This window comes from Homo sapiens, chromosome 4 (assembly GCF_000001405.40).
Source record: "Homo sapiens chromosome 4, GRCh38.p14 Primary Assembly".
Taxonomy (NCBI): Eukaryota; Metazoa; Chordata; class Mammalia; order Primates; family Hominidae; genus Homo; species Homo sapiens.
Window position 1 is genome coordinate 116,272,816 of NC_000004.12, and position 72,089 is coordinate 116,344,904.

Here is a 72,089-nt window from a genome sequence, read left to right on the forward strand (position 1 = left end):
ACCTGGGCAACACGACAAAACCCCATCTCTACAAAAATACAAAAAAAAATTAGCCAGGTGTGATAGTGTGTACCTGTAGTTTAAACTCCTTGGGAGACTGAGGTCCAAGCTACTGGGAGGTCAAGCTTGCAGTGAGCTGAGATTGCACAACTGAACTCCAGCCTGGGTGACAGAGGAAGACCCTGTCTCATAAAATAGTTTAATATTCCTTTTAATAACTCATTTAATCGTTTTATTTGCTATTTTATAGCATTTTGTAGCTAGGTTTGGGAGGTAAGGTCTTAGGAATGCAATCAAGAGATTTGTATGTAGAGTTAACTCTAGTTAAACATTATGTATGTCACTACCTGAAAACTTTAATAGCAACTAAATTTGTGGCCTCCGGCTATATTTATTGCTATTAATATTTTGTTTAGTGTGTGCAGTTTAAAACCATATGTTTTATTATAGCAAGGGTAATATGCCAACTAGTCCCATTGTTTGAAATTGAGAATAACATTGTTTTATTGATATGAATTATTCTTTTCAGTTTTTTAAATGTATAAAAGTTGGATATTTAAAGTATTATAGAAAGATTACCTCTAAGAAACAAAAAATGTTAAACAGAAGCAGCAGTTGTGTACATGACTGTGTATAATGCATATTAATGGGACCTTCTAAGCAAGAGCCCTGAGTAACTTCACTGGTCTAGCACAAAAAAAAAAAAAAAAAAAAAAAAAAAAAAAAAAAAAAAAAAGCCCTATTCTCAGGTAATACTTTTTTAAAGTGTTTTATAGACTTCAATAAAATTGGTTCTTATTATATGTAATTTAAGTATAAATTTTCATATCTCTCCTTTTACATTGTGAAAAATGTATACGAGTAGAGTATATAAATTTTTGCTTTAACTCTCACTTGCAATTTTATGTCTTACAGTTTTATAGAAAATTGTATATCGCATCATGATATTCAAGAATCAAATATTTGGTATCATACCTCACCCCAGTCTGCTCATATTCATTTATAACTTACTTTCAAAATAGCAGACTGTGAAAAATCCACTGGTTTGCAACCCTCCATATTATCCATGCATCATTTATGTAAAAGCTTTACTAATTCTAGTTTTTAGTCCTAGTTATTGTATTTGCAGACTGTTAAAATAGCACTGAGATTTTAGGAGTAATACAATTGGATCCAGAGACAAACATAACAAAAAATTTATTATTTGTTACTTTAAACTTTTTCAGTTTTCTGAAGTTATTCATTCTTAAGTAACTGACGTAAAAATACTTTGTATTAGTCTTAAATTTTACATTTGAAATGACAGTCTTGAAAATATAAATAAATGCCAACTTTTATGACTAAATATTTTATTTTCTATACATCTTTCTAATGGCAAAACTAAATTTAAAAAACAAAACTCCTTCTTCTCCAAGATTGCTGACTAGCCACAGCCAAGTGGCACATCTCACACTGAGGGACAGAGACATTGTGCAGACTGGTGCAATTCTAGCAGATCTTCAGAGGCAAGGCACTGAGAGCACACAGAGGAAAGACACAGAGGCTTGGCTGAAGAGGGAGAAAGTTGGGAACCTGACATGGGGCTACCATACACTGGAATTTGTTCCTAGCACCCAATTACTGCTGCGGAGGTGGTGAATCGAACAGGCAAGGAGCAACCTGTTGTCATCATAGGCCTTTGGATTCCTAGCAGGAAGAGACCCCTCGACTACCACAGATACTTGAGTTGGTAAGGAAAGCTGCTTAGAGAAGAGGTAGAGGCAGAATTCCAGCCTGGGCACAACCCAGAAGGTTTGGTACAGGAGTGTCTGTAGTGAAGCATAGCCAGGGATGTCCATCCCCTAGGCTCAACTTGCTCCCAGAAAAGACTTTAGTCCTAGGGAACTGTTGGACCTGAACTTTGCATGGCAGTCTTGCCCATGACATGGGGCCAGTCCAACCTGAGCACTTCTTGGTCTGCTGGCCCCTCCTGAGTCCCAGCCTGGTTGTGCCTGTCAGCAGTGCAGCTCTCAGGTCCTCCTGGGAGTCTGCACCATAGCTCCTGCACTGCTGGACCATGTCTGACCAGCAGAGTGCTCCAACAGAGCACCACAAAGACATGCACCAGCTTCTTCATGCCCTCCCCTTACCCAGAGTCTCACCCATGCCACTTTGTCTGCAGGCATTCACCTACAGCCACCCCCCATACTGCTCTGCCAGTGCATTTGCATGGGCAGACCATCCTTCCCTTCCCAGCCACTGCTGCCAGCAGGAGTGCACTCTACCCTCAGCACCACACCACTGTTTCCCTCTGAATATTAGGAGGCACAAAGTCCACCAGCCCCACTGGCCACAGTGCCCCATTCCCACCAGTGCCCCACCCTCAAGCTAACACCACCTTGGGTATGAACCCATGCACAGCTGTCGGCATGGGCCCCCTCCCTCGAGCCATACTGCCACCACCACTGCTCTGAATGCATGCCTACAGGCTAGCACCCCACCACAGCTAACAAATGTGAAGCCTGCCACACTGCTGCTACTTCTGCTGCTGCTGGCACATGCAAACCAAGATGGATCCCTTTGCCACTGCCCCAGGAAGTGCTTTGGCTGGCAACACTCATTGGAATGTTGTGATCAGCAGCCCAGGAGAAACTTGACCTCTCCAGCATAGCAGGTTCCTAATCTGTAGGAGCCAGAGATCAAAGCCAAGGCCTGATACCACTCCGCCAGAATTAGACCACACAGTACAGGAGTCCTAAGCTGAATGCTGCCCCCCTAAAATCATCCAGTAATGAAGTCAGTTGCATGAACCCACCTTATACCTCAATCAAACCCCCAAGATAATCAAATAGGATAAAAAAAATCCAAAGGACAGAAAGTTCAAAGATTGAAGGAATAACAGCACACAAAGACAAAAAAAGGACAAGCACAAGAACTATGACAACTCAAAAAGCCAAAGTGTTTTCTTTCCCCCAAATTACTGTGCTACTTATCCAGCAAGGAGAGATGAGATGAACTGGACTGAGATGGCTGTGATGACAGAAATATAATTCAGAATATGGATAGGAAACATCATTATGATTCAAGAGATTGTTGAAACCCAATCCAAAGAAAGCTAAGAATAACAATAAAATGACACAGAAGCTGGCAGACAATATACGCAATATAGAAAAGAATGTAACTGACCTGATAGAACTGAAAAACACTCTACAAGAATTTCATAATGCAATCACAAGTATTAACAGCAGAATAGAACAAGTTGAGGAAATAATCTCAGAGCCTGAAGACTGGCTTTCTGAAATAAGACAGTCAAATAAAAAAAATAAAAAGGGCAAATGAAGCCTCCAAGAAATACAGGATTATATAAAAATACCAAATCTATGACTCATTGGTGTCCCTAAAAGAGATGGAGAAAATGGAAGCAAGTTGCAAAATGTATTTCAATACATTTAGAGAAGAGAAATTTCCATGAGAAATTTCCCAACCTAGCTAGAGAGGCCAACGTTCAAATTCAGGGAATGTTGAGAACCCCCACAAAATACTCCACAAGATCATACCCAAGACACAAAATCATCAGATTCTCCAAGGGCAAAATGAAAGAAAAATGTTAAAGCAACTAGAGAAAGGACCGGTCATCTACAAAGGGAAGTCCATTAGACTAACAGTGGACTTCTCAGCAGAAACCATACAAACCAGAAGAAATAAACATTCAACATTCTTAAAAAAAGCAATTCCACCTAAAAATTCTCCATCTGGCCAAAGCAAGCTTCATAAGCAAAGGAGAAATAAAATTATTTTCAGTCAAGCAAATGCTGATGGAGTCTGTTACCACCAGACCTACCTAACAAGAACTCCTGAAAGAAGCACTAAAAATGGAAAGAAAGACTATTATCAGCCACTACAAAAACATAATTAAATACTCAGACCAGTGAGACTATAAAGCAACCACATAAATATGTCATTATAATAAACAGCTAACAACATAATGACAGGATAAAATTCACACATATCAACACTAAACTTGAATGTAAATAGGCTAAATGCTCCCAATTAAAAGGCACAGAGTGACAAGCTGGATAAAGAAGCAAGGCCCAATGGTATGCTGTCTTCAAGAGACCCATCTCCCATGCAATGATACCCATAGGCTCAAAACAAAGGGATGATGAAAACACTACCAAGCAAATGGAAAACTGAAAAAAAGCACAGGTTGCAATCCTAATTTCATACAAAAGAGACATTAAACCAAAAAAGATCAAAAAAGACAGAGAAGGGCATTGCATACTGGTAAAGGGTTCAATTCAGCAAGAAAACCTAAATATCCTAAATATATATGCACCCAACACAGGAGCACTCAGATTTATGAAGCAGGTTCCTAGAGACCTGAAAGAGACTTAGACTCCCACACAATAATAGTGGGAAACTTTAACATCCCATTAACATTACTAGCCAGATCATCAAGGAAGAAAATTAACAAAGATATTCAGGACCTGAATTCAACACTAGACCAAATGAATCTGACAGACATCTACAGAACTGTTCACCCAAAACAGCAGCATATACATCCTTCTCATCTGCATATAGCACACATTCTAAAACTGACCACACAGTGGGACATGAGACAATCCTCAGCAAATGCAAAAGAACCAAAATCATACCAACCACTCTCTCAGACCACAGCACAATAAAAATAGAATTCAAGACTAAGAATATCACTCAAAACCATGCAATTACATAGAAATTAAACAACCTGCTTCTGAATGACTTTTGGATAAATAATGAAATTAAGGCATAAATCAAGAGGACTGAAACTACTGAAAACAAAGATAAAACCTGCCAGAATCTTTGGGTCATAGCTAAGGCAGTATTAACAGGGAAATTTTTAGCACTACACACCCACATCAGAAAGTTAAAAAGATCTGTTTAACAACCTAACATCACAACTAAAAGAACTAAGGAAGCAAAATCAAACCAATCCCAGAGCTAGCAGAAAGTAAGAAATAACCAAAATCACAACTGAACTGAAGGAGATACATAAAAATCCATTCAAAAGATCAACAAATCCAGGAGCTGGTTTTTTTGAAAAAAAATTACAGGATAGATAGACTGCTAGCTAGACTAATACAGAAGAAAAAAAGACCCAAATAAACACAATCAGTAACAACAAAGAAGACACTACCGCTGACCCCACAGAAACACCAATAATGATCAGAGACACTTATGAACACCTCTATGCACACAAACTAGAAAATCTACAAAAGATGAATAAATTCCTGGATACATACACCTTCCCAAGATGGAACCAGGAAGAAATGTGAATCCCCAAACAGACCAATAATGAACTCCAAAACTGAATCAGTAATAAACAGCCCACCAACCAAAAAAGCCCTGGAGCAGATGGAATCACAGCCAAATTCTACCATATATATAAAGATGAGCTGGTAACATTCCTACTGAAACTACTCTAAAAAAATTGAGGAGGAAGAAATCCTTGCCATCGCATTCTATGAGCCCAGCATCATCCTGATACCAAAACCTGGTAGAGACACAACAACAACAGAAACTTTAGGCCAATATCCTTGATGAACATTGATACAAAAATCCTTAACAAAATAGTAGCAAATGAAATCCAGCAGCACATCAAAAAGCTAATCCCCACAATCAGGTAGGCTTTATTTCTGGGATGCAAGGTTAGTTTAACATAGGCAAATCAATAAATGTGACTCAACATGTAAACAGAAGAAAAGACAAAAACCACATGATCATCGCAATAGATACAGAAAAGGCCTTTGATAAAATTCAACATCCCTTCATGTTGAAAACTCTTAACAAGCTAGGTAGTGAAGAAATATACCTCAAAGTAACAAGAGCCATCTATGAGAAACTCCCTGCCAACATCATATGGAATGGATCAAAGCATTCCCCTTGAAAATTTATACAAGACAAGAATGCCTTTTATCATCACTTTTATTCAACATAGTATTGGAAGTCCTGGCCAGAGCAGTCAGGCAAAAGGAAAAAGTGAAGGGCATCCAAATAGGAAGAGAGGAAGTCAAACTATCCCTGTTTCCAGATAGCATGATTCTATATCTAGAAAGCCCCAGAGTCTTGGCCTTAAAACTCCTTAAGCTGATAGACAACTTCAGCAAATTTAGGATACAAAATCAACGTACAGAAATCACCAGCATTCTTATACATCAACAACAGCCAAGCCAAGAGCCAAATTAGCAATGCAATCTTATTCACAACTGCCACAAAAAGAATAAAATACCTAGGAATATAGCTAACAATGGAGGTGAAAGATCTCTACAAAGAGAATTATGAAACACTACTGAGAGAAATCAGAGATGACACAAACAATTGGAAAAAACATTCCATGCTCATTGATCAGAGGAATCAATATCATTAAAATAGCCATACTGCACATAGCAATTTACAGATTCAATGCTATCCCTACAAAACTACCAACAACATTCTTCACAGAACTAGAAAAAACTATTTATATGGAACCAAAAAGCAGCCCAAATAGCCAAAGCAATTCTAAGCAAAAACAACAAAGCTGGAGGCATCATGCTTCCCAACTTCAAACTATATTACAGGGCTACAGTAAACAAAATAGCATGCTACTGGTACAAAAACAGACACATAGACCAATAGAACAGAATGGAGAGTCCAGAAATAAAGGTTCATGCCTGCAACCATCTTATTTTTAATAAAGTTGACAAAAACAAGCAACTGGGAAATACTCTCTATTCAATAAATGATGCTGGGATGACTGGCTAGCCCTATGCGGAAGATTGAAACTGGACCCCTTCCTTACACCATATGCTAAAATCAACTCAAGACGGAGACTGAAATGTAAAATCCACAACTATAAAAACCCTGGAAGACAACCTAGGTAATAGCATTCTTGACATAGACATGGGCAAAGATGTCATGATGAATACACCAAAATCAACTGCAACAAAAGCAAAGTAGACAAATGGGATCTAATTAACCTAAAGAACTTCTGCAAAGAAAAGGAAACTATCAACAAAGTAAACAGACAACCTACCTAATGGGAGAAAAGTTTTGCAAATTTTGCATCTGACAAAGGTCTAATATCCAGCAACTACAAGGAACTTAAGCAAATGTACAAGAAATACTGAAGAACTTCATTAAAAAGTGGGCAAAAGATATGAACACTTTCAGAAGACATACATGTGGCCAAAAAGCAAATGAAAAAAGCTCAATATCCCTGATCATTAGAGAAATGCAAATCAAAACCACAATGAAATATCACCTCACACCAGTCAGAATGGTTAGTATTAAAAAGTCAGAAAAATAACAGATGCTGTCAAGGTGGCAGAGAAAAAGGACACTTACACACTGTTGGTGGGAGTGTAAATTAATTCAATGATTGTGGAAAGCAGTTTGACAATTCCTCAAATAGTTTAAAACATAACAACCATTCAACACAACAATCCCCTTATTGGGCATATGACCAAAGGATTATAAACCATTGTGTCAGAAAGACACATGCATGTGCATGTTCATTGTAGCATTATTCACAACAGAAAAGTTATGGAATCAACCTAAATGCCCATCAATGATAGACTGGATAAAGAAAATATGGTACATATACATCATGGAATGCAATGCAGCCATAAAAAAGAATGAGATCATGTCCTTTGTAGGAACATGAGTGCAGCTGGAGGCCATTATCTTTAGCAAACTAATGCAGGAAAAGAAAACCAAATACCAAATATTCTCACATGTAAGTGGGAGATAAATGATGTATGGACACAGAGAGGGGAACGACAAACAGTGGGGCCTATCAGAGGATGAAATTAGGGAAAGGCTTAGAAAACATTACTATTGGATACTAAGCTTAGTACCTGGGTGACAAAATAATCTGTACATCAAACTCCTGTGACACAAGTTTACCTATGTAAACAAAGACACATGTACCTCTGAATCTAAAGCAACAAACAAATGAAACAAAGGGCTTGGTGCTTACTCAAAATTTCTGCTATGAATACTGTAACTGTGAAATAGCTTATTATATTAACTGCCTTTAATGTCCATAAAATGATAACTTATGAAAGATAAGTCTTAGTCTCTTTGTAATAATTTTTAGTGTGGGAATGTAGTAAAGTAGGAGAATTTTGCTCATATTGATATTTATCCTATGTGACGATGAAGCTACATTTTTTGAAGATTCATTTAAGCAAAAATGTAATTGCAGTAGGATGTTTAGCTCCTTTTAGTGTCCCTTTTTACGCTGGGGTCAGAAAACAAAACAAAAAAAATGGAGTTTCCGATATTTAATCCTTTATTACACCATATGTGGTACTGGGAAATAGTATACTTGGCATCACTCACTGAAGTTTGTTATAGAAGATTACTAAAATAGACAGTACATCTATTATTTTCTGAAGTAATGAACTACATTTATTTTATTTTATTTCTGAGACGGAGTCTCGTTCTGTTGCCCAGGCTGGAGTGCAGTGGCGTGATCTCAGCTCACTGCAAGCTCCACCTCGTAGGTTCACATCATTCCTGTCTCAGCCTCCCGAGTTGCTGGGACTACAGGCTCCTGCCACCACGCCCGGCTAATTTTTTTGTATTGTTAGTAGAGACGGGGTTTCACCGTGTTAGCCAGGATGGTCTTGATCCCCTGACCTTGTGATCCGCCCGCCTCGGCCTCCCAAAATGCTGGGATTACAAGCGTGAGCCACTGTGCCCGGCCTGAACTACATATTTATAAGAACTGCAGTAATGATGCTGTCTTTATTGAAATTGGTTGATTCTCTATTTCAACAGTTATTTTTTTCAGCAAAGGGATGAATGTCCAGTCATTTTCTGAAAGGTGAGAAATTTGAGAAGCAACTAACAAAATATAATGTGTGGATAGATATAGATGAAATAGGAAACTTTTGACATGGCACAAAGCATAATTTCATTTTTCTGCATGTATGTATTACTCTTGAACATTTAGAAAATTAGGCTTAGGAATTCAAATTACTTAAAACAACTCATCAGCTTCTCATACAGTTGCAAAATTATTTTACTTTTGAATTTTTTAAAATAATGAAATGGAGCTTTTGTGGAAATTCAAGAAAGTTCAGAATACCAGAAGCCCAATATATGTGTATTATCATATATGTATGTTCTTCATCTGCTTCTGTATGTGATCTAGGAGAAACCAAACATATTGCTTTTTTATGACTTTAGCAATGTTCACAACATAATTAATTCTACTTATCATAGTAAAAGGATGGACACAAGCATATATAAATGTGTATTTCAATTAAAGTGTATTCTCTGCCATGTGGCTTCAGGAGGGTATATAATGAACAAAATGGGAATAGGAGAAATAAAACATAACATATTAACTATATGAGTTCTAAGTGTATTTAGGGATTGTGTGGTTAGCTTTGGGTCCTGTTTCTTCTTCAAGTATCAGCAAAGTAGATCATAATCAAAATAAAGCACTAATTCAGTTCTGGATAAAGATGTTCACACATATATCCAGAATGCCTGCAGATCAAGAATCCAGGCATAGCTACTGAGTCTTCTGTTACAGATCTCACAAAGCTACAGTTAAGGTGTCAGCCATACTGCCTCCTCTTCCAAAGGATTACCTATGGAATTACCTGCTTCCAAGCTCATTCAGGTTGTGGATCTAATTCATTTCCTGTGGTTGTAAGAACAAGGTCCCCAGTTATTTGCTGACTGTAAGCTGGAAGCTGCCTTCAACTCCTAGAGGCAACTGGCCTCCAGATCCTTCTGTGAAATTCTTCAATGTGGTTCCCTAATGCATTGAACCTGCAAGAAAACTCTAGCTCTAATCTGCTGGAATCTTTTTTAACTTAGCACACTACAGGCATAACATCTCATTACCTTTGCTATATAGCATGATATAATAAAAACTCATCAGGACAGTATCATTTTATCACCTTTTCCATATTCTACTGGTGAGAGCAAACCACAGATCCTGTCCAGACATAAGGAGACAGTAATACTCAGCAGCGTGAACATCAGGAGGCCAGAAATTATTGAGGGGTAACCTTAGTGTCTGTCTGCCACACACTCCATAGACAAACTGCTAGAAAGTAAAGATAAGGAGAAAATCTTTGCAAAACTTTGCAAGCTGATCGATTGTTGAAGATGTTGAAGATGGCCATTATTGAAAATTAAATTATAAAAATTACAATTAAGCAATTTACATTAAAATAAAATTAATAAATACTTTAAAAGAATCACCTTACAATTACTCTACTATACTGTACTATTTTCTATGTTCTTGAGGATATTTACATTTTTTTTTTTTGTGGAACTACTCTATAATGGTGTGCTACTTCACCTTTCCTCCTAATTCTGCATTCAATGACTTTATGTTATTATACTGAAATCAACCATAGTAAAAATGTTTACACTCCAGAAATGAGCAAATGTTACAACTGAGAATCAGAGCTATTTTTGTTGTTGTTGTTGAAAAACAATTGGTATGCATTTACCAGCATAACCCTAATTACAGGTAGAGTAAATTTAAGAGTTGTGAGATTATGCTTACATAGCATCTTTGCATTTTAAAATTAAATTTATAAACACACACATAATTGGAAGTAGAATTGTCTGCATTGTACTTTTTGATAAAGTTTTTTTTTTGTTTGTTTGTTTTGACAAAGTCTCGCTCTGTTGCCCAGGCTGGAGTGCAGTGGCGTGACCTCAGCTCACTGCAACCTCCGCCTCCTGGGTTCAAGCGATTTTCCTGCCCCAGTCTCCTGAGTAGCTGGGATTACAGGCAGACGCCACCATGCCCGACTAATTTTTGTATTTTTAGTAGAAATGGGGTTTCACCATGTTGGTCAGGCTGGTCTTGAACTCCTGACCTCGTGATCCGCCTGCCTCAGCCTCCTATAGTGCTGGCTGGGATTACAGGCAAAGTTGTTCTTTCAGAAGAGAAGATTTTCCCACACTTTCTTTTCAGCCAAACTTACTGTCTAATCAGATTGTTGCCTCATGTCTCCTAGATCTTCTTATCTTTTCTTCTCGCAATGTTGTGAAGTCACAGGAAAAGTACGTTAATGAATGCCTATTGCATTCATTAAAATATGTTCACTTTTTTGAGTTGTGGCAACAAATATATTTGAGATCTCTCAGAAAATGCAAAAACAGAATTACAAATATGTCTCCTTTTAGATACATACTCATCTTTATGTAAAAAATAAGTAAAGCAAATCACTTGAATTTAAAAGTATTTCATTTATTTGGATCTCAGGTGAAATACATTGGTCTTTATTAACGGTAAGAGGGATTGACAACCTGGTTAACTGAGGTCTGGTCAGCTTACCAATGAGTTTTGAATCATAGGTATCATTTAATATTTAGTGTGATTTTATTCTGTACTGTGTCAATAGCAGCACATCGTGGTTATGTCTTTTATATTAAATATAGATATAGTCTCTTCTTGTCATCTTTAAATCTTCCTAACATTATCAAAAGTATGTTTCTCAGAGCTATAATTTTAGGAACAATTTATTGATAATCAAGAAACATTAAAAACAAATATATGTAGGGTACGGAGATTCAAATTATACTTATTTTTGTTAGTCACTACAAAAAGAATGGGATTTAAGATAAACATATTGCTTGATTTATTAGTGTTATGCTTTTTTATTTGAAGCCAAATGTTTGTGTTCCACAATATTAACAAAAATATCTCTGTGTAGCTTCTTATTTTTAAAAACCCTCTGTAGTATTTCAGAATTAAAAGCTAAAATGCATTTCTGGAAAGGGAATTAGGAATGTCTTGTTTTAGCCAATTTATTTGGTTCTATCCAATGAAAAGTTGGCATATAATACGTTATAAAATGTATAAAACTTCTAGGCTCTTAATCATTCATTCTATCTCATAAATCCCATTTGCCAGCTTGGTTTCAGTACTCTGAGTTACTTTGGAAGCCACATACTGAAGAGGTCAAATCTTCCATCACCCTCAGTTGCTGAATGGCTTTACAAAACAACATACCTCTGTGGTGCTGGTTCGATTTATTTGAAAAATAAATGTTTACTATGTTAAGTGTAGCTGCAAAAAAAGATTATAGAGTAAATTTCACAGAGGACTTCTTTGTTTTATTTGGAAATTTTCATCCTGAAGAATGAAGTCCCTTTCTCATCAAGAACGGCCACCTTAAAATCAATTTCCCACAGAACCAGTAGTTTATCTTTATCTCAAAGGTAAGGTATACTCAATCTCGGCTCATATTTAATGTCTTAAATTCAGAATACATTGTAATTCCATGAGAAGAGGGCATAGAACCTCTTCATTGGGAATTCTCCCAGACCATGCCTCATGTGTCTCTTCATTTCATATGTCTCCTAATTTGTATTCTTTATAATAAAACTGTAATCATAAGTATAGCAGATTCCTGATTTGTGTGTCTTTCTAGAAACTATCAAGCTTCAGGGGGTCATGAGAACTCCTTGGATGCGTGACCAGTTGATTAGAAGTTCAGGTGGCCTGGGGACCCCAAATTTGTGGCTGTCATCTGAAGTGTGGCTTTAACTTATGGATTTGTTAAATCCATCTAAAACTTGTGGATTTTAACTTATGGCAGTCTTTAACTTATGGATTTGCAACTAACTCCAGGTGGCTGGTGTAAGAATTATTTTCAGTATTGCAGCTATATGAGGAAGCCTAAGCCTAGAATATTGAAATGTAAAAATAAAAATTGGAAATATAAAATAAGTTCTATGTAGATAAATTTTCAGGAAAAAATGAATTTCTTACAAAATAACAAGAAGGCAAAAAAAAAGATTCATTTTAAGATTCATTTGGGAAATCTTGTGTTAAAAAAAATGAAAACATTTTTCCTTCTTTCTCAATATCCTGAGATTTTTTTTTTGAAGAATTTAGGTGCATCAAGTCTTCATACCATTATGAAAAAAAAAAATGTGAGCCATCTGAAGCTTCAGTTAACAGGTTAACTCGGGTAGGAAATGCCAGACAGTTTTTCTCCCTTTTCAAATCAGTTTGATCCTTTCTCAAACTGAGAACTTAACTTATTTGTTAAAAATTTCAGACTGTTTCCATATTGCCTCAAGGACCAAAGGCAAAGGAGCATTCAGTGAAGACTAAAATTTACCTAGGCCATACCCCTGTTCTCTTCTCAGGGATTGAGTATAGATTCCCAGTTACTCCCTAATAAAATTTTACATGTTCATTGTTATCCTTTTTGTTTTATATAATTCAGGAAATGATGCTTTTGCTATTTTAAAATAGAATGACTCAGGGATGTTTTACTAATTATTTCCTTGTGTAATATATATTAGTTCACGAAATATCTCATTTTAATCTTTTTCTATAATTGCAAGTATTTTAAAGAAAGCAATCATTGCATATTTAATAGAACACAATGCAAAAAAAGGATAAAAGTTGACCAAGTGAAGAAAGAATGAGACAGTTATATATTTACAAATTTATCATTATTCCAAAGAGCATGGTATACATGTTAAATGTCAAACAAAAAATGTTTAAAACACAGGCTACAAGCATTTTTCATTCTTGCCCTTTTATCTTTTACCACCTCAAAATTTATGACAGAATAAAATAAACATAAGCTCCCTTATATATTTTTTCCAAATGATTCTTTTTTCTTTCTTTTTTTTTGCTTGTCCAGCATTAAAGAATGTTTGTATAATCCAATGTAAAGGAAATCAATACTTCCAGATTGCTCTTTAAGTAGAATAAGTTTTACAAACTAATCAAGGGAGTAAATCATCAAAGAATAAATATTAAATAACTGTTCATCAAACTACAAATTTAAAGTTCAAAGTATTAGCCTTACAATTTCCAAATCAACATATTGATTCCTTAAATGCAATATCTAGCTCGCTTTAAGGGTACTACAAGTAAAGTACTGAAAAAGTCTTACAATATCAACATCCATTTTTTATTGGCTAGTTATCGCTATTTAATTCTGTAACCAAATTAGCATGTTTGAGACAATATATTAAATTCAAAAATTTAAAACTCTTTTGTAACATATGAATTGTTTTCATTGCCTAGGGGAATAAGTTCTTGTGTTTTTTTTGTAATCACAATTATTAATATAGTATATTTCTAATATCCCAATGAAGATTTAAAATATTATATGTACTAGATTGATTCTATTTCAATTTATTCTATTCAATTTTAATCCACTCATTATTCCATGAAAAATATTTGATGGCTCACATGATCTGTTTTTATAACACACTAATAATTCACCACCCTCAGTATGAAAAACATCATCTAAACAACACAGTTTATGATCACTATTGGCTGTGTTGCTCTCTATTGGCAAGATAATTTTCTTTATGTATACTATGTAGATTCAGAACCTGCCTCCCAAAAATGGTTTTCTCTACTCCTCTCTGGCTCTGATAGTAAGAAGGATAATTGTTCACCATGTGATTAAAGAGCTTCTTTTGCTAATGCTATTTTTCTTTTCCAATGAGGCTACTTAACACTTGTACTTGACTCTCATTTTGCTTTGCAAAAAATACCACAATGTTTTAAATCTCCTCTGTTATTCTATCACTAGACCACAAAATAAGGCAGAAACACATTTTAGACACTTCAATCTTGACAGCATTCTGACACTCCTATAAAGTTTATAGGTGGTGCTTTCCCTATCCTAGGTTAAACTTGGATTAGATAGCCCAGGAGAATGAGGGAGGAACTCTGAAACTAACTTTATCATAGCAGTCTGTGTTTGGGGGAATAATTTCTCCTAGATGAGTGTCCAAACTGTGAACTCTTTATTCATATAAATCTGGGATGTAGGAAAAAATTTTTAAAAATATACTGGTGATGTTATTGTAAGATACAATTTCAAGTATATTGAACATTTACTTATTTCGGTGGATCCTGAGTATGTGAACTGACTTAATTCTGAAAACTGTGTAAGAAACCATGACTTCAATATCTAATTCCAGGTCAGACTTCTGTTAACATGACTGAAATAGTTATAGTCATACCAATTAGTAGAATACCACATTAGTATCCATTTATTTTGGTCCAGGAATGCTGTGCACATTTGAGCAAAATTAAAGATTCCTTCTGATGTAAATTCTTGTTATTAACTGGCTTTACCTCTTTTTGGATCCACTACTTCGGCACTGTAATACAAATATGCAGTCTCTGGTGCCCCAGATGATCTCTTTCTACTAAAAACCTAGAAGCAAATTTTAATAACACCATCTCCCAACAGGATCACAACCCACTGAAAATAATCAATACAATGATATACACGGAAACTAGTGTCCCCCTTGGTTAAATGTTTCTCAAGATGATTATCTCTGGGCTCTCTCCTCAAATATAGTTTGGGCAAGAGTGGATATATCCAAAATCTCTTGCTGCTTTCTCTAATAATTTTTCTCTAATTTGTCACCTTAATCTTCTTTTTTTTTTGACTAATATAAATGATTTAAAAGTATAAAAAGACAAGTCACAGGCTAATATAAATGGCCAGCAAATCACATATTTGAAAAATAATTTGAGTTCAGGATATACAAATAAATCTGAAAGGTCAATAAGAAATCAAAGAAACTAAAAAACAAATGGACAAATGTCTAAATAGACATTTTTCCAAATAATATACACATACAGAAAATAGGCACATAAACAGATACCTAATATAATTAGTTATTAAGGAAACCCAAATTAAACCCACAATATAATTGTTTATATATATATATATATATATATATATATGCCTAAAATTAAAAAAAATCCAACCATACCAAATAATTTTGGTGAACATGTGATTCAAATGAAATGCTCATGAAATTGCTGGTAGGAATATAAAGTGGCACAACTACCTTTGTAAACAGTCACCATTTAACTAAAATCTAAAAATACACCTGCCATAGGACACAGATATTGCATTCCTAGGTATTTCAAAACTGAAAGTGTTTTTTTCAAACAAAGCCTTCTGCATAAATACTTGTAGTGGCTTTATTTTTATTTTCGATAGTCAAAAACTGGAAGCAATGCAGTCTACCAACATGTAAGTGAGTAAACAAATTGCATTTCCATATAATGGAATACTATTCTTCAATAAAAAGAATAAATTATTGATATATATAATTATAGTTTGGATCTCTCAAAATAATTATATTAAGTATGTCGACTGAAGAATCACAAGGTTAAAAAATTTGCAAAGGAGAACTTTGTTTCTTCTAAAGGGTTGTATCCTGCAAAGTGGCAATTCGGACAGGCTAGGAAGCACAGTCTCTGACAGAATCTGGAAACCAGCACTTCGAGTGAGAGAAGAATAAGACCGGAATTTATTGTGAATAGGGTGACTTTTCATTTTTAAAATTGGGATTTGTAAAGGAAGTTTTAAATTTTGCTGAAGACTATATATTTTTTGTTGTTTTTACATTTATAATGTCTTTATTGAAATAAAATTGTCATAAAATAAAGTAAAAATATGTAAACAATTTGATAAGTTTTGGTACATGTATACACCTATAAAACCACTATTACATGTAGATAATGGACAAGTCCATCACAGCCAAAAGTTTTCTTCTGCATATTGTCAGATCTCTGCACATCCCCTTCCCCAATGCTAATCCTCTTCCCCAGGCAATGAGTAACCTGCTTCTGTCAGTTTAGATTAGTTTGCATTTTATGGAATTTTACATAAACAAAATCCCAAAATATCTACTCTTTTGGTGTGGCTTTTTTCAGTTGAGACATAAAAATAAAATCTTAAACCTCCCAATCAACTGAATGAATCCTAATCTCCATCTTGGCCAAGGGGAACCCAGAGAAACTTTAAAAACTGAGTTCCTGGCCATGACAGAATGGGAGGTTGGATACACCTCAGTATGATTCCTCTTTATTAATCTTTAACCAGAGTGCTTTCCTAAGGAGTAAACAGAAACCAGCTCTGAAAAACAAAAAATATAAAGCACATTCCTTTGTCTCCTTATGCCAGTCATCTGAAGCCAACAGCAGATGTGACAGCTCACCAGATTTACAGTGCATCTCTTCCTAAAAAGTGACCATGATCACCAGACTAGTTTGGAGAGGATGCACAGAGACGGTTTTTGCGTCCTTGGCTTCACCTTTTGATGTCAGTGTGTTGAAAACTCCACTCTTAGATCATGCTCACGCTGCCATTTTTAAATCATTCGACTCATGAAGAGGCACAAAGCTCAATTGCACATGTGCACATTTCTCCTTTTATAATTATGACTCCACTTATGGATTATTAAATATGTATATTCAGCCACCCTATTCACCTCAATCTTCTTTGAGGCCATGTTCCTGTTAATGAAGCAAGTAAAGATTGGGATAATTGGAACCACACACTGATGTCCCAGTTGGTCCACTGAATCCAGATTGTGGAGGAAAGTACTCATTTTTTTAAAACTGACTGTAGCGTAAAATTGTAATATTCTCTCTTTTTTGTTTTCATTATCCTCAGAGTTTATTTATACATTTAGCAATTTCCTGAGGTTTGTGTTTTTAATCCTGTGTTTATACATCTCACAGAGACAGGCTAATATTTAATTCTACTGATAGTCTTAGGGGAAATGGGGTTTGGGGCATGGGGAGCATCAGCTCCCCACTGTAGGGAACTTACCTTAGGCAAGAGAATTGTTATTAAAGCAAGATATGAGTTTCATCATTCAAGGGAAGCACTACTGCTTCTTCTGGCAAAGCGAGCTTGATGGCACGGAGGTTCAGGGAGCACTTAGTTACCCAGATCCTCCCACATAATATATTCTTGGAGCCACACTCTTCCAATCATTGAACCAATTTCACTTATGCAATCTGGTGGGACCATCATCTCACCCACTATTTCAAATCAGATACCAGAAGGATCATGAGAATGAATATTTTTACTCAGCTAGAAAAGATCTCTGGTGCTCATAAAATTCCGTATTCTCTACTTTGTAAATTGAACTAATAATTTAATGATCTGTGCTTGTGATTGAACCATTAGTATTATTAGAGGAAATTATGCTAATCTTAGTTATTGAACTTATCATGGTATTTATATTGTTCTAAGGCAATAAACACTCAATTCAGTAAAATATTTATTTTAAATAATTCTTCATTCTAGTCAACTAAAGATTAACTGAAGATTTTTTTTACTTTTATTTATTTATGTATTCATTTATTTATTTGCTTCTCCTCATCACCTTATTTCCCCAGCCCCTCCAATAGTTTTGAGAGATATCTTGAGTGGTTTCTGCTTTCCTAATCAGACACTATTGATCCAGTCTACCCCTGTAAACATGGAGGATTTGCCTGGTTTCTCTTTTTGATGAGTCTTTCTTCCTAAACATCAGTGAATAATTTACTTCTGAGATGCCTTAAAAAACAACAATCTGACATGCTATTCCAAGTAAGAAACCAGTGGTTGTAAAATCATGTGTACATAATTTTGCCTAGGAGATTAGAATTATGTAGAAATATGTACCCCATCAGGATCTAACCTTATTTGGCTCAAAAGAAATGTATGCCATAGGGCTTAATTATATATATATTTTTATTTTCAGTTAATTTTTTCCATGTGTTTAAAGTGGAACATGTGCATGAGCAATAAATCTGAACTTAGGTTTTTTAATGATTAAGGTAAAATAGTCCATCCTTGGGAAAAAAATGAATTTATTGTAGAAATACCATGATTTTATCACCTTATTTAGAAATACATTTAACATATAGTTTTGAAAATAACAGTAATGGGTAAATTTTAAAAGTGAACACAATATAGAATATTTTATGCTTATATATTTTGAATAGAATTGCTTATTATCTAGAGGTTTTGTCTTAAGCAGTAGTATAGGCAAGAAATCAAATATTAATGAAATATCAGAAAAAAACAAAATTCCTTCTAAAATAGATATATATCTATTACTCAGTTTTACGACACACTGATCAATATTTTTACTCCTCAAAGGCTTAACATGGTTTATTTAAATTTTGACAGATTAGTTTTATATTATATAAAAGAATTTCATTATCTTATCCATCAGTGGGCACTCTCAACTTTAACCTAAACACTGGATTGTATTTTGGGTAGAATACCATATATTTATTTATAATTTATAGTTGAGTCCTTGTCTATTCACCATCATTACAGTAAAATTTTCTAGTTGACTGCCATTAAATAGGCAAAATAAAACACCTTGGATTTTGAATCTTACTTGTAATTCCATCAAGCATTCTTAATATGAAACCACATTGTTAGCAATTTAAAATCAATGTGCAATAATTTCCAAGAAAACCTATTGTGTTTGGAGAATTTATGTTATAAAATGAGATTCAGTTAACATTTTGTGAAAAATTTGTAAATGTCAGTGCTTACAAATGATTTGAAGAAGTATAATTTTCTTACTTCAAATTATTTTTTGTTGTTAAAATCTACAGGAGGTAAGTAAAGTACCAGTGAGATTGACGTAAAATTTAGATAAGCCAACCGATCTGTAAACCAAAATTACAATATCTCAATTGAAATAGACCCGAATTTTGAATCAGTATACTACATAACTTGTTAAAACAAAAAGTAATCACACAGCAAATAAAATGCAAATAGACTTTTATATCATTCTGGTACAACATTCAAAGAATAGACTTGGACCATTTACTTTCTTTTCTCTTTGATATAGTTTGATTTTGAAGACGCAGTATAATAATCACTTAAGAGTGTCATTATTATTATCAAAGACATAAAATGCAGAAGGAACTCCAAATAGTCAATAAATTCATTTTTTCCCAAGGATGGACTATTTTACCTTAATCATTAAAAAACATAAGTTCAGATTTATTGCTCATGCACATGTTCCACTTTAAACACATGGAAAAATATAGTACTAATATTTAATAAGAATTTCTAGACATTCCTGGGGTGTATGATTTAGAATACATTTACAAGCTGAGTAAACACTGTTTGTCATCCATTGACTCAGCGAAGTCTCACCAGTGCCATTTCCAGAGCCTAATTGCTATTAAAAAGATGATACTAGGTCATCAAATCATTTCCAGACAGTATCTCTATCCACTCATTCATATCTGTAATTTTAAGGCATAGTACGATGGTCATGTAGAAAAGCAAAAATGTTGTCATCGACTATAAAGGTGGTGGTACCATTGAGGTACTTCTGCACAATTGAATGAATCTTCTTTTTTTCCTGTTTCTATTATGTTAGCATGATGGAAAACCATCACTCTGTACTCACCATAACTGAATGAAATTATATCTTACAAGATATTTGTTTTAAATCAATGTGTAAATATAACAGACAAAATATAAATTATCATTAAAAGAAATATGGGAGGTTTCATGTAGACAGTAATTATTACATTATTTTAAATAAAATTTCATACTCCTGGATGTCCTAAAGTCATTGTAGAAAGTCTCTCACTTATGACGTGTCAGTTAAAATTCAACAGTAATTCATAGTAATGATTTTAAATTTAAAATTGCATTTACCCACAGAAACTAGGTTGAAAATTTTGAGAAGATGCTAGGACATTTCAAAACACATTATTTTTTGAGCTTTTAATGAACATGACACATTATACTCTTAAGATCATTTAGCTATAAATTTTCATAATTTAACAATAAAGCTTATTATTTATCATATCAATTTTTAATGAATGCAGATGAAAGTCAAATACACTTTGAGTGAAATCTTAGAATGGCACAGTACATTGTATAACCTTGGTAGATTCTCGACTAGGGACTTCATAAGCTTATTATGTGAGTGACAAGATGGATCTATATCTACCCAATGGCACTGTTGGGTGCTTATTTGTAAATATCTAGAGCATTGTTCGATGATGCACATATAAAAGACCTCAAAATTGTTTGAAGAGATAAAATAATTAAATAAAATGATTCAGTATTTAACAAATTTTTTATCAGATTTATGTTAGGTGGTTTACCCCCAAATTTATACAGTTGGCTTCAAAATACATCCTTTAATTTTTATGTAGTGTTTTCATGTGTCCTTATTAAGTCTAATAAGAGACTTAATTCACATGACATTTCCTACAAAATTATTCTCTCCTCTTATTTTTATACTAAAATAATATTTTATACTTTTATACTTATATTTAACATTTGTACTTATTTTTATACTATACCATTGTTTGATTAGGTACTATATCTTCCTGGCTAGGAGCCTTATTTTTAAATGACTCCTCTTTTCTATAATCTCCACATAAAAGTAATTACCAAATCCAGCTTGAATGATATCTGCAACATGTTCCTTGTATTTTCTATCAATTTCTATCCTGGCTTAATTATTATCCACTGGAAAATTTAAATCATCTACCCACCTGTGACCCATACCACAAAATGCATTTTCTCAAAGTTCTGATCACTTTCTGGCTTTAAACATTTTTTCACTCTCCTCTGTAACCTTGTTCCATTTTGTGCGGGGAAAGACTGCACCAAGTTTATACTGTAACTTTGTGTGAAGAAAGAGGAAGAGGAGGAGGAAGAGCAGGAGGAGGAACAGGAGCAGGAGAAAACATTATTTTTTAGGTGGATTGATGATGAAATAATAATAATAAAAAAAAAGCTCCTCTTTGGGGAGGACTAATTAGAAAATGAAGCCCCTTCCTCAGGACTGATGTAGCCTCATGCCATGGCTCATTGCTTGACATGGCACACCAACAAGGTGACCCTGTGAAGACTACAGCCTACAGCCTACTTAACTACACACAGTTGCACTAGTTAACATGGCCCCTTTCTATCTCCAGTAACATTCCTGAAGTTTAGTTCTTTTGTTGAGAACATTGTAATAACTACCTCTCCAATTTCCTGCGCTATCATTTTATTACACAGATTTTCTCTCTTCCTTCCTTGGAAATTTCTGATAGTTTGATTATCATCACATGAAACTTCTCATTCAATATTTCTCTTGTCTATTTTCATTTTCTTATCTCTTACTGTATTTTTCTTCCCTTATTCTGTTATCAATTTTAGTATATCTTCTACTTTCAATTTTTTTGTTTGTTTGTTTTCAAACACATGCATGTCAAGTATTATGTAACGAAGTCCATTGATTACTTTTCCAACTTGCTATTATCAATTCTGAGGCAGTCCTGGTGCCTCTAGCTTGGTTGTGCAGCTTTCAAATTCTATTCAGTAGGAGCTTACAGGGATGTGATGGGCAGCATGTAATGTTTCTTAAGCTTGAAATTACTGGTTTTACATTCCCTGAGTTAAGTTTCTAGAGCATACCTCACAAAGCCCATACCTGTTTTTTAACTACATTGTGTAATAATTTTATAAAAAATGGTTTAATGCTATCATTTTTACTGCTTTTATTATGATGCTTTATAATTTATCGGCTGTGTGAATAAGTAGCCTTTAAACGATGATTTGTTGTTTTCCATAGAAGTGAGCTTATTATTGATTCATGACTTTCCATGAGAAAGATGAAAATTGATCTGATCTGATTATAACATAACTTGCAAAATCACCAAATAATCTCTTTACATATTAGCGCTTTATAAAATCAAATACTTCATTTATGCTTGGGGAGAAGTGGAGGAAGTCCACAGAATTGGTATAGATGACTTTTAAAAGTTCTGATTGAGTCTGGTCAATACAAATCATACTTTTTTTTCCTTTAAGTGTGCTATATTATCTCAAATCATAATAGCATGCATTAGTACAGTAGTTTCTGGCAACTTACATTGATTATATTTGTATTATAGAAACTTTACTACTAATAATAAACATCTTTATAGCTCTTAACATTTTTTGGAGGAGTTTACTGTAATACATATTGTTTTATTATCACATAACATAATCTATAGGTGCTATCATTAATATTACAGAGATATGGAGACTCAAGTTTATACTGTTTAAGCACATAATTGTACAGTACATATCCTATTAGCAGAAGATCCACAAATGAAACATGAAATGTTTTGCTGAAAGTTTATTGTGCTTTCTACTAGAGCAGAAGGCCTTAGATTATTTGTCTTGTCTGAAACCATTTATAAACTATCATGCTAGTCATAATAACAGGAAATTCATATTCCTTGGCAATTTTGAAAGAGAGAATGATAACTTCAGATTTGAGACAGTACATATTAAGCAGTCTAATATTTTATAAGTATATATAAAATGGAAATGAAGCTCTAGAAATGATTGGACCTAATGATACACCTTTTAGGTGATGCTGTAATTAATGGATTATTTCACTCTCAAGAGTATCAAAGGCATAGGGAGATGAAAAATAAAGGTTTAGGAATAGGAACACTTATATGAAACAAAATCAGGAAAGAATTTTGGAAAATAGTCATTAGAGTATAAACACAGTCCAGTCTTGGAGGTTTCTTTTTAATGAATTTGGACAACTTGAAAAAACATACACTTGGTAATGTACTAGCGTCTATTTTTAATAGTTAACTGGAAAAGTTTAATGAGAATTCAGATATACTGTATTTTACTATGCGAACTAAACTAAGTAAAATCATAAAATATATAAACCTATCTTTTCCTATTATGTATACTGATGTTTAAAATGCTAATTAGTATTCTTCTACAGTGAGAAGACAATTTCATTGCACATCATGTTACGTTTATTCCTGTGTATGTTGTTTCCTCTATCTACTGATATTTACAGAATTCTTAGGTTTTTTTTTAATATTAACACCTCCTAAATTATGATCTTCCACAAGCATAGTCCACATGCATAGAAGCACATATTAATAACTTCTTAATCAACTATCACACATCTACTATTGACTGTACAATAAAATCTAACCCACGTGGATATTGACCCATACTGTAAATCACAGTGCATACATTCGTTCATCGGACATAGCACATTTCAGTCAAGAAATCCCTCGTCAACATGTATATCCCCTATCAAATTTTGCTCTCTTAATCTACCAACCACTGAGAAATCATCATCCCTCTCAGGAGTGGCACCCTCCTGGTTCCAGGCCCATGACACTTGGGGGTGACTATACTGAAACCATACCTGGCATCTGGTTCTTACTTCAGGGCCATAGAATTAAGATCGCCCACACGTTCCCCTTAAATAAGACATTTCCATGGACTAATGACTACCACCCTATTAACCAGTCACAGGAGCACTGTCATGTCATGCATTTGGTACTTTTAACTTTGGGGGATGCTATCACTCACCTGGTCCCTGCCGAATCCGCAGTAGAGGAACTCGGATTTGATTCCTGCCAAATCAATTGTAGAAGCTAACCTTATATTCATATTCCAGGCTGGCATTATAACCAGAAGGTGTTACTTAATTCATGCTTGAAGGACATAACAATTAATAGACACGCAAGCCTGTACCGACGCTCACGCCCGTACCGACGCTCACGCCCGTACCGACGCTCACGCCCGTACCGACGCTCACGCCCGTACCGACGCTCACGCCCGTACCGACGCTCACGCCCGTACCGACGCTCACGCCCGTCGCATGCACTCTGAATTTCAAGAACTATTTCCGATTAAATCTGCAATACCCCCTCCCCGCATCTCTGACTTTACTATCAACCTAGCTAAATGTATCCTTGCCAAACCCCAAAAACAAAAGACTAAAATGCAGCCCAGTCAGAGCCCAGAAATCATATTTTAACCATGAACGCCTCAACAGCTACCCCTCGATTGATGTAATTTTTCTAAAAAATCTTAACACCCTCCTACTAAATTAATCCTCCACTTTGTATAATAAATATAATAACTAAATTTCTGCCCTAATACTAATATAATACCTTGAGCATATCCCCCGAAAGCATTGCCCCATATATCATCTCCTAAATCAATCATACTCTTGATTATGAGTGATCTTCTTAGCCAAACCTCTGCCAATTCAACTTTAAAGACCCTGAATTTCCAGAACTGTAAACGACTATTTTTATTTATTTATTTATTTCTCATATTTTAATATTTACACTTAAGAATTTATGCAGTTAATGTAGCTTAATTATTCAAAGCAAGACACTGAAAATGTCTAGATGGATCCGCACAACCCTATAAACAGAGAGGTTTGGTCCTGGCCTTTTTACTAGCTCTTAGTAAGATTACACATGTAAGCATCCCTGCCCCAGTGAAAATGCCCTCTAGGTCACCCGGATCAAAAGGAGCAGGTATCAAGCAAGCATGAATACAGCTCAAAACAACTTTGCTCAACCACACCCCCATGGGAAACGGCAGTGATAAATCTTTAGTAATAAACGAAAGTTTAACTAAGCTATACTAATATTTAGGATAGGTCAATTTCGTGCCAGTCACCGCGACCATATGATTAACCCGAGCTGACAGAACTCAGCGTAAAGAGTGTTTAATTAAGGTCTACCCTCAATAAAGCTAAACTCCAATTGAGTTGTAAAAAACTACAGCTGAAATAAAATATACTACGAAAGTGGCTTTAATACCCTGAAGACACAATAGCTAAAACCCAAACTGGGATTAGATACCCCACTATGCTTAGCCCTAAACTCTAATAGTTACATTGAGAAAACCATTCGCCAGAGTACTACAAGCAACAGCTTAAAACTCAAAGGACTTGGCGGTGCTTTATATCCCTCTAGAGGAGCCTGTTCTATAATTGATAAACCCCGATACAACCGCCTTGCCACCTCTTGCCCGCAGCCTATATACTGCCATCTTCAGCAAACCCTAAAAAAGTTACAGAGTAAGCACAAGTACACATATAAAAACATTAGGTCAAGGTACAGCCTATGAGGTGGCAAGAAATGGGCTACATTTTCTATATCCGGCAAATCTCACAACAACCTTTATGAAATCTAAGGGCTCAAGGAGGATTTAGTAGTAAACCAAGCGCAGAGTGCTTGGTTGAATAAGGCCATGAAGCATGCACACACCGCTCATCACCCTCCTCAAATATTACTCTAGAAATCACTATTACTAAAAACTTTCTATGCACATACAGAGGAGATAAGTTGTAACATGGTAAGCGTACTGGAAAGGGCGCTTGGACAAACCAAAGTGTAGCTTAACCCAAAGCATCCGGCTTACACCTGGAAGATTTCATCATGATCTGTTCACTTTGAGCCAACGCTAGCCCCAAACCTCGCTAAAAATATTATCAAACTATCTTAATCAAACCATTTACATTAAACGAAAGTATAGGTGATAGAAATTTTTACCCTGGTGTAGTAGACATAGTACCGTAAAAGAAAGGTGAAAGAACTATATAAAGCACTAAAAAGCAAAGACAAGCTCTTATACCTTCCGCATAATGTATTAACTAGAAGTAACTTTACACAGAGGATTATAGCCAAGTCCCCCAAAACCAGATGAGCTACCCAAGAACAACTGAAGAGTACACCCATCTATGTGGCAAAATAGTTGGGAGATTCATGACTAGCGGTGACAAGCCTACCAAGCCTGGTGATAGTTGGTTGTCCAACGTGGAATCTTAGTTCAACTTTAAACTTACCCACAGAATTATTTACTCTCCCTGTAAATTTAGCTGTTAGTCTAAGAGGGACAGCTCTGTAGACCCTAGGAAACGACGTTCCTACAGAGAGTAAAAAATACTACCACCATAGTTGGCCCAAACGCAGCCACCAATTAAGAAAGCATTTAAAGCTCAACATCTAACTATCTTCAATTCTAATCACTCTACTGAACTCCTAACATCATACTGGACTAATCAATTACTTAATAGAACCAATAATGTTAATATAAACATTCTCCATTGCATACGTTTACATCAGACTGGAATAACCCACTGACAGTTAACAACCTAATATTAATAAATGATATAATAAGCACCCTATTATTTACACTGTTAACCCAACTAAGGTATGCTCTAAGGAAAGATTGCAAAAAGTAAGAGGAACATGACAAATCTTACCCCACCTGTTTACCAAAAACATCACCTCTAGCATTACCAGTTTTAGAGTCACTGCCTGCCCGGTGACATATGTTCAACGGCCATGGTATCCTGACCGTGCAAAGGTAGCATAATCGCTTGTTCCCTAAATAGGGACTTGTATGAATGGACACACAAGGGTTCAGCTGTCTCTTACTTTTAATCAGTGAAATTGACCTATCTGTGAAGAGGCGGATATAAACAAATGAGACTAGAAAACCCTATGGAGCTTTAATTCATTAATGCAAATAAAAACCCAAACAAGTCTAGAGGCCCTGGCCTACTATCCCTGCATTAAAAATTTTGGTTGGGGTGAGCTCGGAGCATAGTTCAACCTCCGAACAACCTAAACTAAGACTGCAGTAGTCTAAGCGAGTTAGTACACATTGACCAAATAATTCAATCAACGGAATAAATTACCCTACGGATAAAAGTATTGACAATAGGGTTTACAACCTCGATGTTGGATGAGGACATCCTAATGGTGTAGCCGCTATTAAGGGTTCGTTTGTTTAACGGTTAAAGTTCTATGTGATCTGAGTTCAGACCTGAGTAATCCAGGTCAGTTTCTATCTATATAACATTTATCTTAGTATGAAAGGACAAGAGAAATAGGGCCCACTTCATAAAGTGCCCTCACTCCATATAGTCTTCCATGCAAAGAAAAATTCATATATTGTCAAAACCACTAAGATTACTAAAAAGTATTTTTCTCAATGTAGACATATGTATCAGAAAAACAGAAAAATGTTTACAGATAACATATAAGCAACAAAAATCTAGAAAACTAATCTTATTTATCATATATATATTTCTATATATACATGTAAGGTAGTTTACATCATGTAAATTACCCTTATTTCAAATTTACATGTACCATGTACATGTACAATACCCTGAAAGAGACTGTCATTAATGCTGGTCATGCCACAGCTGTATCATTTCAATGACCAGAAGCTTGCCTGGTCATCATGGAAGTAGTACACTTTTCATGACTTTATGTTATTTCAACTGTTGTTTTATCTCTATGTTTCTGTATGACATGTCTAGAATGGTACATATGCTCCTAGGGTATGATGTATTTTAAATCAAAACATTTATATAAAATCAATTTTAATTTAGATTTGAATAGTTTTCTGTTATCTATGACTTGTAGTTATACATGATTTTTTTCTCCCACATTACCCTTGCTATTGAGACTCTCATATTCGATCAATTGTATCAGCACCATTTAGTCCTTCCCCACTCTGGAGGTGCAGATTTTAAATATATGCTCAATTATTACATAACTAATAAAATTCATGGTATCATGTGTACCAATTTTTGCAAAAAGACATTTTGAAAGTAAGTCTATCATTCAAAAGTCATTGAAAACACATTTTAATGTCTAATTATGATAAAAAAATTCACACTTGCATTTGTTTTGAGAAATGAATCTGTTATTGTCAGCAATTTAATATGGCATACTGCAAGAAAGTTACTGCTTTCTGACAACATAAAAATTCATAGCTCTCATAAAGAAATGAGTCTGAAACATGGGAAATTTCCCATGCTAAGCATTTAACTTACAACATAGTCATAAAATTAATAATTATATTCCAATGAAGACAATGGCAAGCTTTTTAAGCTTGAATGTTGTTAAAAAGGACTATATTGGACAAATTACCATATAAACACTAGAGAATTCTAATATAGACCTGACAAAAATGGACCTTTATTATAATATAGACTATAATTTATTACCTAATATTTTTAAGGCAAATTGCTTTTGAAGTTTCCCAGTTCAGAACATTCACATGATTCACTAGAAATGCTTAAGTACATACAGAACTTGCCTTTATCCTTAAACTGGGCCAATAATTTCCTCATCATCAAGTGTGTTTGCTTGTGGAACAATGAATGTTACAGGGAGTCCAGTTGATAACACCTGCCCATTCAAGTCTTTGCTTATGAAAGAACAGGCATTTTCTTCACTCTTCCTAGTCTCTTTACCTTTACACTCATCATACAAGTCAGTTTAGTATACTCGTTGATTTTCTTTTCATTTTTTTTCTATTCTTATTCTATTATCTGGATTCCAACAGAGAAGGTCCTGAAAAATATATATTTTTTTATTTTATTACACCAATTTATCTGGTTTTGAAGCACAAATATGTATTAACAACAAACTTAGTGAAGAAGGCTTGGAGCTCTTACACACGAACACATACTTTTGATATATTTTAGTTCTGTTAAAAATGTACATAGCACCTCTCCCACCCCCACACACTGCTTATAAGTATAGTAGAGAAAATGCAGTATTTCCTCAGAAGACGATGGAGAATTTTCCAGCCTCATTCCCTTTTAGGATACTTACAGTCTGAAAAAGGCATTTCATCCCATCTTGAGCCATTGAGGACAGGTAAAAGTTGGTGTCCAACATTAGACTAAGTTTCTTTGGTAATGTAAGAACTACGACAAGTCCTTCCTTCTCAATATTTTAGTTTTTGCTTTATTTTTGGTGCTATGCTAATTGGCTACAAGATATTTCTCACTATCTTAACTTTAAAAAGTGTGAGATTCTTTTTAATTTCCTAGGATATGTAGCCAAAATATTGCAGATAATATTTGGATAATATTGGTAATCAATTTTAACACACTTGAAATTAAGGAATAATTACAACTACCAAACTGAAAAAGAGCATTGGTTTTAGAAATATTTGTCAAGAAATGAAGAAGCTGGTTATTACTATGCAACAACTGAATTTCTTATTTTTAGCATATGAACATGATTAGTCTTTCAGATCTGGCATTTCATTAATTGATCTGATTTTTAGTGAACTGCCATAGTAGTCTAATATGGTTTGGCTGTTTCCCCACCTAAATCTCATATTGAATTCCCATGTGTTGTGGGAGGGACCTGGTGGGAGGTAATTGAATCATGGGGACAGGTCTTTCCCATGCTGTTCTCATAATAGCAAATAAGTCTCATAAGATCTGATGGTTTTTAAAAGGGGAGTTTCCCAGCACAAGCTCTCTTCTGTTGTCTGCCTCCATGTAAGATGTGCCTTTTACCTTCTGCCATGATTTTGAGGCCTTCCCAGCCATATGGAACTGTAAGTATAATAAACCTCTTCTTTTGTAAATTGCCCAGTCTCAGGTATGTCTTTTTCAGCAGTGTGCAAACATACTAATACAGTAAATTGGCACCAGAAGTAGTGCTTTGCTGAAAAGATATGTGAAAAATTGGAAGTGACTTTGGAACTGGGTAACAGGAAGAGGTTTTGGAGGGCTCAGAAGACAACAGGAAAATGTGGGAAAGTTTGGAACTTCCTAGAGACTTATGGAATGGCTTTGACAAAAATGCTGACAGTGATGTGAACAATAAGGTCTGGGCAGAGGTGGTCTCAGATGGAGATGAAGAACTTCTTGGGAACTGGGGCAAAGGTGACATTTGTTATGTTTTAGCAAAGAGACTGGTGGCATTTTGCCCCTGCCATAGAGATTTGCAAACTTTGAACTTTACAGAGATGATTTAGAGTATCTGGCGGAAAACATTTCTAAACAGCAAAGCATTCAACAGGTGACTTAGGTGCCATAAAGGTATTCAGTTATAAAAGGGAAACAGAGCATAAAAGTTTGGAAAATTTGCAGCCTGACAATGCAATAGAAAAGAAAATTCCATTTTCTGATAAGAAATTCAAGTCAGCTGCAGACATTTGCGTGAATAATGAGGAGCCAAATGTTAATCCCCAAGACATTGGGGAAAATGTCTCCAGGGCATGTCAGAGGTCTTCATAGTAGCCCTGCCCATCACACGCCCAGAAGCTTAGAAGGAAAAGATGGTTTCATGAGCTGGGCACAGGGCCTGCCTGCTCTGTGCTGCCTAGGGACTGGTTATTCTATGTGCCAGCCACTCCAGTCATGGCTAAAAGGGGCCAAAGTACAGCTCAGACTGTTGCTTCAGAGGGTGGAAGTCCCATGCCTTGGCAGCTTTCACATGGTGTTTAGCCTGCAGGTGCACAGAAGTCAAATATTGAGATTTGGAACCTCCATGTAGATTTCAGAGGATGTATGGAAATGCCTGAATGGCCAGGCAGAAGTTTGCTGCAGGGGTGGGCCCTCATAGAGAACCTCTGCTAGGGCAGTACAAAAGGGAAATGTAGGGTTCGATCCCCTACACAGAGTCCCTACTGGGACACTGCCTAGTGGATCTGTAAGAAGAGGGCCACTGTCCTCCACACCCAAGAATGGTAGATCCACCAACAGCTTGCACTGTGTGCCTGGAAAAACCAGTTACTCAATGCCACCCCATGAAAGCTGCCAGGAGGGCAGCTTTACCCTGCAAAGCCACAGGGAAAGAGCTGTCCAAGGCCACAGGAAGGCACCTCTTGCATCAGTGTGACCTGGGTGTGAGACATTAAGTCCAAGGAGAGCATTTTGGAGCTTTAAGATTTGACTGCCCTGCTGGATTTTGGACTTGCATTGGGCCTGTAGTCCCTTCATTTTAGCCCATGTCTTCCATTTGGAGTGGCTATATTTACCTGATGCCTGTAACCCCATTGTATCTAGGAAAAAACTAACTTGCTTTTGATTTTACAGGCTCATAGGCAGAAGGGACTTGCCTTGTCTCAGATGAGACTTCGGATTTTGGACTTTTGAGTCAATGCTGAAGTTAGTGAAGACTTTAGGGGACTGTTGGGAAGGCATGATTGGTTTTGAAATGTGAGGACATGAGATTTTGGAGGGGCCAGGGGCAGAATAATATTGTTTGGCTGCGTCCCCATCCAGATCTCATCTTGAATTCCCATGTGTTCTGAGAGTGATCCAGTGGGAGGTAATTGAATCATAGGGGCAGGTTTTTCCCATGCTGTTCTCATGGTCGTGAATAAGTTTCATGAGGTCTGACAGTTTTAAAAAGAGAAGTTTCCCTGCACAACTGTCTTCTCTTGTCTGCCACCATGTGAGACATGCCTTTCACCTTCTGCCATGATGGTGAGGCCTTCTCAACCACATGGAACTGTAAGTCTAATAAATAAATTTTATAAATTGCCCAGTCTCAGGTATGTCTTTTATCAGCAGCATGAAAACAGACTAATACATAGTCTGCTTGATCAACATTATAACATCCACAAGCCTTTTTCTGAGTTGTAGTTAAGTCAACTAATTCTTTTTTTTTTTTTTTTTTTTTGAGGTGGAGTCTTGCTCTGTCACCAGACTGGAGTGCAGTGGTGCAATCTCGGCTCACTGCAACTTCTGCCTCCCAGGTTCAAGCAATTCCCCTGACTCAGCCTCCCAAGGAGCTGGGATTACAGGCACACGCCACAACACCTGTATAATTTTTTGTATTTTAGTAGAGATGGGGTTTCACCATATTGGCCAAGATGGCCTCAATCTCCTGACCTCATGGTCCACCTGCCTCAGCCTCCAAAAGTGCTGGGAATACAGGCGAGAGCCACTGTGCCCGGCCAAGTCAACCACTTCTTAACAAACAATACCAATTATAAATCAGCATTGACTTTGTGTCACTACTGTATGGAATTAGTTATTTCTGATTTTCTAGGCTGTGTTCTACCACTCCCAGGAGAAGAGTAGTTTATCTGTTGTGCAAATAGTAGCATATTTTCCCCCTTTTTCTTGCTTAGATGTAATGATATCAATACATGTCAATATAATACAAGTATTGCTTAGATATGATGACATCAATACATGTCAATACAGTACAAGTTACTGCTTACCTTGACATTCAGTGATTTGGACTCTGAATCTTTCATGGGATGTGTAAATTCCAATCCCAAGCATAATCCCTATAGAATGTTAATCCTTGTAAAATCTCATTCAGATATGAAAATTTCTGCTTGTAGTGTATGCATTTTATGTTCTGACCACTATCAGTCCATTCCTCAGGCCCTTGAAATAATATCTAATAAAAAATTTATCTAGCTCCTGGTAGAAAATTATTCCTAAAGTTACCTGACTTAAAATCCCACTGAAACACATGTTCCTGCATCAGCAAATAATGGAACTATATTTCTCCTGACCTATGCAAGTCTGGCGTAAAACTTTCAGCAATTTGAAGCATGCATAATTAAATTAGTGCTATTTCTTGAGCACCTGATTGTACTGATGAAACTATGTTTATATGAATCACAAGTTTGAGATTCAGTACTAAAAGCAAGTAAAGAAAGCAAGAAAAAAAATTACTTCTTGCTAAAGATTTTTTTAAAGTATATTATTTTGAATACTGACCTAAACATAGGGCTATTTTAGAATGACTAGCTCAGAACATACTAACAACAAAGTAATATATTGTATTCTGATACCTTTTAACTTCCTCCAGTCCAGGAAATTCTGCAAGGACATAATAATGTGGGATCTTCCTGAAGATGAGATTAATCCCATTTGAAGTTATTCTACAAAAAAAAATTCAAACAGGTGGAATTTGTTAGTGTTAACAGGATTTGGGTTGAGAAGGAAATTCTATCTTCTGAGGCAAAAGGCATATAGAGTTTCATTTTTCCAGGATGGAGATCTCCAGTTCAGGCTGAGCAGTGAGGATTGAAATTGCCTTTGCCACAAAGTGACAGCCAGGAGGGATGTGTGCTGTCAGAGCTGCTAAGGGCCGACCCAGATATTGAGGCTAGTTTATTGTACATCTCAAAATAACTGAAAGAGTGGAATTAGAATGCTCCTAACACAAAGTAATAATAAATTCTTGAGGTGAGGGATACTCCACTTACCATGATTGATCATCACACATTGTATACTTATATCAAAATATTACATGTACCCCATAAATATATGCATCTATTATGTATCCATAATAATTAAAAAATTAAAAAAGAACTACTTCTAGAAGTGGCTTTCTGATTATTTTCTTATGTTTTCTAAAAGTGACCTTTGCACCTGAGTTGGGGAGATGAAGAGAATACTGTAAGTGAAGAAGCTTTGGGCCATTCCTTGCAAAACAAGCCTGTAATAAATGGCATAGATGTGTCAACAGTCTCAGTGCGGATGAAAAGCAGTAAAACAGTCAGTGTGACTAAAAATTAGCCATTTCAAATGTGATGTTTCCCACATTGTCCTTCTTTTATTCTTATTTTTCTTCTCTTCTATTATTATCAATTTCTTATCTAGTATATACTTTTTAATTTGATTTACAAACATATATACACATATTTAGACACAATGACATATCAAGAATTTTAAAAATATGTATCTAGCAGGATTTATTATAGATGATTGTAAGTGAAATGCCAAATAAATAGAGCTTACACAGATGAGCTTATTCACCTCATAGATAAGAGATCTGAAGATAAATAGTCCAGAAAATGAGTCCCTTCTTGCTTTCGGCTATACATACCACATTTTAATTCTTATATCCCCCTTTTACTTTTTTAGGAAATTATGGTGGCTTTAATTTGAAAATGTATCCATCAGACTTGTGTTTCAACTCCAACATGTGAAGAGCTTAGAAGTCATCATACCTGTCTTTACAACAAGAAGAAGCTGAACATACAGAAAATCAAGACATTTTCATGTGTCCACCAGAGAACTAAGGTCAGAGTAAATCGTCATGATGAAATCTGGAGAGACAGGCAAGTCCAGAGAGACACAATAAAAATCTTCTCACCTGGAAAAGACATCACTAAAGACAATAACTGGTAGGGTCTCTATACTTCTGGAAGCTGAGTGTAGAAGTGTAGAGTAAAAACTAGAGTGAGAATAAGAAAATCATATTTTTTTGCAGGATACACACATTTCTGGAGTTTACCTTCGGAAATCTCACCAGGTTCTCCCTGTGGAGATCTGAGAAAGACCCTCTGTTGGCTCTAGCAGGGTAGAAAATACAAGTGTAATCATAATGAAATATAATATATGTCATACACAGAGTCTTTTGCAAGGAAAAAGACTCAGTCCCTTCTAGACTTCCTGTCACATCAAAAGTGAAATAAACAAACACAAAACCTCATTGTAGCGTCAAGATTCCAAGCATGTACGTTGAGAACTTTTCAGCCAGGAAAAGGAGGCAGAGCCTGGTCTTGCAAGCAGAGCTATATTACTGAAGAAACACTTTTTAAAATCTCAAGGACAAGACCCAGACCTTATTAAAATATTAAGATTTAATAAAAACACATAAAATATTCCTGTTTTCCACACTTTACCACCACCCCAATAGGATTCCAGTAAAATAATAGTGGAGGTGGCTGATTAGGATAGACTCACTGATGAGATATTTAAGGAAAGGCTAAAACACCATGAGGAATTTGGCAAGGCAGGTATCTTGAGTATAAGATTTCCAGGGAGAGGGGTCATCACTGAGGCAAGAATACCACTGACTGAACCAAGAAACATCAAGGAGACTACTATAGATTAAATAAGTAGGAAGAAAAAGAGAAGAGGAAGTCAAAGTGGTAACATGTAGTCAAATCATGTACAACCTTGTAGGATATTGTGAGGGGTTAGCTTATGTGTAGTAGCAGAAAAATTTGTTAGGAAGCTGTTTTAATAATGGAAGGAAAGACAATAATGGATCTACCGAATATAGTACCAGTGTAGACACCATGCTGTGTCTATTAAATGCTGTGTCTATTAAACCATTCAGTAGGTTTTCGCTTCTTTCCCCATGTGAACTTTTTCCCTATGACTTTGTTTTTTTTCTCAATAACGCAGTTCTGCCAGCCACAAAGGCATGAAAACCTAAAATCATTTTAATTGCTTTCTGTCATTTGCTATGAATGAATATATTCCACTAATTCTAGCTCAGGAATGTCTCTTGAAAATGATTGTACATATTGGAAATCCATAAATTTATCATTATATTTTTAATTGTTCTTACAGCTATATTCTACCTACAGCACATCTTAAATACTTAACCTAGAACAATCATTATGAAGTTTTATATAATTTACCTATTCAAAAATCTTCATTGGCTCCTTATGCAGTTGAAATTAAAGCTTTTCAAGTGCTGTTGAAGTGCTTGGCTCTAATATCTACTATTTGCTCTTTATCTAAACAATGCTTCAATCCAGCACAAATTCTCACTATTTATAATATGTAAAAGATGAGTTTTTGCCTTAACAACTTTCTTATTTTGTTATCTTGGGCATGAATAACTTTCTTATGATTTAAATTTACTAGTTTAAATATTTATACTAAATTACTGTAAATAGTCAGTCTCCTTTGGGATGCCTAGAAAAATGTCTTTCACTCACTTAATATTTTCTGATCTCATGAGTAAATTATTTTACCGAAGTAATGTATTACATCATTTTAGAAAAGATAATAGTTTTAATGACTCAAATGTTTTAAGTGATTTTATCAGTAAATTTTGTCTCATTAGATGTTATAATCTAGATTATTAGCAAGGGAAAAATAATACAACAAATTAATACCAAAATTCAAATTCAAAATAAACATTTATACTGGAAAAAATGAACCAAATGCAAAATGCGAACTATATCCAACTTCTTTTCACTATAATATATGTTATACAAATTCAAATGAGTAATTACAAACACTTGGAAAACTTAGCTAAGCATTAGTTGTGCCATTGATAACTAAACAATGAGGCTTTCTCAGCTACGAATAACAGAGACAAGATGTAAAAATAATTTTAGAAGATACCACATTTTCCCTTTCAAACACTGATGTTTTGTGAGGAGAAAAAATACATCATAACTAGGCTAAAAGAACATTATGTATTGGAGTTTTTTTTTTTTCTGAATTTACCAACATCTTTGGCCCACACTTATTGGCCAGAGTGAAATTAGAAACTTCCACATAGCTTTGGCATAGTAGTGGAAAATCAGGAGGGGAACTCTATTTTTCAGGCTTATGTAAGGAAAATTGTGAGCCTATGTAAGTCTGTAGGAAGCACTTCAAACATAGTGCAAGGCAGAGACAATGAATCATTATTAGATAGTACCTAAATCGGTGAATTAAATAATTTTTTGACACACCATGGTCTTATAATTCTATGTAGAGGCTCCCTGGGTCCCAGTCTTCCCAATAAAATACATGAAATTGTTATCAAAACACCAGGGGTTTGGTCTACATCCTGCTATTCACTGCATAGAAAGTCAATCACTGAGACAACAAATGTTGCCAGGGAAAAAAGCTTTAATTGGGTGCTGCATTTGAGGACATGGGGGATCAGTCTTAAATTCTTCTCTCTGATCAACTGAAATGAGAGGTTTATGTAGCAGAGAAGAAATGTAGCTGCATGCAGAAAAACAGGAATTAGCAAGAGGTAAGGAAGAGGAGTTGGTTAACAGGAAGCAGGTGATCAGTTAGGCAATTATGATGGATGAGGCGTCTAGTGTCTCATTGTACAGATGCAATGATCTGGTAAGTTTCAGTTCATTGATACTATCTGAGAAGGCTGATGGTTGGTTTCCCGAGAAAGGAACTCAGATAAGAAAACTGTAACTTTCATAAGTTTTAAGACTGGGAGTAGCTGGATGTGGTGGCTCACGCCTGTAATTCCAGCACTTTGGGAGGCCAAGGCAGGTGGATAACGAGGTCAGGAGATGGAGATCATCCTGGTAACATAGTGAAACCCTGTCTCTACTAAAAATACAAAAAATTAGCTGGGCATGGTGGCGGGCGCCTATAGTCCCAGCTACTCAGGAGGCTGAGGCAGGAGAACGACATGAACCTGGGAGGCAGAGCTTGCAGTGAACACAGATTGTGCCAATGCACTCCAGCCTGGGTGACAGAGCAAGACTCCATCTCAAAAAAAAAAAAAAAAAGACAGGGAGTGTCGATTTTTTTATTTATTAAAAAAACACACACACACATAAACATCAGTTCAGTTCTGTGGGGCAACTGGGTTGGTTTCAAAGCTACTTAGATTGCATGTGGTTAGTAGAAAGTCAGGTTGGAAAAATAATACCTCTGTGGTTGGAAATATTGAGCCTGGAAGCCCATGGCCAAAACTCCACTGTTAGGAATCAGCCACTGAAAGAGCCCAAGAACATCAGACACACCTCAACAGTCTTCAGTTCATGTAACAAACTAGTTTGCTAACAACCCAGAAATTTGAAAGTCTAGAGGTCTTGTTGGATCTGCAGAATCAATTTTCCCTCTGTACTGTAAGTTTGTAAGCTAGTTTGTAAACTAGAAAGGGAAGGAAGTGGTAGCAGATATCTGAAAGACTGAGTATTTAACTCTATAGAGAAATTCTCAGAGCTATAGTATATATCTCTATGGTGTTTGTCTGCAAAAGCTTGAAATACACAAATAAACTACTCAAATTAAGTTATTCTAACATAACTAGAATATATTTCGTTAACTTTGCACTTGTACCTACTTCATTAAAAAGCAGATATCAGTTAGAGGAAAAAAAGTACAAGTATAGCTCCACCAACTACTAACATAACTATGGTAGTTCTTTTCCTAAAGATAAAGCTAAGAAACCTGTTTCACCAGCTGTATTAGTATAAGACTAAGACATGTTTCACCATCTGTATTAGCTCGTTTTCACACTGCCAATAGAGACATACCTGAGACCGGGCAATTTATAAAAGAAAGAGGTTTAATGGGCTTACAGTTCCACATGGTTGGGGAGGCCTCGCAATCATGGCAGAAGGTGAAAGACACATCTCACGAGGCAGTAGACAAGAGAAGAGAGAGTGTGCAGGGAAACTCCCATTTTTAAAACCATCAGATCTTGTGAGACTCATTCACTATGATGAGAACAACACCAGAAAGACCTGCCACCCTGATTCAGTTACCTCCTACTGCATCCATCCCACAACATGTGGGCATTCAATATGATATTTGGATAAGCAAACAGCCAAACCATATAATTCCACACTTGGCCCTTCCCAAATCTCATGTCCTCACATTTCAAAACCAATCATGCCTTCCCAACAGCCCCCAAAGTCTTAACTCATTTCAGCATTAACTCAGAAGTCCACAGTCCAAAGTCTCATCTGAGACAAGGCAAGTCCTTTATGCCTATGAGCCTTTATACATTTTCTTATGTTCCTCTGAGCCCTCCAAACTGTTCCAGAATCTTCCTGTTACCCAGTTCAAAAGCAAGTTAGTTACTTCCTAGATACAATGGGGATACAGGTATTGGGTAAATACAACCATTCCAAATGGGAGAAATTGGCCAAAACAAAGGGGCTAAAGGCCCCATGCAAGTCTGAAACCCAGTGGGGCAGTCAAATCTTAAAGCTCCAAAAAGCTCTCCTTTGACTCCATGTCTCACATCCATGTCACACTGATGCAAGAGGTGGGTTCCTATGGTCTTGGGCAACTCTGCCCACATGGCTTTGCAGGGTACATCTTCCCTCCCATCTGCTTTCACAGGCTCACATGAAATTGAGTGTCTGAAGCTTTTCCAGGTGCATGATCCAAGCTGTCTGCAGATATATTCTTCTGGGGTCTGGAGAATGATGGCCCTCTTCTCACAGTTCCACTAGGCAGTGCCCCAGTAGGGACTCTGTGTGGAGGCTCCAACCCCACATTTCCCTTCTGTATCACTGTAGCAGAGGTTCTCCGTGAGGGCCCCCGACTGCAGCAGACTTCTGCCTGGGCATCCAGTCATTCCCATACATCCTCTGAAATCCAGGAGGATGTTCCCAAGCCTCTATTCTTGACTTCTGTGCACCCACACTCCCAACACCACAAGGAAACTGTCAAGGCTTGGGGCTTCCAACCTCTGAAACAACAGCCCAAGCTGTGTCTTGGCCCCTTTTAGTCACAGCTGGAGCAGCTGGGATGCAGGACACCAAGTCTCCATACTGCAAACAACAGAGGGACCCTGGGCCTGGTCCAGAAACCACCTTTTCCTTCTAGGTCTCTGGGCCTGTGATGGGAGGGACTGCTGTGAAGACCTCTGACATTTCCTGGAGACATTTTCCCCATTGTCTTGGGGATTAACATTTGGCTCCTCACTTATGCACATTTCTGTGGCCAGCTTTAATGTTTCCTCAGAAAATGGGATTTTCTTTTCTATTGCATTGTCAGACTGCAAATTTTCCAAGCTTTTATACTCTGCTTCCTTCATAAAACTGAATGCCTTTAACAGCACCCAAATCACCTCTTGAATGCTTTGCTGCTTGAAATGTTTTCCACCAGATACCGTAAATCATCTCTGTCAAGTTAAATTCCACAAATCTCTAGGTCAGGGGCATAATGCCACCAGTCTTTTTGCTAAAACATTGCAAGAGTCACCTTTGCTCCAGTTCCCAAAAAGTTCCTCATCTTCGTCTGAGACCACCTCAAGCCTGGACCTTATTGTTCATATCACTATCAGCATTTTTGTCAAAGCTATTCCACAAGTCTCTAGAAAGTTCCAAACTTTCTCACATTTCCTTATCTTCATCTAAGCCCTCCAAACTGTTCCAATCTCTGCCTGTTACCCAGTTCCAAAGTCGCTTCCATATTTTTCTGATATTTTTTCAGCAATGCCCCACTCTACTGGTACCAGTTTCTTATGTTAGTCTGTTTTCATTTTGCTGATAAACACCTGCCTGAGACGGGGTAATTTACAAAAGAAAGAGGTTTATTGGACTTAACAGTTCCACATGGCTGGAGATGCCTCACGATCATGGTAGAAGGCAAAAGGCATGTCTTACAAGGTGGCAGACAAGAGAAGAGAGCTTGTGCAGGGAAACTCCCCTTTTTAAAACTATCAGGTCTCGTGAGACTTATTCACTGTCAGAAGACAAGCACAGCGAAGACCTGCCTCCATGATTCAATTCATGAGTCAATTCCCACCAGGTCCCTCCCACAACACATGGGAATTCAAGATGAGATGTGGGTGGGGATACAGCCAAACCATATCACCCACCCAACTTTCTGAACCAAGCAGTTAGTACTTCATGAGTGTGGTAGGCTCATCAATAATCCCCAAATATGTCCATGTCCTAACTCCTGAAAACTGTGAATATATTATCTTAGATGGCAAAAAGGACTTTGTGTATTTTATTAAGTTAAGGATCTTGAGATTGGGAGATCATCCTGCATTATCCCACTGCCTCTTGTGTAATCACATGGTCATTAAAATAGACAGGCAAGAAGTCAATTGGTGATAGTGGAGAGGGTGGGAAGATGTTACACTGCAAAGCAGCCTTGAAAGTTAGAGAAAGGCAGACATTAGAAGCTGGAAAATACTATTTCTTCCCTAGAGCCTCCAGAAGAAAAGCAGCCCTAAGAACACATTTTAGACTTCTGACAACTAAAACCGTGAAGTAACTTATTTATATTGCTTAAGGTCACTATGTTTTTGGCAATTTGTTACAGCAGAAATAGGAAACATATACAATGGGTCTAGAAATTGTTTTCACTTTCTCCAATACAGAATTGAGTCATTGGCTCCCATTTTAGCCATGCAAAGGGCCACAGTAGGAAAAAGAGGACAGGAGAATATGCAAAGTATCAATTATTTCCTCAGCAGCAACAAGCAAAGCAACAGGTTTGCAGCACAACTAAACACCCCAGTTCCTGTAATAACAAGTGTTATTCTTCAACCACTATTAAGAGAAACAATGAGTAAACAAGGCTAAAACATGAAAAAGCTGGAGAAGTGCATCAGAGATAATGAGTCATTAGGATACAAAGTAAAATGCTCACAAATATTAGATAAATCTATTAATTGATAAAGAATATTTTATAATGTCATATTTCACAACAGTCATCTTTGGTCATAGATTTGATTTTTGGCTAGTCCATAAATTACTCTTATTATAAGATTTCAGAAAATATTTTTTGACATATTGCACATAGCTTTAGCTATTTCCATACCTCACAATGCCAAAATGCATTAACTTTAAAGAATAAGACTGCAGGTTATTCTAAATAGAAAACATGTTTTTTTTTTCTTTAAAACAATCACTTTCATTTCTGTGAAAGAAATTACACAAATTATTTGCCACTAAAAGAGACACACACAAATCTGGTATATGTCATTATGGGGAGACTATGCTATTCTAATGTGTTCAGCTATGTGATTTAAATTTTAGAAGCAGCCATGCAGAGTTTAGAATCATACTGCATGAACATCTATTCTCATTATACATTTATTAATTAAAACTGGATTTAACTCTCTTTTTTATGAGAAGAACAGAAAGATGTTGGTGCTTTGGGAAGTATCTTTAAGTCAGTTCTTGTGTTAGTAGCATAGGATGGATGTAATTAACTTCTACTTTGGGCCTTGCGTGTATCTGTAAGAACTGTGGATTTTACCTGACACACAATCTTGTAAGGGCAAATGGCTGGGTTTATATTGCGTTAGATTCAACATTACTTATGATTACCAGCTGGACTTATAATGAAGTGTCTGTCATTGAGTTTCCAACAGTAAGGCTTCTGCCAAATTTAAAGCAAATTAATGAAACTTGTTCACTGAAGGGAGACATTGGCATTAAAGTTTGGCAGATGTTATTTGTCACCCACTGCAGGATATGGTTTTAGCTTGATTTTGCTATTGTAATCTATGTATACTGGAGAGAATATAACCCAGAGAATCACAAAACTAGTTTTATTTACAATATTATTTAAATATTATGTTGGTCTAGTTGCTGAATAGTCTCACTTTCACAAGAATATACACTGAAGCTATGTGTGTCTGTTTATAATTCAAATATCCTATATTTGATTTATTCAACAAATGTATATTTGTCTCAAGGAGATTGTAATCATATGATAAAAAAGTAAGTTACTATGGTTGAAAAATCTATAGTGCTTCAGCATGTAACCCTGATAACAATACTTGAAATGGTTTTTTAATCTCTATTTTAAGGAAGAGAAATGAGTTTAGTAATTTTCTAGACACCTAAATAAGTGTAAATTCAAGGCTATCACTAGTTTTATCCATTAAAAGTCATAATATGCTACATGAAAGGCAGTGCATTGCAAGGTTTTATTAGAAATGAGAGCACTCTGAAGTAGAAAGAGTTAGAAATTACATACATTTGAACAAGAATGGGATTCACAAAAATGGCTACATTTTGGTCTCACCATAAAGAAAGAGGATATGACTGATGTTTCTTCATATCTGCACAGTCACCATCAACACTGACATACATCTAGTATGCATACATTCACTATATTGGGCTTTTTAAAATTGCTTCTTTAGACAATATATTTTTCTAATTAATTTAACCTTCCTACCTATATATTTCACAGGGATCTTCTGGGTTTGTTGCTGTTCTTTCCAAAGTATTTCCTTCAAGAATATTTTCACAGAAGATTTCTTTTCAGTCTCGTGTGCATGAATATCTTGGATAGGCCATGTTATTTACATGATATTTTGACCAATATGTACATTTTTGATGCTTAATACATGCATTAGATTGGTTAAAATTAAAATATAGGTGACCACATGGTTTTAGCTATTTCCTAAATTGATGGTGAGGCCATGGGGCAACTGGAAATCTACTGCATTGCTAGTGGAAATGCAAAATGGTAAAAACACTTTAGAAAAAATTTGGAAGCTCTTAAAAAATTAAACATCCCCATGCCATATTACTCAGACATCCCATTCCTACTTACCCAAGTAAAATAAAAATATACCCAAAGATTTCTACATTTAAAAATGTATATAGTAGCTTTATTGTAATAGCACTGAGCTAAAAATAATTTGAATGTTCATCAGTAAATGAATGGATAAACAAATTAGACTATACTCATTTAATAGAATACTATTAAACAATAAAATGATCTGGAATACTGATACGTGCAAAAACACAAATGAATTTTAAGAAAATTATGTAAATACAAAAAACTAGGCAGAAGAGAAGAGTATATAGAATTAGAGAAATGTATATAACCTCAAGAAAATAGAAATAAATAAATGTGGCAGAAATCACATCAGTAGCTCCGTGAGAATTTTACCTGTAGGACAGATGTTTACAATATGAGCCAAAAGAAAACTTTTGGGGTGATGGAAATGTCTGCTGTCTTGATCAAGGTTATGATTTCAGGATGTATTAATTTGTTAAAATTTATCCAATTATACACTTTAAGTACATACAGTTTATTGTATTTCAATTAAAACCCCATAAAGTTATAATTCTTTAAATCACTGAAAGGCAGTGTCAATTTCTTTCAACTCTTTGAAGTATTTGTGCTATTATTATTTTATTTACAATGTAGCTATTGAAAATTTTGCTGTTATTTTGACTCTTGTTCCTTTTTAACTGCTGGTTCAAAAATGATTTTAGAATAGTTTTCTTTGATATGATCACATTTTATTGATACATACCTACATGTATATTTCCAGCTTTTTTACCAGCTTGATTTCTTTGACCTGAATTTCTGCATTTCTACCTCACTAATGTTGATGCTTTACAGTTATAAATGTTTAACTTAATTTTATTATCATTATTATTTCAAATTATCCGATTACATTATTCATCTCAACTTTTAGTTCCATAAATATGTTCAAAGTTTGTGCATGATGACCCGATGATATATGACCCTGTTGATTGATTCTATTGACTTGATTTCAAACATAATATCTTCTCTCCTTGTGTTACTATCAATTTTTGTTTAAATGCCTAGTACTTTATATAAAAATATTTAAAATACTTTGAGGCCTAGAATGATATTGTATTCCTCTTGAGAGAATTTATTATTGCTTCTGTCAACATCTAGGTGTAGAAACAATCATAAATCACCATAGTACAATTTCAGAGATTTATATATTTTGGCCCTGTCTGGACCCTGTGGTTCCACTTCACCCCTGGTGCTTACATTGCCTTTCGTAGTCTTTATTCCAAGGTTGACTTTTACCACGGAAGGCGTTCTTAGCTGACTATAGAATCCTTTTTTTCTTTCTTTCTCTCTCCAGAAAGTTATGAAAAGTAGTGATTTTTTGCTTGGTTTCTCAGTCTCTCAGCTAATTGTTCTGAATTGGCAGACATCTTTGGGTAAAGAATGATTTCAAACATACGGCTCGCATTTCTGTTCTTTCTCTTTTAGATTTTGATTACATACGATTATTCTTTCTTCTTTTTTTTTCAATCCCTCCAGGTTTCCTAGTTATTCACCTTGGAAGAGTGGATGAAAATTTCCTGGCTAACCATTACCAAAAATATAATCTTCCTGAGTGGGTAACTTTTCACTGTTATTTACATTTGACTAAATGCGTAAACTAGAATGGTATATCGAAAATAATATTTAAAAAAGTAAAAGCTGGAGGGTACGAAATACAGAGTTTACTTTTAAAATAGAATTAAATGTTTAGTTTTAATAAAATAAAAGAAATACTAGATAGCAAAAATAACTTCGCTTTTCTTCGTAGAATTCATATAACAATTTTATATATTTGGCAAAGGTCAATTAAATTACCCTTAGGACTCATATTCCCTTTTGCATGAAGACACGAGTAAATTATAACTTTTTTTTCTGATACTAAGGAAAAGGTACCCCCACTACACCACTTGCCAAGTGTTGTAAGAACAATGTGTGCCCTAAGCACTTTGCAAAATTCCTTCTAGTATTTAGTTGTATCTATATACAAGTTAAACTTAAAAGTTTGCTGTAAAATTTTAAAAATATTTTAACACAACTTTAAAATAATATGAGTGTAAATTGAACCTCATTTTTGAAAATATAAAAATTTATATGTACAAGATTACAACGTTTTTAAACATTTAGACATTTATTGATTTTTACTTAAAATTTTTTCTTTGATATTTTGGAGTCAATAGTTTTTTCCTATAAGCCTCCAATAATTTTATTTCAATGGTTAAAAAAATAGAAATATCTTTAAAATGAATGGGAATACCTTTTCTTAATTTTAATATAATAACTACTATAGCTTTAAATTCTCTTACACGGGAAAATGACTGAAGAAAAAAAATCTGTCAGAAAATTTATATCCCACATATTATCCCACAAGTGGCATACTTCAATCACTCAATGGCACATTTCAATCAAACAGTACTTTGCCATTTTAGCTGAGTCATAGAGAGTTTTTGTTAAAATATTTCAGGACAACTTCTATTATTAGTGATGTATTGGCAGTAACTATACACCTCTTTTGAAACCCTAATTAGAATAGACATTTTTAAGAAACATTTGAACACAAAATATACTGGGTCATTGATCCCAGGAAGTCCTATCCGGATTGACTCATACCATTTGATAATGGTGATTCACAGAAGACATACCTTATGTAAGTAGGAAAAAAAAAAGGAAATCATTGATATGTAAAGTTTGAAATTAATTGTATACTGTGTACTATATACTTAATTAAAATTGCTTTAAAAAACTAAAACAATCCAGTTATCCATCAACTATCAAATGGATAAATCTTGGGTTAATAATATAAATTTTGGAGGGTTATATAATTTGGGGTTTTTGTTATAATTATTGTATTATTAATATAAATAATAATTATGACTTATTAATGATGATTATAAAATAATGGTTTTGGGTTATTAATATAGATAACAATAAATATGTGATTTATTGTCAATTATACCAATTATTGTTTGGCAACCAAAAAAATTCTACGGATATACACAACACTATAGATATATCTGAAAAGTATGATGCTGAACTAATAAAGCCAGATATAAAATACTTCATGTATGACTTCATTTCTTTTAAATTATATACAAGTTAAAACTATAGAGAAGGAAAACATCAGTGGTTGCCAAGATCCAGCAGGAAATGTGATAGCAAAGGGGTAGAAGGAGAATGTTGGTGTTGAGGGAAACATTCTACATCCTGGATTCGTGATGATGGTGCACACCTATATCATTTTCAATACTTATCCGATTGTACACTTAAAAACAGTGATTTTTACTCTGCTTAAATTATGTTTTAATAAAAGTTTATTTTAGAACACTATTTAAACAATAATCAGTAAGATAAATAGCCACATATTTATGTTCATAGTCAGTATCAAAGTTTAAATTTATCCCTTCCTAAGTGAGGTTAACTATTCTATTGAGTCCTCTGTGTTTTTCCTTAGGGAGGTGGACTGTTCACAGTAACGTTTTCCATCTTAGAGCCTCCTGGAAAATCCTAATACGGAAGCATTAGAGTCAACAATATGAACAAACACTGTGTTGAAGAACATGTGCCTTTAGTTTCCATTTCCCATTTGGACAAACTTTGCTCTGTAAATTTTTATTTCATTTCTCCTTTAAGTCCATGTTGCTGATGATTAACATTTCTTGAATATTAGCCTGTAGGTTTTGAAGATTATTCAGCACTTAATTAATCTTTTGAAATCATTCTCACATATCTCTCCTAGCTCTGACCTCTTTTAAGAGGACGATTTTTACAGCAATGGAAGAAAGTGTATTAACTCAATTAACAATTGAACAAGCAAAGTCCTCTGCTCTTTGCCTCAGTACACTTAGGCAAAAGGCAATAAATTCACACTTCATCCTCTGCCTGTCAGCAAGTAAGTTATTTGTGAGAGTCCAATAACCCCCAACTAACTTCAGCGATGTAAGACATATACAGAGATTTGAATTGTGCAAATATGGTATCACTATCATGTTAACAGATAAACAAATTGAGATGTAAAGAGTCTTGTTCAGTGTCAACAGGCAAGAAAATGCTGAAATCAAACCTCGAATGAAGATCTACCTTCCAATTTACTTTTATTTTTAACATACCTTGTTGCTAGATATTGACTTAATGAGAAATACAGTATATTCTTTCTAAGATGTCATGCACTAATTATTTCATTGAATAGCCCATCTACCCTCTACATGCTATTTAGACATCCTGGGAGTTAGTAAATCATGACCAAAATAAAAACTATTAAAAGGTATAATTTTATTGTTTAATGTAAGCCAAATATTAAAAAATTCATTACATATATCCAATGGTATATTTATAATAAGCAGAATATTTTTTCTTTCTTATATATGTGTATATTACTGTACATAGAATATGTTCACTTTAAGGTCTAAAAGAATCAGCAATAGCAAGAAACAGTATGCTGTAAATTATGAATCAGTTGTTTCATCCATGCTGACATAAAATATGTCCATTATTTTTTCTAAATTTAAAACAATGTCATGTTTAATTCCCAACAGATATGAAAGGATACTAAGCCATAATATTGCGACACCAGTGTCAGCAAATTGAAAGTGGCAAACAAAGAAAAGGGAGCTTAGTTACTATTCATGAAGGTTGTACATTTTCTCTATTGACTCCAAATGATCGTTTAATTCTTTTTTCTATGATGCCTAGGCTCAAGTGCAGTACCTATTCATCATTGCTATCATAGCACACTGTACCCTTGAATTACAGGGCTTCAGAGATCCTCCTGCTTCAGTCTCTGGAGTAACTGAGACTACAGGTGTGCGCCACCTCACAGCTCCAAATGCTCTTTACAGATTGAAATCTCTACATTTCTGACATAAAAAAATGAGCTGACCAAAGCATTTGGTATTGAAAATGCATCTGCTTTCTGACAACAGACAACTCATTGTTATTAAAATGCCACATCTTTTTTTTTAATTTACAGTACTTTTTTTTTTCTTTTGACAGGTGTCAGGATGAAATGCTCATGTATGAGAGCAACATAAAAATATCTGGAGTTGAATTTAAAGAGGAAGTTTCAGATGCAAAGAAAATGCAATGAACTATTTTTAAAATTTAACTTTAGCAAAATAAACAAAGGTGATTTTTACAGCTTCTTCATAATTTTTCATCCCATGGTCCTTTCCTGATAGTCCTGCTTTCAGTTAGATTTTTTTTTTCACAAGCCAATTAAATTGTACGTGACAATCTCTTTTCTATCACAATTGATCAAGCTTCTGAAAGACGGAAAAATGATAATGGAATAATTAGGAATTAGGCTATATAAACTGAATTATTTTCTAACTTTAAGATTTATTAACAATTCTTGGCAGTGCTCGTATCTAAATAGGTCTTGGAGTGTCTGTCTAAACATGTTCCCTTTTCTGAGAAATTTTCATCTCCCGTGTTCACATTATCACTCCTGAGACAGTTGACTTTCACAACCCTTACTTGTGTGAGAAACAAGCCATATGCACTTTCCTCCAATAACACCCTCCACACAAGCCACAAATAAAGGATCAAGGGTAGGTTGATTACCTAATACAACCAAACAGAGACCCTCTCACAAAAATTAGAAGTTGCCACACGAAGAAACTTTATTCACTCGTCGATTGATGGGCATTTTGGTTGGTTCCAAGATTTTGCAATTGTGAATTGTAGGAGCTAAGCTATGAGGACACAAAGGCATAAAAATGATACAATGGAGTTTGGGGACTTGGGGGTAAGAGTGGGAGGGGGCGAGGGATGAAATACTACAAATATGGTGCAGTGTATACTGCTCAGGTGATGGGTGCACCAAAATCTCACAAATCAACACTAAAGAACTTACTCATGTAACCAAATACAATCTGTACCCCAATAACTTATGGAAAAATAAAATAAAATAAAATAAAATTTTAATTAGTTAGAACTAAGGTTTAAGGTTATTTAGATACAGTTCAAGAGTATCTATGTTGAAGTCAAATTTTGAGGCCCTCTTTATTGGAAAGAGTATATACTAGAAAATCTAGATTTAAAAATTAGAAAAATAAATATTCTGAAGAAACAAATGAGAGACTGAAAAATGAAACATAGTTTTTCTGGTAGTTTTCAGTTTCTTTTGTTGTTAGAGCCTTCCCTGGCACTTGAGTTTCAAGAAATGTGCCAATTTCTTCGTAATAGATTCCCCTTTACTAAAACTAGTTTATACTTGTTTCTCTTTTCGTTAAGAAATTATTTAGAAAAAAATTAAATCGTTTATATTTATTTTCAAAAAACTTTCTGGCCTTTTTATTTTTCACATATTTTAAGCTTTGAGCATTTTAAGTTTGTTCTGTTTGCTTACTGCTAAATAATTAGTTCCATTTCCTACCCTTGAAAATGTCACTAGGGAACAGAATGTTTGAAAGATAAGAAGACTAAAATCTTCCCTTGCTTGAAGCTATAAAAAAAAATAACTCGAAGCTACATAACCTTCAAAAAGTTTAATCTGATAAAGTGTTAAATTAAGAACATTCTCCAATTCCCAGCCTTATATTTTGCTTAATATGAAGGCATGTACAAAAATATGCAATACTGTTTTGCTTTTTATTATGAAATTGTCCTTGGAAATATTATTTTAACACAATATTTAAAAATTCAAATCTCAGAGAGTAATATGTCCTGTAAACAGAAACATTTAAATGTTATATGCTGTAATTATAATAATGTGGCTTTCTTAATAATGTTACACTGCTAATAAATGTTTAATCCACATCTATTAACTTCTAAAAATTATGGATGCTTACAAAATATATTTTTTGAAGTAGTGAAATTAGATAATTTCTTCTCTTCCTGCACACTCGAAGATAAAATAAAACATATAACTCTCTTGGCTTAATTAGTCTAAACTCAAGTAATGAGTTTTAAAATCTTTCTTTTGTTTATATGAATATTTCATAATTCTTATAATTTTAACGTTATTAGTTCTTTTATTTTACTTTGAAAAAATGTATTTATGAATTTTGTAAATTTACTAAAAGTAATTTGCTTGCAAAGAGAGCAAATTTTTTTCACAGAAAAAAATGTGCAAACTCTGACATTTCATTGTATTTAAACTTTGCATATAAATAAAGCAACCTTTTATTTGTAGGTAAAGTGTCTAAATAATCTTTCCAGATATTTGAGTTCTTGATTTCAATATATTTACTTATTGAGTAAAACTTATTTCTTATTTCTATTTTAAAGATACAGATGCAAAAGAAATGGAGAAATAAGCCTTTAAAGAAAATCTACTATGTGTTAAGCAGAATGCTGTATAGTTTATTATGCAATTTTTAAATTAGTTTTTCTTTTCTTTTCTTCCCCCACTCACTCTCACCCAGATAGCGGCTCACTGTGTCTCCCAGGCTGTAGTGCAGTGGTGCAGTCACCCTCACTGCAGCCTCAACCTCTTGGGCTCAAGAAATCCTTCTATGTCAGCCTCCCAAGTAGCTGAGACTAGGCGCCCGCAACCACACCTGGCTAAATTTTGTAGAGATGGGGGTTTCACTGTATTGCCCAGGCTGGTCTCGAACTCCTGGGTTCAGGCAATCTGCCCATCTGAGCTTCCCAAACTGCTGGGATTACAGGCTAAAGTCACCACCCCTGGGTCTAATATTATTTATTTATTTATTTATTTATTTATTTATTTATTTATTTATTTGTAGAGACGGGGTTTCACCATGTTGCCCAGGCTGGTAAATCTCTTTTAATCATGCAAATAATTGTAATAGGAATTTTTAAAGATGAATTCCCTAAAATGAAGTATCTTTTCCAGGTACACAACCAGTATGTCCTGACTAGATTTTAAATTGAGATTTCATTTTATTACATATACTTGCGTTAGGCTTTTTCTCATGAACTCATTAAAAAGTTCTCTTTCATTTTCAATAATAATTGGGTTTTCTAGCTCCTAAACCAGTCAATTATTTGAGCTTAATAATATTTGTGTCAATCATAATCATAAAATATTTGGTAAAAATATTAGACTCTTCAGGAAAACCTTCTGAGGAACCTATCTATTCTTGACATTGCACCCTAGGCATGAACTAACCTGGGGTGAGCTATGAATGAGTTAGCTATGTTCAAACCCCAAAATGACACCCTTTCTCTTCTTCTCTGTTCTCTTGTCATTGTGTTGCTTCCAGATTGTCTCTTTTTGCCATTCAATTGTTTCACTTTTTAATTTTTCCCACGTGACTTTCTTACTATCATTTAATTCTCATTTTTTTCCTCCCACATTTATTTTTCAAAAATATGGTAGCTTCCAACTTTATCTAGTGATTGTACAGCATTATGAAAATAGTTCTATCCTCACTTGTTTCCGTGAGGTTTGTAGAATTTTCCTGGAGCTGGGTCAGTCAATTTGGTAATAAGTAATAAGCTTTGCTACATTCCAAGTCAATCACATATTTAACCCCTTAAAGTTTACTGTCAGTTCTGCAGTCTCATTTGTCAAATGTGTTTTTGTTTATTTATTCAATTTGTTTATTCAACTAAAATTAAATTAGATGACGGATATAAAATGTCCTTCAGAACTCTATCTAAATCATAACTCTAGTCTTTGCCTTGATTCATGTTTATGTACATATTTGCTGGCACCTTTATATTGTACATATAACTATATATAATTCTTTCCAACTTTGGGAAGTTTAATATTGTGACATAAAATTGTATGACAAATGTCACTTTAATAAGACTTTAAATACAACAGGACTCATGATTTAATATGTCTCAGTAAAAGCAAAGGTAAAAAAATTCATTTGTAATTATCTGTGACATAGTTTTATTAGGAATATTTACTTTTGTCTTGATTATACATCATTGTATCATTGCCTTACAAAACAACAAAGTTAACCTTACAACTTGATGACAAGGTAATGTTGAAAGCAACTTAATTTATAGCAAGTGATAGCTAAGATTTACAATATATTACTAACTTTTTTAATATAATGAAGAAAGCATAATGCTTCATATAATGAAGAAAGCATAAATGCTTTCAAATAATCTCAGAACTTTTAGTTTCTTAAATTCACTCTAGAAGCTAGAAAAAGTCAAGTGTATTATGAATTTTTAACACATAAATCACAGAGAGATTTGGTCCTCAGAATAATCCATCTGCTACAGTTTAAAATTATGTATGGTTAACTAATAGAAATGCTTTAAAAATAATTATATATTGTTTATTAAAACATCAGTGTGACACATAGTGGTGAAAATGTCACCAAATTTTGTATTTTAGTAATTTCACTGAGATTTTTGGTAGAAAACTATATAGTATATATTTCTTTATACTTGTTCAATGCCTAATTTAAAATCTTACAGTATATATATATCATACATACAAAAACATACTCTCTCTATATATGGTTTTAATAATAAGTAAGCAACATCTGAATATTTACCATCAAATTTCTGAATTTTAGTAACATGTTGACTGCTCAATGTGTACCTTTTAATTTTACATAATATCCACTTCTCCCTCAGGAAATTAATAACCTGAAATTAGTGTTATATATTGAAATTAGTGTTATAGATTGCCAATTTTTAGAGTTTTACCGTTTGTTTATGCCTATTTTTGAAATTTATGTAAATAGCATCATATGGAATATAATGATGAGGTATTTGGAGGCTATAATTATAAAGTCAAGATTATCAATATAAAGTTAATATCAAAATTGGAAAATTACTGTATTTACATATATAAAATAATCCACTGTATGAATATACCACAAGCTGTTTATATATTACATTGTTGAATGACTACTGTTTTATGACCCTTCATTTATTATTACTGAAAATTATGCTATATTCTTGAACATTTATTCTGAGGCACATGGCAAGAAACTTTTCATGGGTATGTAAGAAGTTAAAAGTACACATATCTTTAACTTCAATAATTAATGCAAAAGTATTTTCTAAAGTGCTTGTAACAATTTTCCTCCTAAGAGCATACTGATGAAACCCATGTATTGCAGACTATATTTTTCTGACAATTTGCTGAGAGTGAAACATTATCTCATTATGGTTTTTAATTAGAGATGAGGTTGAATAATTTTTCATACATTATTGATTATTTGTTTTTCATCTTCTGTATAATGTTTGCTAATGTGTTATTGCTTATTTTGCTAGTAAATTGTTCCTTTAATTGATTCATGGGAGTTGTTCATATATTTTACGTAAAAATTATTTGCCGATTTTAAGTATTGTAGATATCTTCTAGTTGTGGCTTGTCTTTCTGCTAAATTTCCATCATATTTTGATGAAAATAATTTTAAATTTCATATAGTTGTAGCTTAAATTTTATCTTCCTTTATTCTAATATTTTCCTTCAATGAGATCATAGCACCATTAGGATATTTTTATAGATTATTTGGAAAAACATAACATTCACAAATAAATTAATTATCTTTCTGGAATTGTTGTTTGTAACTGGCATAAAGAAAGAATAAAAGTCTATTTACTTTATATGATTAATGAATTTTTCTGGTACCGTTTTCTTATTTTCCCACTCATTTGCAATAGCAGCTTAGTATCATATAAAAATTTCACAGGTGTCTGAAAATTTCCTTATTGTTATACACAGATATTGCTGCACCAACCACATTGTTTTAAACAATGAGGCTACACAAATAATGTATGAATATCTAGTAGGTTATTCTTCACACCATTGTCTTACTTTTCACATTTTTGATAGCCATCTCTAGCATATATGTTTTATAACTTTTTTTTACTTTATTCACATTAATGCTACAAATCAAACGGATAACAAATTACCTAACAAATCTGCATCCTATTAGCATGACATGTCTCTCCATTAATTTTCATCTTACATATTTTTCAGTAAAATTTTATGATTGTCTCCGTTAAGGTCTTGTAATTCTTTTGTTCAGTATATTCCTTGTTAGATCATATTTACATGACAAATTATATTATTTTGAATTAAAATATGTAACTTCTTATTGCTGATTTATAAAAATGAATACTAAAGATCTAACCTGAGAGGAGAGAAAGCTCTGTTCACATCATTATTTGGCAGAGGAGAATACTCCAAAGATTGATTTATTTGATTGTAGAACTCCATTGCAGATTCCTTAGTCTGAATGATTCGACTGCCTATTAATCCTTTAAGAATCTACACTCCAGAAAGTCCAATGCAGTGTGAATAGAAAGACTATATTTTCTAACTTAAAAAAAGTGTTTTTGAAATCATATCACATGATTGTGAATGAATCATACATCTCAAATTGGGTTAGGCTAGGGAGGGGAGCAGAGACTAGGTGGATTTATGTTTTGCTCAGCTTGACTAGCTTCACTTTAAAATTCCAATTTTGAAATTTCTGAGTTATACCTAACTTTATAAGTAACTTCACCTCACAAGAAAGCAACATAATTTTTCACCGGAAAGAGGAGGTCAAGGAGAGATCCTGTACTGTATTTGACATTTCTTCAATTGCAGTCTTCAATCTCCACCATAGTGGAGTGACAGTGGTCATAAAGACACCCAATTCCACATTCAATAAAGACTTTCAATACAGAATGAGTCTTTGGATTTATAGCTTTACCTTTCCTACATTTAATAACTATGTAATTCATCAAATAGAGATTTTCTATTTGAAGATTAGAAAAGGAAAAATGAAAGGCAACATTTACTGCTGCCTCTGGTTTTATTTTCAAATTCAGGATCTTACTAATTTACATAAATACTAGTGATATTTTAAACAGTGCAAACTTAAATGAATCTCATTAATCCCCATTGACTACTATGCAAGAGTGTTTAGTGGTCTTCTCTCTTACATATCTATCTCTAACATCAAGCCAGCTGCCTGATACATGATTGCCAGAGAAGTTCATATTTTCTATTCACTTGTGCTCAGTGAAACTCCTAGCCAACAGCAGTGAGAAGTTAAAACAAGAAGTATGCTGAGAACTACTAGTAAATACTTAAGACTGAGTTATTTCTATATGCCAAACTCTATCTCATGAGGATGAAATGGGCATTATGTTAACCCTCTTTATGGCAGCTTTCACTAATGTTCAAATAGGATCAGAATCAACAGCTGCTAAGTGACAGGACAGTTAGAACATAGAAATGTCTGAAACTAAAACACGCAATTTTAACCATTGTGCAAAGAACATATAGTATGTGTGTGTGTGTGTATATATATATATATATATAAAATTCCTGATTATGTTTCTGGAAATCCTCTTCATCAAGTGTCTCTTAATGTGAGTCATTTAATCTGGTGGTAGTTTTGACTTTTTTTTTAACTTCCTCTTTCACATAGAAAGTTAAGGAACCTTAGCCCAGGATAAAAAGTAAAGCTCAACTGCCATGAGGGGAAGCTGCTATTAGATCTTGCCAGTAACTGAAGTCTAAGAAGGTATGAATAATGGGAATTCTAGGCAAAATGTTTGAGATAAGCCTGTAAGAAAAGATCAAGACATTCTAAAGTTATGCATATGTTTCAAATTTATTTGGCTGAGGAACAAGCAAAAATAACTATGGTATGATAGAGGATAATACCAGCTCACTGCTTTTGAAAATCTAAGTACATGTTCTGTCTTAGTCCAGTCAGCCTACGATAAGAAAATTACCATAAACTGAGTGAAATATACAATGGAAATGTATTTCTCACAGTTTTGGAGGCTTGGAAGTCCAAGATCAAGGTGCTGGCAGATTCACTTTCTGGTGAAGGCCATCTTCCTAGTCCATAGATAGCCCTCTTCTTGCTGCATCCTTACCTGGTGTAAAAGGTGAGGGTGCTCTCTGAAGTTTCTTTTATAAGGGCACTAATAATCCCATTTATAAGGATTCTGCCCTCATGAGCTAGTAAACCTCCCAAAGACCCTACCTCCTAATACCATCATTAGGGATTAGATATCAACATGTGCATTTTGGAAGGACACAAATATTCATTTTATAGTGAGTGCTCTATGGCTATGATGTACGTCTTTTGAAATATACTTACATGTCAGTATTTGACAGGGCTAAGATTACTGTGTTAGTTTTCTAAGAGTGCTATAACAAAGTACCACCGAAATGGGTGGCTTAAACAACAGAAATTTATCTTCACAATTTTAGAGGCTAGAGGTCCCAATTTCAAGGCGGGTTTCCTCCAAGGACTTGCTTCTAAATTGTAGACAGCTGTCCTCTCCTGACATCTCCATGCTGTGTTTCTTCTGCGAGCCTTTGCCTTAATCTTTGCTTTTTATGGGGACATGCATCATATTGGATTAATGTCTACCCTAATGACCTTATTCTAACTTAATTGCTTCTCTAAAGTCCCATCACCAAATACAATTACAATCCAAATTACTGGGGCTTAGAATCCATATTTTGACATATAAATTTGTAAGGGACACATTCATCCCTTAACAATTGCCATATACATTATAGGCTTTATTTGTATTTGATTATCCAATTAAACATAATGAAGTCTCTTTAATAGGATTCAAAATTCAAACACTGTGTCATGAATACTCTATTTGTATTCAAATATGTATATGCTATAATCTGAATGTTGGTGTCGTCCCAAAATTCATGTTAAAACCTAATGACCAATGGAATAGTATTAAGAGGTGGGGATTTTGGAAGGTTATTAGGTCATGAGGGCTCCATCCTCATGAACGGGATTAATGCCCTATAAAAAGGCTCAGGGGAGCCAGTTTACCCCTTCTGCCATGTGAGGATGCAGGAAGAAGGTCCCTCCCTACTTTAAAGCAAAGGCAGAGCTCTCATCAGACTGAACCTGCCAGCACTTTGATTTTGAACTTCTCAGCCTCCAGGGCTGTGAGCAATAAATTTATATTGTTTATCAATTACCCAGTCAAGGTAATTTTTTATAGAAACAAAAATTGATAAAACCATTATGCTTTCATTTCTCTACAGTATTTTGTACTATTTTGATGAGATATTAAAATGATAAGATCTTAAATTAAGTGGTATGTACTCAGGTATTCATTTTATTACTACAGTTTGAAATTACATATGTATTATAAATATCCAGTAATTTGATAATATCAAATATTACAAATAAACATAGACTTAACATGGTGACTCAACCCTGTAATTGCAGTACTTTGGGAAACCAAGTTGAGAGGATCACTTGAAGCCAGCAGTTCAGAACCATCCTAGGTAATAAGCCCCTATCGCTACAAAATTTTTTTTTTTTTTTTTTTTTTTTTTTTTTTTGAGACGGAGTCTCGCTCTGTCGCCCAGGCTGGAGTGCAGTGGCGCGATCTCGGCTCACTGCAAGCTCCGCCTCCCGGGTTCACGCCATTCTCCTGCCTCAGCCTCCCAAGTAGCTGGGACTACAGGCGCCCGCCACTACGCCCGGCTAATTTTTTGTATTTTTAGTAGAGACGGGGTTTCACCGTTTTAGCCGGGATGGTCTCGATCTCCTGACCTCGTGATCCGCCCGCCTCGGCCTCCCAAAGTGCTGGGATTACAGGCGTGAGCCACCGCGCCCGGCCAAAAATTTTTAAAAGCTTATTCGGGTATGATAGTGTGTGCTTGTAGTCCTAGCTACTCAGGAAGCTGAGGCAGGAGAATCAGTTGATCCCAGAAGCTCAAAGTTACAGTCATCTATGATCGTGCCATTGTACTCAGTCTTGGCAACGGAGAAAGGTCTCTCCAACATAAAAGTTAAAAAATTAAAAATTAATAACCCATAGTTTATAAATATAGAATAACACTCTCCATTCTGAAGAACTGATAATGGCAAAGTAAAAAGGCAATATTCATGTTAAGGAGGCAACTTAGAATCTCAACTACAACAAATTGACGAGTAGCAGATGGAACTTGCATAGTAGTAGCACATGTACAAGATATTAGGTAGAATATTGGAAAAATGGTGAAAAAGGAAATGTATGATTCACATAAGAAAACTATAGATCAAATCATTAAAAATCACCATGGCTTTAGAAATAGTCTTTTTGAATATTTTTTCAAAAGTTTTGAGACATGTATTTCTGCTATATTAAATCTTGATGTTCAGACTGTGAAAAAACAAAATTACTTCACAGGGACTATCTAAGGCTATCAACTAACAATAAACACTTTTAGACTCTTAATATGTAATAGGGTAGGTGTATGTCATGTGAACACATTTTACTAGTAAACACATGTTCCCAGAAAAAAATGTCAACTGCACTATAATAGGAAAATTATGTCCAGGTCATTTGGCCTTCCGAAAACTGAACTCTCTACTTCTAGCTTGAGAAAAGAATGTCATCACCAGCTATATTTCTTCAGAGATAGAACTTTAATAAGAACACAAACTTTTGATGACTTTATTACATGGAATGCCAATGGTAGTTGACCTTTCTAGTTTAAACTGAAGCCATATAATTTATGTATAGCTGCTATACCGAGAGCTATAGAAAAATGACAGTAACGTTTTGTACATTCTAAATACGCTATCTTACAACAATACATTTTCTGTCCTGCAATCAATTTAATGATTTCTGCAATTTTTTTTACTTTTTATATATTAAACTTACATTTTTTTCTTTTCTTACACAGCATAGATACTGCAATATTATAGTTATATCCACGTTTTTAGGGACATAACCTTAAAGATGCATAATTTTAATATTCATCATTGCATGCTAAGACACATTTGAGAAAAATATATCCCTCCACATTTTCCCAAAGCTGTACTCACTTAATTGTATCATTTACTTCTATCATCTGCATTTTGAAAATACCTCCACCCTAGGAACTAAATAGTAATTGTTTCTTAAAAATATGTATGTATTTTAAACTTAATTTATTTTAGTTAAAAGACTTTATCTTCTTTACTATTATATCCTAGAAATGAGTACAAATCCAAACACATAAGAATAGGTAAACAATGCTATTAAAATGGGTACAAAATCTGAACAGGCTATTGAAAATTAAAAAAACAAACAATACAATCTCACTTCTTATGATTATTAAGAGGGTCCCTAAAAAATACACTCACCTTTCATGTTCCATCTTTAAAAAGATTAGATAAAGAAACATTAAATGGGTATAGAGATCAAAATATCACCTACCATCCTGGCAATGATACACTGGGTTATGCTACTTGATTGAAAGTCCACTGGGCCTGCTCTCTGAATCCCAGATTTACCACTTTGTTTGCAGACAACACTGAAATGAGCAGGTCACTCCCCATGGGAGGTGGACATAGACTAGACCTATTTATAAATCCTAAAGAAGATTTAAAACCTAAAGGGAAGCAAAGAAAATAGCTGTAGCTGCACTATGCATGCCAATTTTACCCCAACAAAGTGTGTTTATCTGATAAGTCGCTTCGTCTATCTAATGCATTTAAAATTAGAAATTGGCATAATTTACCTGCAAAATAGGGAAACTGACCACATGAGCTTTCAACCTGATAGCAGCAGAAATAAAGAGAACATTTACTCACTTTTGTAAACAGCCTTGTTTGGACACAAGAAGTCAGGCAAAAATTTCAATCACAGGTGCCAAGCTCTCCCTGCTAATAGCTGTACTCATGGAAAGAGGAAGAGAGAGAGACAGACAGGCAGAGAGATCAGAGAGAGAGACTCCCACATGCCTTTAAATGATTTTCCTGGAGAATGTCTACAGCCATGACTAAAATGTAGTGACAGTTCCATTTTTATCAGTACAAAACAGACCTTTTATTAAACCATCTCTTAAGTAAAACTCACTTGTATGTCAAACCTAGATTTATTAGGAAGTGTTTCAGTAAGAATTGTAAATAAAAATGGCTTGCCAGAGTCAAATTGTGAGTGAGTGGGAAAAAAATCTATGTCGTTGATGATTTTTGGTTAAAAATGAGCTTCAGCATGTTTCTTCATTGCAACTGAAAATAGTAGGTTACACCCAATTCTTGTTTCTCTGGTTTTGGATTCTGTAACAGTAACTCACAGTACACCTAAAAGTATGAACTTCATTGCCATAGTCTCCTCTAGTTGGAAAAGATAAAGTCACAAGAAGCCTGCATTTTTTGAATTAAAGAGAGGTCTAAAAGTACTTTAAATATAATATCACAGAATTGTTACAGTGTATTTAAATGAAATTGATGTCACTGAAAGCTGTCATCTAGCTGTAGAGGGCCAGTGTCTCTTCACAGCCAGCTTTCATCTCAGGAAGCAGCTTTCTCCAGACATGCTGAACCTTCATTTATTTTGTCAAGAAAAATAAACAGCTGCTTTCTTTCTTCCCATGATAAATAAAGTCTTTTCAACTGGAAAGAATAAGATTGGGTCCACATAATAAATTACTATGTCAATAAGGTACTATTGATTCTTGGGGTAATCATCCTTAAACTATGTGGGATAAGATAATTCTGCTAAGTAGATCTAATGTTATTCAGGGGTAATATAAGGTATTTGTATAAAATAAGGAAAAAGGATCATAAATTTTAAAAACTTTATGCAGAATTACACATAATATGTTTTATAACAACCTATGAATGGAACTCCAAAATCAGTAAAATGATTAATTAATATGCATGGAGTGATCCATTGAGACATAGTGCTGTTTTTTGGAAGAGAGGAAGCTTCCTTTGCCTTTTAATCATTGTTATTTTGGACATTTCTTCAGTAGTTTTTAAAGATTAGGCTGCAATATGGAGATAGAAGATAATTGCAAATCTCCCTGTCTTAAAATAAATCTTTCACATTTTTCTGTGTAGTATCTTGCTTAAAAGCATATAAAATTATTGCTTTAGTTTATTTCTTCAAACGTGGTCATTGAATACCATGTTAAATAATAAAATATAAGAAAAAATAATGCTTGTCATATTGAATCTTTAGTTTTATGTATATCCAATTTCTTGTTTCTAAATATGTGGATGAATAGCTTTAAAATATTTTCCTGAGGCGGGTGGATCACGAGGTTAGGAGTTCAAGACCAGCCTGGCCACGATGGTGAAACTCCATCTCTACTAAAAATGCAAAAATTAGCCAGGCGTGGTGGCAGCTGCCTGTAATCCCAGCTACTCAGGAGGCTGAGGCAGGAGAATTGCTTGAACCCGGAGGTTGCAGTGAGCCGAGATAGTGCCATTGCACGCCAGCCTGTGTGACAGAGCAAGACTCTGTCTCAAAAAAAAAAAAAATTCCCAACCATACTGATTCACGTTCTTGATAATTATTCTTGATAATTTTTCTAACAAGCAAGTAATTTTATAACATTTGTCATTAAAAATATTATAGTAAGTCAGTCATAGCACAATTATGTACATGCTAATTACAATCAAAGTCCTGTCTCTATCTCTAAACTCATCCCGAAACAATATACTAAGAAATTCACTTCCCACTTCCAAATTCCTAAATGTTACATTAATGTGCATCTCAGTCTTAATATATTAAAAGCAAAATTGATTATATTTGTCTCCTCTCTACTGCACAAATTAGTTTCTCCTATATTCTTCTCATTTAATTAGCACCTGCAAAACCAAATCTGCAAATAATCGCTTGATTCCTCCTAGTTGCTCTTAATAGATCATCTTTCATCAATTCCTGCCATCAAATATAATTCAAATCCATTTATTTTCACTGCTGACATTAACTCCTACCTGTAGTACTACCATAGCTTTAAACTGACCCCCTGCTGCCAAGCTACAAGCCTTACTCCACGTAATAACTAGGGTGAATTTTTAAACATAAATAGTTTATATTATTCTCCTGCTTAAGATTTATCATGCCAGATTTAACACTTATCAAAACGGCCAAAATCAAGCCCCCAGAGACAAAGGCAAGTAAACAAAATCCTACAGACTATGGATGGTAGCTTACATTTGGATGTAGGGAATGGCATAGGAAGAACAAAATTGGCACAGGGACATCAGCTAATCCCTGATATAAAACTTCAGTCTCTCTGGAATGAATGTAAAATCTGAAGATTTTCTGGAATGATAATAAACAATGGTACTAAATGCGAAAGATAGCAAAGCAGGCACTTAAATTTGATTGTCTTGGGTCTAAGCACCAATTCTTGAGCTGGGTACATAGAAGGAGCATCATTTCAAGGAAACCATCACCAAGATGAAGCACACAAAAAATCATACTGTCATCTAGGACCAACAGAGTAGAGCTTGTCAGCCCTCTTGACAACCATGTATATGTAACTTTTAGAAGAAGCAGAAAGAAAAGAGGTACCATTTTAATTTAGATATTATTTTTATATATAATTGCATAGATTTATGTATACATATGCATAAATATACACAATAATATATAGTGAAAAATAAAATCAGATCAACTTAGAATGTTAAGTGTTTATTGTGCATATAAAAAACCCACTTTATGATCAACTTAGAATGTTAAGTGTTTATTGTGGATACAAAAAAAAAAACACTTCACAAACTGGGAGACTTCATATCAAAAAATGGCACAAAGTCACTGTATTACAGCAATTATAGCACACCTTACCAATCATAAAGGATAAAGTATTTTGACTTTTTAATGATTGACTGCCATGTATATTTTTAGGTAAATAGAGCTGTTTAATCTGATTCATTAATAAGTGATTGGTTTAGTTGGTTTAATTTCATTTAATCATGCTGATAAGGATAAAAAAGCTTATGTTTGTGTTTTATTTATGTTTAAGGTTAGTGTTTTGGGGAAATCAGAATGACTTAAGTTTTGGTTACATGGCTATGGGTGGTTGACTTTAGGGTATTCAGACTGTTATCTCCATTTTTGTTTATTTATTTCTAACAGGACATATATTGTTTATATTCCCTTCTGCCCTTTGAAGGTAATTGAAATGAACGAACAATAGACAGACTAACAGGAGAAAAGGCATATAAATGTATTAACATGCAAGCCAAATCCTTTATATGGTCCTGAAAGCATAGAAAACACAGCAAAAATAGACAAATGGGATGACATCAAACTAAAAAGTTTCTACACAGCAAGGAAAACAACAGAGTAGAGACAACCCACAGAATTGGAGTCTGTATTCAAATTATATTTGAAATATTACTCCATTAGATTTCAATCTCAGAAATGTTTCTTTTCAAATTATTTTTAACTGACAAATAATGATTGCATACATTTATAAGGGAAAATATAATGTTTTGATATGTGTTAACAAGTTAAAGACTAAATGAAACTAATTAGCATATTTATCATCTCACTTATCATTTTAATGGTAAGACGTTTAAAACTGGCTCAGCAATTTTGAAATATATAAAATATTAACTGTAGTCATTGTGCCATATAAAACTCAAACATTTATTCCTCCTCTCTCATTGAAACTTTGTACCTTTTGACCAACATCTCCACATTTCCTCTCTTATCCTTTGCTTTCATAACCATCATTCTACTCTCTATTTCTATGAGTTCAACTTTTTTAGATTCCACATGTAAATGATATCATGTAGTATTTGCTGTCTGTGCCTGGCTTATTTAGCAGAACTTCCTCCAGGTTCATTCATGTGTTGCAAATGACAGAATTTTCTGCTTTTTAAAGTCTGAATAATATTCAATTTTGTAAACACACCATATTTTTCTTTATGCATTCATTGGTTGATGGACACTAAGGTAGACTCCATGTATTGACTATTATCAATAGTGCTGCAGTGAACATGGGAGTGCAGACATCAGTTGTTCATATTGATTTGAATTCCTTTGGATATATACTCAGAAGTGGAATTGCTGAAGCACATGGTAATTCTGTCTTTAATATTTTGAGGAACCTCTATGTGGTTTTGCATAACGGCTGTACAAATTTACGTTCTCACTTAATAGTATACAAGTATTCCCTTTTCTCCACATCTTCAATAACACTTATCTTTCATCTTTTTGACAATAGTCATTCTAACTGTTAGGAGGTATTATCTCATTATCTCATTGTGGTTTTAATTTTCATTACCCTAATGATTAGTAATGTTAAGTATTTTTTTAATGAATCTGTGGAACATTTGGATGTCTTTCATAAATGTGTATTCAGGTCTTTGCCCATTTATATTTGTTTTTTTTTCTGGCTATTGAGTTGATTATCCTATACATTTTGGATATTAACCCTTTATCAGATGTATGGCTTGCAAACATAGACTCCAATTTTGTGGGTTGTCTCTACTCTGTTGTTTTCCTTGCTGCATAGAAACTTTTTAGTTTGATGTCATCCCATTTGTCTATTTTTGCTGTGTTTTCTATGGTTTCAGGGCCATATTCAAAAAATTATTGCTTAGATCAATGTTAAGCAGCTTTTTTTTCGATGTTTTCTTCATTCATTTTAGAGTTTCAGGTCTTACATTTTACTTTTAATCCATTTTGAGATGTTTGTTGTATATGATATAAGAATCAGATTTTATCTTCTGCATGTGGTTATCCAGCTTCCCAACACCACTGAAGATACTGTCCTTTCCTCATTGTGTGTTAGTGGCACCCTTACAAAAAATAATTTCTATAAATCTGTGGGTTTATTTCTGGATTTTTTATCCTGTTCCAGCGTATGATGTATTTTTAAGCCAATACCATTATATTTTAATTATTATCACTTTGTAATACATTTTGATGCCTGATAGTATGATGTCTCTCAGGTTTTTTTGTTTGTTTGTTTTGCTCAATTTGTTTTGACTATTGGGCCTTTTTTTCTGACTTTATATGGATTTTTGATTGTTTTGTATATTGGTGTGAAAAAATGAACCTGAAATTTTACTAAGAATTGCACTGAATCAGTAGATTTACTTAGGTAGTTTGGACATTTTAACAGTATTAATTCTTCCAATCCATGTACAAAAGATGTCTTTCTATTTATTTGTGTTTTTTGTCAATATCTTTTATCAATGTCTTATAGTTTTCAGTATACAAATATTTCACATCTTTGGTTAAATTTATATCTAAGAATTTTTCTTTGCTAAGTATTTTTGTTGTTATTGCTATTGCAAGCAGGATTGATTTCTTAATTTCTCTTTGGAGAGTTCATTATCAGCACATACAAAGATAACTGATTTTTGTATGTTGATTTTATATCCTTCAACCTTAGTGAATTCATTTATTATTTTTAACAGTTTTTTCATGGAATCTTTATAATTTTCTACAATAAGACCTATAATTTTCTGTAATATGTCATCAGCAAACAGACAATTTCACTTCTTATTTTTTCCTATTAGGATGTTGTTTATTTATTATTCTTGCCTAATTACTCTGGTGAGGATTTCCAGAACTATGTTGAAAGGAAGTGATGAAAGTGAACTCCCTTGTTATGTTTTTGATCTTAGAAGAAAAACTTTCAACTTTTGACTCTTCAGTATGATTTTAGCTGTGGTTTTGTTATACATGGCCATTACTATTGTGGTACTTTTCTTCTACATGCAGTGAGTTGACAAGTTTTATAATAAACGAATGTGGAATTTTGTCCAATCCTTTTCTCTGTTAGTATGATCATATGGTTTTGTCCTTCATTCTATTAATATATCACATTTATTTACGTTTGTTCAACCTTTCTTGCATCCCAGAGATAAACCCAGCTTAATCATGGTGAATAATTATTTCAATGTGTTGTTGAATACAGTTTGATAGTGTTTTGCTTACAATTTATGCATCTATGTTTATCAAAAATATTTGCCTGTACTTTTTTGGTAGTATCTTTGTCTGGCCTTGGTATTAGGGTAAGTTTCAGAGTATTCCTTTTTCATCAATTTTTTGGAAGAATTTGAGAAGGATTGGTATTAATATTTCTTTAAATGTTTGGCAGAATTCAGCTGTGATACCATCTGACCGTGGATTTTCTTCAATGGAAGATCTTTCATTACTGATTCATTCTGCTTACTCATCATTGATCCATTCAGATTTCCTGTTTCCTCATGATTCTATTGGTAGGCTGCATGTGTCTAGGGATTTATACAATTCTAGGTTATCTAATTTGTTGGTGAATAATTGTTCATAGTACTTTCTTATGATCTGTTGTAGTTCTACGGTATCAGTTATAATGTCTCCTCTTCCATTTCTAATTTGATTGATTTGAATGGTCTTTCTTTTTTCTTAGTCTAGCTAAGGGTTTGTCCTTTTTTTTTTTTCAAAAGACCAGCTCATAGTTTCGTTAATTTTTTCTATTGTTTTCCTAGTCTCTATTTCATTTATTTCTGCTCTGACTGATCTGATCTATATTATTCCACTCTTTCTGCTAACTTTGAACTTAGTTCTTTTACTGGTTCCTTAGGGTGTTGTGTTACATTGTTAATTAGAGATCCTTGAGGTGTAATGTCAGATTGTTCAAGATATTTCTTCTTTTTTTACTTAGACATTTATTATTGTAAATTTCCTTCTTACAAATGTTCTATGACTTGCCTTTCACCTCAATCTTCAATATTCTATTTGTTCAAGTAGTCATGATGTTTGTATGAAGGAGAAAATATATATTAATGATTCTATATACTATCAGTCAAATTCAACATCTTGTCTGACACCTATAGCAATGTTCTCAAACCTTTACTGAACGTGCATCTGTAGCTATGTTTTTTGTCTGTTTTGTTTTTGAGATGGAGTCTTGCTCTGTCGCCCAGGATGGACGGCAGTGGTGTGATTTTGGCTCACTGCAACCACCACCTCCTGGGCTCAAGTGATTCTCCTGGCTCAGCCTCCTGAGTAGTTGAAATTACAGGAGTCTGCCAGCATGCCTGGCTAATTTTTGTATTTTTAGTACAGACGGGGTTTCACTATGTTGGCCAGGCTGGTCTCGAGCTCCTGACTTTAAATGATCTACCCACCTGGGCCTCCCAAAGTGCTGGGATTACAGGGGTGAGCCACCATGCCCAGTCTATAGCTATGTTTTTAATGTGAACTTTCATCTGTGAATTTTTTTATGTTTTCTCTATATATAATACACAAAATAGGACAACGTAAAGTTAAAAGTGTAACATTAAAATAAAATATTTTTTTTCTTTTTTAATCAGAATCTCATGCTGTTGCCCAGGCAGGAATGCGGTGGCACCATTTAAGCTCACTGCAGCCTTGACCTCCCAGGCTCAAACAATCCTCCAACCTCAGCCTCCTGAGTAGCTGAGGCCACATGCACATGCCACCACGTCCAGGTTTTTTTTTTTTTTTTTGTAGAGATGGAGTGTTACTGTGTTGCTGGTCTCTAACTCCTGGGCTCAAGTGATTCTCCCACCCTGACTGGGGTTACAAGCATATAATTATATAATTACAGGCCACTGCACCTGGCCTATGAATATTTTAAATGTTGTATAATTAGTATGGTGTTAAAATAAATATAATTTAATGTGTATAGTTTTTATGTATTTTGGAGTTAATGCATTATAATACAACAGTTTAAATGGCTGGTTTAATTTTAAATGGTTGGTTTTACTGATTACATCAATGAAAATGTTACTTTACCAAAATATGTAGGCCTAAAAGAAAAAATTTCATCTTGGTTTCAATGAACTAATCATGATATTTTATTTTCAGTCATAATGTTTAACTTTAGTTTTGAAATTAAACTCATTAAATTTCATCTTCATTGATATCAAGCAGTTGTTCTTAATGACTAATCAATATATATTACATTTTAATAATTGTGATTACATTTCATACTTCCACTGAAATTTTTATATGAAAAGTCATGTAAATGTTGTAATACTCCTTTTCCAAGTCGTGTAAAAGTGTCATGAGTGTTTCTGTAGGTGAGAAATTTTGCCGTATTGGTGCAGAATCAGTATGTGATTGACAGAAGACAAGGAACTGAGGTAAGGGATACAAGTATCTTCCCATTAGATAAAGAGTGCAGAAATTTAGCTGATACAAGATGGGCACCAGATCAGAGCACCTGGAATCTGAGGGGCAAATATTATTGGCACTTTAAGGCATGTTGTTGCTCATCACACCTCCTGATAAATATGAAGACCCTATGTGATTCCTTCAGACTCTTCCCACATCTTCTAGAGATCTGCCATGTGAAAATTCCTGGAAACAGCCCAAACACAGTCCTGGGTAAATTACGAATTAAAAGTTAATTTTCTGTCAGTTCTTAGCAAGCTGAAGCTTTAGGAATGCATGAATTTCTTTTAGGTGCCAGAAACTTTTCCAAATAACTGTTTCAGACTTATGGTTTCACAAAACAAATTTCGTCTCAGAAGCAGTTGCTTTTACTGTGAAGGAACTGTATAAATGCCTCTGTTTGTTTTTCAAAAGTATCTGTTTGTTGATATAATTCTGATATCTTATTCCAGCAAAGACCGACAGATTTTACAACATGTATTTCTATAAGATATATAATCTATATGTAAGCTTGTTAAGTCTTTTGAAAGAACTAGGATCATATCCTGTAGCTCTTTGTAAAAATATTTTTCTTTGGTTACGTTATGGATGTTTCAGAGTATGCACTGCACATATAGTGTTCTCTCTATTATCATACTCTAGAATATATCTTTATTAAAATTTAAGCCAAAACAACCACTCTTTCAATGGGAACACTGAAATAATAAATAGTTTCTGATATAACCAAACCATTTTTAAACTAAAGTATCACAAAGTATTTTAGGGTTGAGACATATTATTATTCAAAAAGTGTAATGTTAAAAAGTAAAAAAGATAAAATTTTTGCCCTCATGTAAATATAAAATAAACACTTATTAATGATTTTATTTCATTCATTAATTATTGGAAGAAACAATGAGATGTTACAACTATGTTCACAGAAGAATCCAGAGTGTCAAGCATCCATCGACGAAAAAAAAGAATAATGACATAAATTTATAAATAGAATCAAAACTGTCAAATATACAGGGCAATAGGCAATTAAATTACAATTGACATAATTTGCATTTCTATGAACAAGATCATTTTTATTAGTATGTGTTCTACTACTTACAGGTTGTAAGTAACTCAGTGACAATAAAATGCAGAGATAACCTGGCAGGGTGTGTTAGACAGGATACCCATAATCATTGTCCATTCAGAGTTTTTCAGTGTTTCTTGACACTAGCAAATAGCAAACACCAATACATTTTAGGAATGTATAATTTTCCTTACCATTCTCTAACAAATCTTCAACATAATATATTTCCCTAAGTATAAATTCTGCTATTCCTATGTGGGCTATTTCTAGGTTTTATTTATGAATATTACTGCTACCAAGTCCTCGTACCTGTTGTTAAATAAAATTCATTGGAGGCATTGTTTTGGACTAAGCTCCTGCACTAGGCCCCAATAGATCAAAACAAAATGGAGTCACTCATGCTAAGTGCCATGTAATCAAACTGAAATTTTAAAGAAGCAGGAAAATCCCAAAGCGTCCTAAAAACAGGAGATTCACATCAACCAATATGAAAGGGCCCAGTCAACCTAAGCCAGCATGACTTGAAATCCTCTCTGCCTTAACTCTTACAAGGAAAGTAACCTGAAGTAACATGAGGTTAACAAATACACATTTTTTATTACTGTTTCCTTGTTTGTGCTCAAGTTACCTTACAAAATCAACTGTTCTGTCATGCCCAGCAAGGTACCTCTCTCTTTCTAGATGGAATGCTGTCTGCTTCATGGATCACTAATAAAAGCCAATTCAATCATTAAAATTAATTTGTTGAAATTTTGTCCTTTGGCATTGCATTCAATTAACATACATAAAACTTTTTGTTGGGTATTTACCTAGAATTAGAAGTGCTGGGAATTTTTTATGCATTTGTTTATCTTTTGTAGATACTGCCAAATAACTTTCCAAAGTAGGTGCATTAACTTACAATTACATCAGCAGTATATGGAAGTTTCAATTTTTTCACAATCGTGAGAACACTCAATATTATTTGCCTCTGTATTTTAGGTATTTTGATGCGTGTATATTACGATTGAAGTTTTTTGTGTAAAATTATTTGGATGCATTTAATTATCTTTAATTTTCTAAGATTGCCATCATATTTTCTATGCATATTTATGATTTTTTCATCTATTTTTCTCATTCTAATAAAACTGTTTTCTTTCTCTTTTCTAAATAAATTAGGTAGTACTTCCAGAAAATATTTGAGAAAAGTAGTTAAATGCTTGTCTTATTGCTGACTTTATAGAAAATGTTTCTACTGTTCAATCATTTTGTATACATCTACAAATATATACTTTTATATATTTATCATATCACATATATTTTATGTAACATTTTTAGAATGTTGAGTGAATGTAGTTTAATTCCTTTATTATATAGTCTTTTAAATTCAATTCACATGAACTATCACATGATTTTCACCAAATGCAGAAGTGACTATACAATTTTTTTTTCTTAGCCGTTAATGTGGAGTCCTAGCTTTTATACATTTATTATTCTTTAAATGTGAGGTTAGGTTGTGTTTCTAATATTTTATTTGGATATCATATAAATATAACTTAATGCAATTGATTCTTAGTATTTTTTTGCAAAACCTCGACCTTTTAAAAAAAATTCAAATCATATAGTAGATTCATAGCAAATAATTTGTTTTTCTTTTTTATGATTTAGAATAATTTCAAAATACACTTGAATTAAATAGTCCACATTTTTATTTAGATATAAAAGAAACAACGTATTTGAGGTTTCAAGTACTCTTAAAACATATTTAAATTATTTTTTCTTAAAGAAACCAAGAGAAGCATCCACAGTAAACATCTACCTCCAGAAGATGAATAAATAAACTAGAACAAAAACTGGATTCTTCTTTATATTTATTGAATAATTTAAAAGACATGATATTGATAGCATAGTTTTAATGTCATAATTTCAAACTCTGAAAATACTTTAATTTCACTACATACTTTAACTTACTTTTTCTACCTTTTTTTTTTTTTCCCCAGACAGAATCTTACTCTGTTACGCCCAGGCTGGAGTGCAGTGGCGTGATCTCAGCTCACTGCAAACTGTTTCCTGAGTAGTTGGAATTTCAGGCTCATGCCACAATGACTGGCTAATTTTTGTATTTTTAGCAGAGACCAAGTTTCCTCATGTTGGCCAGCCTGGTCTCAAACTTCTGGCCTCAAGTGATCTGCCCTCTTCAGCCTCCCAAAGTGGTGGGACTACAGGTGTGAGCCTAGCCAATTTTTTGCTATGTATTTTAAATGTCATGTTATTTTTTGCATGTGGTTGCCTGCTATATTTAACAGTCAATTTGTAATCTTGCTGTGTCTCTCTTCTCAATGGCCTATTATAGGATGCATCTATTGTTTGCTTTTACTAAAAATTCAGTGTGAAAGTCTATTTTAATATCATAGTTGACACAAATTTTTAACTATTTTTAGATTATATATTTTTTATTTTTTGTCTTTTATTGTTTTTGAGGTTAAGATAATTATTTATAAGAATAAATGTAACAATATTTAAAAAACATTCTTAAACCTGTCTTATATCAACATGAAAATAAATGACATTTTGGCCACCAAAAAGGAATTTAACATATTTTATATCTTTGATTTTAGGTCTCCTCTGTCTACTGAAGACAAAGTCTTAATTTCAAAAATCAAAGTGCAAAATATCTCTCATAACTTTGCCGGCTTCTAATCTCTAGTCTTACCTACTGCCTTTTCTCCATTTAATTACTTTTTTCCTACAGTCTAATTGAATTTCTTTTTCAACAAATTGTTTCTTTTCTTTAGACTTTTACATGTGTTATTTCCCCTTGAATTGGACAAAATATACAAGACTTCTTAAACTACTTTATGTATTCTTATATTTCTCAAATCCAGTTTAAATACTACATCCACTTGAAGGCCTTCTTTAACCTTTACTTTGATCTGACTGTCCTCCACTATGTTCCCATATTTTGATCTTATTTTTAAAAATCATTAATCAC

General features: G+C 34.3%; 2 long non-coding RNA genes, 1 other non-coding gene and 1 pseudogene across 3 annotated transcripts in view; 3 read left to right on the forward strand and 1 right to left on the reverse strand.

Annotated features, from left to right (window-relative positions):
- Positions 1-9,258: 9,258 nt before the first annotated feature.
- Positions 9,259-24,363, reverse strand: LOC105377383 (uncharacterized). The gene is made up of 2 exons (XR_939096.3): positions 24,144-24,363; positions 9,259-9,786 (listed from the first exon to the last, which is right to left on the reverse strand). It is a non-coding gene; the product is annotated as an uncharacterized LOC105377383 (long non-coding RNA).
- On the forward strand, positions 26,045-27,507 carry MTRNR2L13 (MT-RNR2 like 13 (pseudogene); annotated as a pseudogene).
- MIR1973 (microRNA 1973) lies at positions 26,910-26,953 on the forward strand. Its single transcript, NR_031737.1, has one exon. It is a non-coding gene; the product is annotated as a microRNA 1973 (primary transcript).
- The window catches only part of LOC105377384 (uncharacterized), an 11,085-nt gene continuing 10,276 nt past the window's right edge, over positions 71,281-72,089 (forward strand). The window contains exon 1 of the long non-coding RNA XR_939097.3: positions 71,281-71,322. This is a non-coding gene — a long non-coding RNA (uncharacterized LOC105377384). The remainder of the gene's footprint in view (positions 71,323-72,089) is intronic.